The sequence below is a fragment of the Coregonus lavaretus genome (genome assembly GCF_964263955.1).
Source record: "Coregonus lavaretus genome assembly, chromosome: 27".
Taxonomy (NCBI): Eukaryota; Metazoa; Chordata; class Actinopteri; order Salmoniformes; family Salmonidae; genus Coregonus; species Coregonus lavaretus.
Window position 1 is genome coordinate 31,744,894 of NC_140014.1, and position 72,089 is coordinate 31,816,982.

Below are 72,089 nucleotides of genomic sequence, written 5' to 3' on the forward strand. Positions count from 1 at the left end.
ATATAAATCATGTGGTTATGTGAAGGTATTGTAGGATTCCACATTTTTCTTTCTGACATCTGCGTCTAAGCAACATGCATGTAGCTAGGTGCCTACATACAATATGTAATGTAGTACATATATTCTAATTGTCACTTAATATGGATTCCATGGCGTCTGTAAAAATTAGACAATATAAAAGTCCTGTCCTCCAACATTATCATATGCGAATTTAAGTTTTACAAGTCTTCAATGCAAACGTGTATACAAGTTTGCAGTATAGAATTGGAAAACCTTACTGGCCTTATGACAACGTCATTGAAATGTATAAGTGGGCTTGGGCTAGTGTTTTTCCCTCTGGAATATTCAGTCTCATGTCACTACGTCATTCAGAGGAAGGGCGGTGCCGTTCAGGTAATGCAGAGCAAAGAGGGAACGGCGAAGCGAGAGGATTTACTCCGCCAATATTCTGTGCGTGAGATTGTTGTATGGAGGTCAATGAGAGTGTCGAATTATGTGAGGCTTATTTGATCGAATAGATGTTTCGTAATGTTTAGGCTGTTACAAATTTACTGATATAAGTTGATGCACGTGGCATTCCGGCAACTTTGAGAAAAATAACTTGGTTGTGTCTGTTGTTCACACGCATAGCCTATCTGCACTCTTATTGGCTAGAATGGTCCCATCTGATCTTGCCTGCCTTCCATCGTTGAGGACATTCATTTCCATTGTTAGAGCGGTCACCCGAATATCTTGTCAATATAATACATAATCTTCGTACAGAGGCACCACTGTGCGGCGAACTACTGCACTGCACAGGGGAGCTACTGTGAGAGAGCAACCATCAAGCAATGTTGGGAAACAACGGTGGATTGTAGGTGCCACGTTTTTTAGTTGCCAAAGAACATATTTGATTCAAAGTAACAGTGCGCATTTTTGTACGATATTCGGATACAAAGTAGCCGCGTTGCGCAAACCTTGAAAGCTGTGAAAAAGAAGGAAGTCACACATTAGTTCTTGATTTGGGAACTTAGAAGAGGAGCATCATCATCATGTTCAGTTGGGTGAATAAAGAACAAGGAGGCAGAAACAAGGACGGCGAGATGTACCAAACTGTGACGGAGGGTCTTGAACAACTTTACACAAAAAAAGTATTTCCATTGGAAGAAACCTATCTTTTCCATGATTTCCACTCACCGGCGTTGGAGGCAGCGGATTTTCAGAGCAAGCCAATGGTTCTACTGGTTGGACAGTATTCTACGGGGAAGACGACGTTCATAAGGTAGTGCATCCAGAAATCAGCAACAGTTATGCATTCTCATTTTTGTGATAACTTTATCTTACCTCCAGGGCTCTCTGCCTGTCAGAAATTATTGAGTTGTGAATAACCCCTAGGTAATAGCCTACTTTGACAATTGTGAGCTGTCAAAATGGGGATTAATTTCAGTCAAAAATGTAACGTTATATGAGGAGATAACCACCGATGGAACAGGTTGTTGCCCCGTGCAACGTAATGTAAACTGTCTAGTGTTGGGAATTATCTAGCATTATGTTAAGGTTGTAAACAGCTTGTTTCTAGTTTTTTTATACCAATATTACATTTTCACATTCAATACATGAAACATCAGACTTCCCATTTTCCTTAGATCAGGGGAGGGAGGTGCCACACCAACTGCTACTTATAATGTTTTTTAACGTCATGAGGTAGAAGCTTGATTATAAACTGGGTGGTTTGAGCCCTGAATGCTGATTGGCTGACAGCCATGGTATATCAGACCATTTACCCCTAGCATGACAAAACCTTTTTTTTACTGCTCTAATTAAGTTGATAACCAGTTTATAATAGCAATAAGGCACCTCTGGGGTTTGTGGTATATGGCCAATATACCACGGCTAAGGGCTGTATCCAGGCACTCCGCGTTGCATCGTGCGTAAGAACAGCCCTTAGCCGTGGTATATTGGCCATATACCACACCCCCTCGTGCCTTATTGCTTAAGTATAGAAGCAGAGTAGTATTAACTGTCCAGTTTCCACCAACTGCTTTACAGTTAACACCATCAATATCAATGAGACATGTCTGGTGACCTGGGCCTTTTTTGAACCCCTGGACTCTGAACAACCAACCATTTATATGAGAGAAAGAATAGAACCATTACAGAATGGATAAAACTGTCTAAAAATCTCTGAATTTATGGCCATTTTAAGATCTTTCTCTCTAAATCATCAGGACAGACTCAAATGATGTCAGTTTAATATCATGGTGATCTGCAGGTTCTGTAGTAAGATAGGACATGCAGCTAGCGTCACTATTTTTAGGGAAGGTGCCTTTGGTAGGCTACATATTTCAGTTTGGCAGCTGCTGAAAGTATGTACACAATACTGAGAATTAGGTCAACATGCTCCTTTTTGTTGTAGGGTTAACATCTCACCTTGCAGATCATGTGCACAGAAATAAATATGGTTTCAATTTAGTCAAATGTTTTTTTACTTGACCATTTAAGTTGATCTTAAAAAAAAAAACTGATCAACGTTAGTGAAAAAAATGTCTTATCTTAAGGAGACTACATGGTCACTTAGTGTTAAATTGTACTGCTCATTCACAACAAGTGATTTGATTCTTGCAGAGCTTGCAGAGTTACTACATACAGGGATCCCACCCAATTCTAAGGAATTTAATGATGAATCATGGGAGTTGATCATAGCCTGGTCCCAGAGCTGTTTGTGCTGTCACTCTAGCCTGGTCCCAGATCTGTTTGTGCTGTCTTGCCAACTCCTATGGTCATTGTCATGCCGAATGTGACGTGTTTGACAGCACAAACAGATTTGGGCCTAAACCAGGCTAGGGAGTTGAGGCCATTAATAGTCATCCTAAAGACATCTCTTCTCCTCTGAGTGGATGTGGCCAAGGCAAGCTGGCATTCCTCTCTTTGAAGACCTTTGACACAGTGCCATCCTCTCACAGGAAGGGCTGAGGACCTATAGCATGGTCAGAACTCTGCAGGAAAAACAACATGATGAGTTGCTGTTTTTTTTTTGGTATTGGGGAGCATATATCAAGCACTCTGCCAGCCTTTAAAGTGTCTAGTGTTGGCACTTGGCAGTTGAAAATGTGAGCATGTGCCATCCAGTTAGGCAGATGGCCAAGCACTCCCATAGTAGCAAAGTATGTGGTATTACTCAAATATGTGGTATTCACATTCATTTGCAAGTATTTTTTTGTCTTTCAGCTTGAAAAATGCAAAATGATAGAACGTATACAGAGGCCTCGTACCAGTAGGCGTTGGCCTGGTGTGTGTGCAGATGTTTCAGTTAGCATAGTGTGTTCTGCCAGAGAGCTTTGTAATCATGTTGGAGCCAGATGATGGATATTGCTGTTGTTTTATTACCTCATGTTCATCAACCATCATGCCAAGTCCTATTGTCCATTGTAAAACATTATTTGAAGTGTCGTGTTGCATTGATATGGTGTATCTACATTTACATTTTTTACATTTTAGTCATTTAGCAGACGCTCTTATCCAGAGCGACTTACAGTTAGTGAGTGCATACATTTTCATACTGGCCCCCTGTAGGAATCGAATCCACAACCCTGGCGTTGCAAGCGCCATGCTCTACCAACTGAGCTACACAGGGCCTATCTAGTGTCTGGATATATTGTTATGGTGTATCTAGTGTCTGGATGTATTGACATGGTGTATCTAATGTCTGGCTGTATTGACATGGTGTATCTAGTGTCCGGATGTATTGATATGGTGTATCTAGTGTCTGGATGTATTGATATGGTGTATCTAGTGTCCGGATGTATTGATATGGTTTATCTAGTGTCCGGATGTATTGATATGGTGTATCTAGTGTCCGGATGTATTGCTGTAATGTATTGATGTATGTACGCATTGCTGATCTTACAAAATAGTGTCCATGGAAATGGGCAATAAAGATATTGTATCACAAAACAGTGGTGTTTTACTCTTACTCTGTTCTGTTCCAGGTACCTGCTGGAGCAGGACTTCCCAGGCATGCGGATTGGCCCAGAGCCCACGACAGATGGCTTCATCGCTGTCATGTACGGGGAGAACGAGGGCGTTGTCCCTGGCAACGCTCTGGTGGTCGACCCCAAGAAACCCTTCCGTAAACTCAACGCCTTTGGAAACTCTTTCCTCAACAGGTAAAGTGGACCGTTTTTGTTTATTACTGGTAACACTTTACATTATGTAACAACAATATTGTAACCGTAGTAATTACAGTATTACTACACAGGTATAAGCATAAAATCACATTACACAATTTAAAGGATCTCTGTGGGTCTAAGATCATCTCAATATCAAGAGTTACCCACATGGTGGTGTAATTATTACTGAATTGCTGTGGCATGTGGAATTTTCCATTACATAAAAAGGCATCTGAGCCTTGGTAAAGGCTCAGATGTTGAATTGTTCAGCTGAGGTTGACATTTTCTTAGATATGAGTATTGATTGATTATACCAGACACCACCTCCCACTGCCCCTGTTATGTATTATAGGTTCATATGATCATTTATCTTATCAACATTTACCTCCCTCTCTCACTTTGTCCTAATAAATCTGATATTAGGGACACGAGGGCCCTGTTCATTATAACATCTGTAATAAGTCATTCTTCTTGTGTAGCGAGAACACATACTTGAAATTATATTTCTGTTTCACGTTGTAGACATTGTTTTGTTGAGTACATTCATCCAAGCATGCATTTCTGCATGCAGTGCAAAAGAATAGGCTTTTCCCTCCCTGTAGTTACAAGGTTTGTTGATTTTGTCCCCTATTTTCCCTAAAGTGATTTCCAAAGCAGATCCAGTTGGTTTATGTAATCATGATTTTTAAAAAGCTTAGAGGTTAGGGATTGTTTTGGTAGTTTTCTCCCATTGCTTCCTGTCAGCCCAGCCCTTTTGACATAGCTGACATTTTCTTCCACAAACAGGTAGGAGGAAGCAGTGACTTTGTCACCTTTCGTTAGTTGTAGCGCACACTGTCTGTTGTTGGCTTGGCTGTCAGTTGTTGGCTCAGTCAAGAGTCTCTCGTAGATATAATTTTAGCCAAACAACACTTGGCCGAAGCATGTTTCCTTTTTCAAGATATTTATAATCCAAGGGAAATGGGTAAGTACTTCTATGACAGTTGCCCAAGTTAAGGTCAAAGACATTCCTGACAAAACAGAGGACGTCTCTTCCTTTCCAGAGAACCTCCGACAAAGCTCATTGTTTCCAGGGGACGTTAATGTGCGTCACACAAGATGTCACTTGGAGTATGTTTTTTTCCCCTCCACCCAACTGAAGTTAAGTTCGAGCCACACCACATACATGGCTGCATACTACATAATTGTTTCTATAAATCCTTCCTGCCAAAAACAATAAACACTGAGACAGGTATGGGCCTTGCTGCCAACCAGACAGATATACAGCTTTCATTAACACAATATTTTCATCAACACATCAGATCTGATTGAATGGTTGAATACTCATCACTGTTCCTCTAAATCAAAAACATACCAAATTTAGAAAAAGCAATGGGTGGGGGTAGAAAAGGGAAGAGAAAACGTCTCAATATGTTTTGACAATAGAAGTAATTGGGGTGTTTTCTGGAGCTGGCCTTCATGTCTATTACATGTGCTGTGTTTTCTTCTCTACTGTATTTCTAATACTAATGCTACTCGGTTATTTTCTTCTCTCCTGTATTCCTGTAGGTTAATCTGCTCCCAGATGCCTAACCAGGTCCTCCAGGGCATTAGTATAATTGACACACCAGGAATCCTGTCTGGAGAGAAGCAACGCATTAGCCGAGGTCAGTAGCTAGCTATCAAGCTGAGATGTGACATTGATACAGGAGGAAGGCCTACGCTGCCAAAACACTTCAATATGTAGACTTCGGCCACTCAATGTTGCTTTTATTAACATCAACCACCCTTTTAACTATAAATCATCAAACTATCCAACTTGGAGAGCTATGGTAGTTCCTTTCTTTAAGAAATAATAGTCCTTTGTTTGTGGTGGATCATGTATCAATTTAACAAGTCTATCCTTGTTTGTATACATTTTACAGATGCAAATATTTCACATACTGGCATTTTTGTATTCTACAGTGCAGTAATGGTAAATGGGTAGCTATCAAGTGTGTTTCAAGTGTCAAAGCATGTAGAGCTTTATTAAATGTTTTGTGTAATTCTTGTCACCAGATAGATAAGCAGCATGTTCATGCTCTCAGTATGTACAGAATGAAACTGTAAGCCAGCTGTGTCTCATAATTGTACCAATATTGCATATAATATCATCACCATGAAGAACCGATGGCACAGCATGATGCAACACCTCCAGGGCTCTAGTTATGTTTTCTCCAGAATTGGAATCCATCAATGGCTTTCTAAGCCTCCACTTGAAACCCTGAGATATGAAGTCATACCGTAGGCCTCGTTAGCAGCCCCACTCAAGTTTCCTTCATCTTGAGGAAACAATGGTAACCCTCACCCTGTTTTAGATATTAGGGTAATCATGTGCTGCCCAGTTCTCGCTTTCTTTTCCTCTTTTTGAAAAACCACAAGGTTTCTGATATGAAAAGCTACAATGGAAAACGATACTTACAATGCATAAGCCAGAAACAATGTGCTGACGTGTGCAATTACAGAAGTGCTAGGACCTTGTTATAACAGTATAGGGAATAGGGTGCCATTTGGGATGCATACCATGGAGATATGTGCATTCTTCTACATCTGTTCCTGCTTTGCGCTCTGTGTACAGCTGAGGTTGCAGTCCTCAAGCCTTAGCCATTTAAACATTATTTCAATTACTCATAGCATCATGACATCAGTAGTTTTCATGTTGAGGTATATTATAAATGTGTACACAGAGTAGGCCTTTAATATGATCAATAACATCATGGCCAAGTGATATAATTCATGACAACTGGACTTAATGAACTCAAGAGTAGTTGTCATCAAAATAAAAAGTGGTGTTGATATCTTTCCAAGTTCCAGTTGATTCAAATTAGTCATGCAGATGAAGTTTGTTTCATCAGGGTTCTTCAGGCTACTATACCGATGTCCGCTGTGACCTCTAACGTCATTACAGCATTAACTGTTCCCACACTCTCAGAGCTCCTCCTAGCTAAATGACTTGGCCCAGTCTGGCTGCTCGCATTCTTTATAGCCTTGTAATCCCTGCCATTGTTTGTGATGATGAGAATGGCGCTGCAATGGATAGTTGCCGTTTTACTATTTTTTTGTTTTTTTTTGTTGCTATGATCTTAACTTTTTTGTACATAATGTTTCCACCGTTGTTTCCTATGACTGAAAAAAAAACAAATCGATTTGGATGAAGATTTCTACTTCAATGAGTCGGAGGTGCAGAACATACTGCTCACCCCGGACCAGGCCCTAAGAGAGGCTGACGTGCGGGCACCCTGAACTACTGTACGCCGGCGAGTACATAAACCGCCTCTACCCTATTGGCGAACGTACAATCACTGGAGAACAAATTGGACGAGCTGTAGACCATACTATTTACCAAGAGAGTTTTCATCTGTTTTTCATAGCTGTCTATTTATCACCACAAACCAATGCTGGCACTAAGGCCACACTCAACGAGCTGTATAGGGCCATAAGCAAACAAGGAAATGCTCATCCAGAGGCGGTGCTCCTAGTGGCTATTGATTTTAATGCAGGAAAACTGAAATCCATTTTACCTAATTTCTACCAGCATGTCACCTGTGCAACTAGAGGCGAAAAAACTCTAGATCACCTTTACTCCACACACAGAAACGCATACAAAGCTCTCCCTCACCCTCTATTTGGCAAATCTAACCATAACTCTATCCTCCTGATTCCTGCTTACAAGCAAAAACTCAAACAGGAAGCGGATGCTAAACAACAGGACTGTTTTGCTAGCACAGACTGGAATATGTTTCTGGATTCATCCGATAGCATTGAAGAGTTTACCACATCAGTCACCGGCTTCATTAACCTTTGACTGCAGTGGGATAATTCAGGGTCACACAGAGTGATTCTTGGTAGTCTTCAACAAATCTACTTTGAAACGAAAGTATATGGGCTTAAAAAAGAAGACACCTGTACCATGTCAGATAAAGAGTTGAAATGTATACAATTTTGAGTTTGCATCCCAAGTTTGCACTTTATATACGTCACAGAAGACTGAAATATAACAAAACTGTTCGTCGGATGTGGCAGGGCTTGCAAACTATCACGGATTACAAAGGGAAACCCAGAAGCGAGCTTCCCAGTGACGCGAGCCTATCAGATTAGCTAAATGCCTTCTATGCTCGCTTCGAGGCAAGCATCACTGAACCATGCATGAGAGCACCAGCTGTTCCGGATGACTGTGTGATCACGCGCTCTGTAGCCAATGTGAGTAAGACCTTTTAAACAGGTTAACATTCACAAGGCCGTAGGTCCAGACGGATTACCAAGACGCGTACTCAGAGCATGCGCTGATCAGCTGGCAAGTGTCTTTACTGACACTTTCAACCTCTCCCTGACCCAGTCTGTAATACCTACATGTTTCAAGCAGACCACCATAGTCCCTGTGTCCATAAACGCCAAGGTAACCTGTCTAAATGACTATCGCCCCGTAACACTTGCATCTTTAGCCATGAAATGCTTTGAAAGGCTGGTCATGGCTCACATCAACACCATCATCCCAGACAACCTGGACCCACTCCAATTCAAATGCTGCCACAACAGATCCACAGATGACGCTAGTTCTATTGCACTCCACACTGCTCTTTCCCACCTGGACAAGAGGAACACCTATGTGAGAATTCTGGTCATTGACTACAGCTCAGCGTTCAACACCATAGTGCCCACCAAGCTCATCACGAAACTAAGGACCCTGGGACTGAACACCTCCTTCTGCAACTGGATCCTGGACTTCCTGACGGGCCGCCCCCCACGTGGTGAGGGTAGGCAACAACACATCCGCCACACTGACCCTCAACACTGTGGCCCTTCAGGGGTGTGTACTTAGTCCCCTCCAGTACTCCCTGTTCACCCACGACTGTGTGGCCGCGCATGACTCCAACACTATCATTAAGTTGCCAATGACACGGCGGTGGTAGGCCTGATCACCGACGACGATGAGACGGCCTATAGGGAGGAGATCAGAGACCTGGCAGTGTCGTGCCAGGACAACAACCTCTCCCTCAACGTCAGCAAGACAAAGAAGCTGATCATGGACTAGAGGAAACGGAGAGCCTAGCAAGCCCACATTCACATTGACTGGGCTGTAGTTGAGTGGGTCGAGAGCTTCAAGTTCTTAGATGTCCACAGCACTAAGGATCTATCATGGTCCACACACACCAACACAGTCGTGAAGAGGGCACGACAATGCCTCTTCCCCCTCAGGAGGCTGAAAAGATTTGGAATGGGCCCTCAGATCCTCAAAGAGTTGCTGCAAGAGTTTCTCCCATTCTTCCATGCAGCTCTGTTAAGTTAGATGGGGAGTGGCGGTGTACAGCAACCTTCAAGTCTTTCCACAGATTTACAATGGGATTCAAGTCTGGGCTTTGGCTGGGCTTTCACATTCTTTGGAAGCTTTGGAAGGACTTTCACATTCTTGTTCTGCAGCCATTCCTGCGTTGCTTTGGCTGTATGCTTGGGGTCATTGTCCTGCTGGAATGTAAATCTTCGCCCCCAGTATAAGGTCATTTGCACTTTGAAGCAGGTTCTCATCAAGGATTTGCCTGTATTTGGCTCCATTCATTGGTCCCTCTATCCTTACCAGTCTCCCAGTCACTGCTGCTGAAAGCATCTGCATAGCATGATGCTGCAATCACCATGCATGGTGTTAGACAGGTGAGCTGTGCCTGGTTTTCTCCAGACAAACAGTACCAGTCAAAAGTTTGGACACAACTACTCATTCCAGGGTTTTTCTTTATTTTTACTATTTTCTACATTGTAGTCAGTGACTCCGCTGTCCTGGCGTCGTGGGGGAGCTTGTTCCACCATTGGGGTGCCAGAGCAGCGAAAAGCTTTGACTGGGCTGAGCGGGAACTGTGCTTCCGTAGAGGTAGGGGGGCTAGCAGGCCAGAGGTGGATGAACGTAGTGCCCTCGTTTGGGTGGAGGGTTTGATAAGAGCCTGAAGGTAAGGAGGTGCCGTTCCCCTCACAGCTCCGTAGGCAAGCACCATGGTTTTGTAGTAGATGCGAGCTTCAACTGGAAGCTAGTGGAGTGTGCGGAGGAGCAGGGTGACGTGAGAGAACTTGGGAAGGTTGAACACCAGACGGGCTGCAGCGTTCTGGATAAATTGCAGGGGTTTAATGGCACAGGCAGGGAGCCCAGCCAACAGTGAGTTGCAGTAATCCAGACGGGAGATGACAAGTGCCTGGATTAGGACCTGTGCCGCTTTCTGTGTAAGGTAGGGTCGTACTCTGCGAATGTTGTAAAGCATGAACCTGCAGGATCGGGTCACCGCTTTGATGTTAGCAGAGAACGACAGGGTGTTGTCCAGGGTCATGCCAAGGTTCTTTGCACTCTGGGAGGAGGACACAATGGAGTTGTCAACCATGATGGCGAGATCATGGAGCGGGCAGTCCTTCCCCGGGAGGAAGAGCAGCGCCGTCTTGCCGAGGTTCAGCTTGAGGTGGGGATCCGACATCCACACTGATATGTCTGCCAGACATGCAGAGATGCGATTCGCCACCTGGTTATCAGAAGGGGGAATGGAGAAAATGTAATTGTGTGTCATCTGCGTAGCAATGATAGGAGAGACCATGTGAGGATATGACAGAGCCAAGAGACTTGGTGTATAGAGAGAATAGGAGAGGGCCTAGAACTGAGCCCTGGGGGACACCAGTGGTGAGAGCATGTGGTGCGGAGACAGATTCTCGCCATGCCACCTGGTAGGAGCGACCTGTCAGGTAGGACACAATCCAAGAGTGAGCAGCGCCGGAGATGCCCAACTCGGAGAGGGTGGAGAGGAGGATCTGATGGTTCACAGTATCAAAGGCAGCAGATGGGTCTAGAAGGATAAGAGCAGAGGAGAGATAGTTAGCTTTGGCAGTGCGGAGAGCCTCTGTGACACAGAGAAGAGCAGTCTCAGTTGAATGACCGGTCTTGAAACCTGACTGGTTAGGATCAAGAAGGTCATTCTGAGAGAGATAGCAGGAGAGTTGGCTAGAGACGGCACGCTCAAGAGTTTTGGAGAGAAAAGAAAGAAGGGATACTGGTCTGTAGTTGTTGACATCGGAGGGATTGAGTGTAGGTTTTTTGAGGAGGGGTGCAACTCTCGCCCTCTTGAAGACTGAAGGGACATAGCCAGCGGTCAAGGATGAGTTGATGAGCGAGGTGAGGTAAGGGAGAAGGTTTCCGGAAATGGTCTGGAGAAGAGAGGAGGGGATAAGGTTAAGCGGGCAGGTTGTTGGGCGGCCGGCCGACACAAGTCGCAAGATTTCATCTGGAGAGAGAGGGGAGAAAGAAGTCAAAGCATAGGGTAGGGCAGTGTGAGCAGGACCAGGGGTGTCATTTGACTTAATAAATGAGGATTGGATGTCGTCAACCTTCTTTTCAAAATGGTTGACGAAGTCATCCACAGAGAGGGAGGAGGGAGGGGGGGGGGGGACGAGAAGGTGGCAAAGAGCTTCCTAGGGTTAGAGGCAGAGGCTTGAAATGTAGAGTGGTAGAAAGTGGCTTTAGCAGCAGAAACAGAGGAAGAAAAAGTAGAGAGGAGGGAGTGAAAATATGACAGGTCCACAGGGAGTCTAGTTTTCCTCAATTTCCGCTCGGCTGCCTGGAGCCCTGTTCTGTGAGCTCGCAATGAGTCGTCAAGCCACGGAGCAGGAGGGGAGGACCGAGCCGGCCGGGAGGATAGGGGACATAGAGAGTCAAAAGATGCAGGAAGGGAGGAGAGGAGGGTCGAGGAGGCAGAATCAGGACACCGGAGGGAGAAGGATTTAGCAGAGGGAAGAGATGATAGGATGGATGAGGAGAGAGTAGTGGGAGAGAGAGAGCGAAGGTTGTGACGGTGCATTACCAGCTGTGTAGGGGCAGAGTGAGTAGTGTTGGAGGAGAGCAAGAGAGAAAAGGATACAAAGTAGTGGTCGGAGACTTGGAGGGGAGTTGCAGTGAGATTAGTAGAAGAACAGCATCTAGTAAAGATGAGGTCAAGCGTGTTGCCTGCCTTGTGAGGGGGGACGGTGAAAGAGTGAGGTCAAAAGAGGAAAGGAGTGGAAAGAAGGAGCCAGAGAGAAATGAGTCAAAGGCAGACGTCGGCAGGTTAAAGTCACCCAGAACTGTGAGGGGTGAGCCATCCTCAGGAAAGGAACGTATCAAGGTGTCAAGCTCATTGATGAACTCTCCAAGGGAACCTGGAGGGCGATAAATGACAAGGATGTTAAGCTTGAATGGGCTAGTGACTGTGACAGCATGGAATTCAAATGAGGAGATAGACAGATGGGTCAGGGGGAAAAGAGAGAATGTCCACTTGGGAGAGATGAGGATTCCTGTGCAGACAGCTGCCGCTGAACAAAGAGGTTGTGCTAATAACACTAAGCTAATTGCCTAGCACAAGTGTAGCCACTCCCCCTCCTATTGAGTTGTAATCTGCAGCAGAGAACAGTATGAACAGTATGAAAATGTATGCACTCACTAACTGTAAGTCGCTCTGGATAAGAGCGTCTGCTAAATGACTAAAATCTAAAATGTAAAAATGAGAACAAAAGAAGTGGCTGGCCCTGCGTCCAGTGTGAATGGGTAACAATCGCTTTTTAAGCAGACTGGGTAGCTTACTAACTATGACAGACAGACAGAACCAACACAGTTTACAAGTTAAAACAATTATGCTTACAGAATCAAGCAGGATCCTTCCAAGACTATTAGTTGACACTATTTGAGACAATCAGTTGTGTTGTGGCAAGTTGGGGGGGGGGGGGGGGGGGGTATACAGAAGATAGCCCTATTTGGTAAAAGACCAAGTCCATATTATGGCAAGAACAGCTAAAATAAGCAAAGAGATACGACTTGACTTTACTTTACTTTAAGACATGAAGGTCAGTCAATCCGGAAAATATCAATAACTTTTAACGTTTCTTCAAGTGCAGTCGCAAAAACCATCAAGCGCTATGACGAAACTTGCTCTCATGAGGACCGCCACAGGAATGGAAGACCCAGAGTTACCTCTGCTGCAGAGGATAAGTTCATTAGAGTTACCAGCCTCAGAAATTGCAGCCCAAATAAATGCTTCACATTGTTCAAGTAACAGATACATCTCAACGTTCAGAGAAGACTGCTTGAATCAGGCCTTCATGGTCGAATTGCTGCAAATAAACCACTACTGAAGGACACCAATAAGAAGAAGAGACTTGCTTGGGCCAAGAAACACGCGCAATGGACATTAGACCAATGGAAATTTGTCCTTTGGTCTGGAGTCCAAATTTGAGATTTTTGGATCCAACTGCTGTCTTTTTTTTTTTTTTTTATATAAAATTTGTATTTTTGGGGGGGGAATGGATCAGCTTAATATTGCAGATATATTGTATCTTCTATCAATGTAATTGTCTGCATCACTTCCAATCCCCCATGTTTTTTTTATATATATAAATATACTCCCCTTTATTACTTTTCAACCCCACCATCCTTTCCCTACTTGGAGTAAATTAGTGAACAACAATGCCCAGGCCTCTACTTCCGGTCTATAATTACTATCTACACCTTATGGACAGAGTTAATTTGACAATAATTCTATTATTTATATATATATATATATTATTATTATTTTTTTTTGCTCCTGAACTTCTTCTACTCTCAACCTCTCCGATCATTTTCATGATGTCCATCCGATTTGCTTCTATATGCCATATCTTTCTAACTGTGCTCTTTCCCAAAAGCTCCCAACATACAACCTATATACTTATTATGGACACAGTATGCTTACATTATTAGATATCTTTGTTATTATTTGTTGTTATTTGTTATTAGTCCCATCCTTCAACTCTATTCAATACCTCCCATCTATCTCTTAACACCATCCATATAGGATTTCTATTTGCCATATATATTTCAACCGTACTGTGATGTTTTACAAAAGTTCTGAACCTGTGTCTTTGTGAGACGCAGTGTGGGTGAACGGATGATCTCCGCATGTGTATTTCCCACCGTAAAGCATGGAGGAGGAGGTGTTATGGTATGGGGATGCTTTGCTGGTGACACTGTCTGTGATTTATTTAGAATTCAAGGCACACTTAACCAGCATGGCTACCACAGCATTATACAGCGATAGCCATCCCATCTGATTTGGGCTTAGTGGGACTATCATTTGTTTTTCAAGAGGACAATGACCCAACACACCTGGCTGTGTAAGGGCTATTTTACCAAGGAGAGTGATGGAGTGCTGCATCAGATGACCTGGCCTCCACAATCCCCTGACCTCAACCCAATTGAGATGGTTTGAGATGAGTCGGACCGCAGAGTGAAGGAAAAGCAGCCAACAAGTGCTCAGCATATGTGGGAACTCCTTCAAGACTGTTGGAAAAGCATTCCAGGTGAAGTTGGTTGAGAGAATGCCAAGAGTGTGCAAAGCTGTCATCAAGGCAAAGGGTGGCTATTTGAAGAATCTCAAATATAAAATATATTTTGATTTGTTCAACACTTGTTTTTGTTTACTACATGATTCCATGTGTGTTATTTCATAGTTTTGATATCTTCACTATTATTCTACAATGTAAAAATAAAGAAAAACCCTTGAATGAGTATGTGTGTCCAAACTTTTGACAGGTAGTGTAGCTCTTTGCATTCAGGCCAAATAGTAAAATTTTTGTCTAATCAGACCACTGAATCTTTTGCACTTTCATGTGCCTTTTTGCAAACTCAAGGCGTGCTGTCGTGCCTTTTTTTCAGGAATGGCTTCCGTCTGGCCAGTCTCCTATAAAGCCCAGATTGGTGAAGTGCTGTAGAGACTATTTTCCTTCTGGCAGGTGCTCCCATCTCAACCAAGGAACTGTAGTTCTGTCAGAGTGGTCATTGGGCTCACCCCCCTGACCAATGGTCATTTGGCTCACCCCCCTGACCAAGGTCCTTCTTACCCGGTTGCTCACTTTGCCATTATGGGTTATTATTGTGTGTAGATGGGTGAGAAAAAAAATATTTAATCCATTTTGAATTCAGTCTGTAACACAACAAAATGTGGAATAAGTCAAGGGGCATGAATACTTTCTGAAGGCACTGTAAATAGTTGGACTATCTGCATTTACCCTTTTTTACACTAACTTTTTTGACTCATCACATACGCTACTGTTTACTATCTGTCACTTTATTCCTAGTTATATGTACATGTCTACCTCAATTACCTCATACCCCTGCACATCAACTCAGTACTGGTACCCTGTGTATATAGCCAAGTTATCGTTACTCATTGTTTATTTATTATTACTTTTATTATTACGTGTTTTTTATTATTTCTCTGTTTTCTTTTTCTCTGCAATGCCCATAAGTAAGCATTTCACTGTTGGTCTACACCTGTTGTTTACGAAGCATGTGACGAATAACATTTAATTTAATTTGTTAGCAACACATGCGTTCATTAAACTACAATCCCTTGCTACTCAAAGGCAACTTTGCGTTTTCCTTCCAAAATTAAACCACAATTATTTCAGATGATCATGCATTGCTTATTCAAGACAATAACAGTAGGCCTACTCTTCCATGCAGGCAATCATTTTATTGAAATGTCCTTTGCACAAAGTAATGGAAACACTTGAGTAAATGAGGGATACAAAGTACATTGAAAGCAGGTGCTTCCACACAGGTGTGGTTCCAGAGTTAATTAACATCCCATCATGCTTAGGGTCATGTATAAAAATGCTGGGCAGGCCATTATTTTGGCTATCATGGCTATGCCCCCATAGGATGATAATGCCCCCCATCCACAGGGCACGAGTGGTCACTGAATGGTTTGATGAGCATGAAAACGATGTAAACCATATGCCAGGGCTGTCTCAGTCACCAGATCTCATCCCAATTGAACACTTATGGGAGATTCTGGAGTGGCGCCAAGACAGCGTTTTCTACCACTATCAACAAAACACCAAATTATGGAATTTCTCAAGGAAGAATGGAGTTGCATCCCTCCGTTAAGAGTTCCAGACATTTGTAGAATCTGTGCCAATGTGCATTGAAGCTGTCCTGGCTCGTGGTGGCCCTACGCCCTATTACGACACTTTATGTTGGTGTTTCCTTTATTTTGGCAGTTACCTGTATGTATGCATGCTTTATACTGGCGACCTTCTAAAATACCAGTACTTGTCAATGAGCCGACACATTATATTTATAAAAGGAGTGCCACAGCTGCCAGGTGCACATTATTTAACCTGTACCTGCAGGCTCGTCTGTGTGTACATTGGTGGTGTGTATTTTGTCAACAAAAACATAAAGGATATCAGTCATTCATAGGTAAACACTAATTCTATTTCAGGAGGCCCATAGTGTAGTCATTTTCAAAGGTGCTGGTTGGCTGTTGTATAAACACTAGTGGTGACTTTTAGATAGTTATTTCACCCTTGGGCCACAGTAGCGCTCTTAGTTAGAGGACATACAGTATAAACATCTGACTTGGTGTGTGATTTGTTGCTGATATTTGTTTGCGTTACATCTATCTTTTCAAGTCCAGGAAATCATTGCACTCCAATAGATTGTAAATCAAATGTTCTGCAGACAAAAGACTACAAACAAAAGCAGTACAGCTGAATATCAGTTGTAATAGTTGTTAATACAAGAATGATACTACTTCAATGTTGGCTCAGCGTCATGATTGTAATATTGTTTGTTTTTCCCACTCAACAGGCTATGATTTCTCTGAGGTGCTGCGATGGTTCGGAGAGCGGGTGGACCGCATCATCCTCCTCTTCGACGCCCACAAACTGGACATCTCAGACGAGTTCTCCGAGGCCATCAAGGCCTTCCGTGGCCAGGACGACAAGATCCGCGTGGTGCTGAACAAGGCTGACCAGGTGGACAGCCAGCAGCTTATGAGGGTCTACGGAGCTCTGATGTGGTCCCTGGGGAAAGTCATCAACACACCCGAGGTGGTGAGGGTCTACCTAGGCTCGTTCTGGGCCAAGCCCCTGCAGAACACGGAGAACCGGAGGCTCTTTGAGGCAGAGACCCAAGACCTCTTCAAGGACATCCAGGGCCTGCCCCGGAACGCTGCCTTACGCAAACTCAATGACCTCATCAAACGGGCTCGACTTGCTAAGGTAAGCTGTTACTGTAACTGTACTCCCCCAGTCCCTGCCCATTCCTGTGCTGTCCCTGGACGCCAATAGTCCTAGTAAGACCCATGTCTCTACTAGTGATGGGTATATTAAATATACTTTGACTCGATTTGTAAAATATTTTATATTTTTTGCTAGGTAGTGTTAGCTAGCGCTAGTCGGCTGTACGGTACCTTTGCAAAACTCTGGTATTTTTCATCCTATAACTTGTTCTCGATCTTCTTTTTAAATAGTGAGCCAACTTGTTTTCAGCAACTGATCAAAACTAATTTTACAATGCTCTCTCTTGTCTCTCTGCAGCAGACATATAGTGAGCAATATGTTTGGAACATCAAATCGCAATAGAATCGCAGTATAGAATTGCAATACATATCGTATTAGCACTATTTTCATTAAGATCCCTGACTGCATCTTTAAGTCTGTTGTGCAAAGTGAACACTTCCTCTGGGTCCCCTTGACCCCTGGTTTCCACTATTTCCATTCAGAGCTCCTTCCACAGCATTACATGGAGCAGGCTGGTACTTAAGTCTCCCTGCAGCACACGGAACAATTTATACAGAACAGAGGAGGGCCATTCCTCAGAGTGTAGCCTTATCTCTTCCGCAATATTTTTCCAACTGGCCAAACAAACAGAAATCCGGCAGCTCTCCACATTCCTTCCTGCTATGCTGAGAGTGTGTGAGACCATGTGAGGTAGTAAAGTAGTCAGTACGTACCCCCAGGTTGGCCCTGTCGGTCTCGGTCGCCCCCCACCCCTGGTCAGAGAGGAATGTATGACGTCCTGACAAAAAACCAAGGCCCTATTTATCCACCCTCTGAACCTCTCCCTGCCTGCCTGTCTATAAGCACTCCAGCACCATAGTGTTTACGCCAACCCTGTCTGTCTCTGTCCGTCCGTCTGTCTGTTTGCCCATCCCACAGCGCCTGCCTGCTTCCAAGAGGAGTAAACATTCTCATATTCTCTGGTAACTAAAGGCACAACCTTATCCCCTGGAGCGAACTTCCTCCCAAACCTACTTTATTGAGGAAATTATTGTGTAAACACCGGTGTTGTTGAATGTTCCCCCTCACAAGGACATTTACAAGGTGGAGTCGCACTTGCAAACATGAGGAACATATTGATAACCCTGCTGGTCCAACAATGCTTGGAGAGGTTGAAGGACCCTGGTGAATGAATGCAATCAGCTTCTATCTGATGTATTCTGTTTTAACCCACCTTATCATTTCCCCTTATACAATTTCAGTTCACAAATACACTGTACAAGTCTCATCAACAGGGTTGCCGTTGATAATGGCTGACCCTGGCCGTGACCCCACTCTCCGATGGTGTCTCCGGGGGAGTTGGGACATGCAAAAAAAAAACATTTCCAATTCACACATGCGTATACACACTTGAACATGTGTGAAATAGGACAAATGTAAGCACCCACCAAATCATAATAATTATAATTATGAAACCAGATGAAAATATCAAGCATGGAGAAGGAAGGAAACCACAGAGATGTAGACAAAAGTTTTATCAAAAGCTGCATGACCTCATACATAGTGTAATAGGACCTTATTTGAATATGTGGAAAGCTGAAATCTGGAAATGACGTAAATAGACAAGTGGCTCAGGCTTGACCATACTTATACTCTCTCTATGTCTCTCACATAGGTGCATGCCTACATCATCAGCTACCTGAAGAAAGAGATGCCGTCGTTGTTTGGGAAGGAGAAGAAGAAAGAGGAACTGATCATGAGACTTCCTGAGATCTACACCATACTGCAGAGAGAACACCACATCTCCCCTGGAGACTTTCCCAATGTCGTCAAGATGCAGGTCACCATGAATATGGCTACGTCCAAAATGGCACCCTATTCCCCTGCACTACTTTTGACCAGAGCCCTGGTCAAAGTTAGTGCACAAAAAAATAGAATAGGGTGCCATTTGGGATGCATCATAGGTTTTTATCTAGGTGCAACTCAGTGGCTCATCTGAAATGCAGAGTATTATCAAATACTGTATGTACCCATAGTCATTTCAGTCATCTTGCATACCTCAACATGAGTAGTGAAACGGTACTTGTAGATACAAGTAAAGGGGTAGATGGAGGGTGCAGTTCGAGGTTCTATCTTAGAGGGAAGACCTCAATTCCATCTCCACCCTTTTCTTTAACATCAACAGTTCATCAAAACATCATAATTGGGCATCGTCTAGCACTGCTGGAAGTTGCCATCCAGTTGAAAGCGAGGGACGGCCACACCTCTGCCACCTCCCCAGCTCTGTATGAAAGCAGCTGTTTTCTGTCAGCTACAGAGAGTAGAGCGAGTTAGGCGTCAGAGGCAGACTGAGCTTGGCTTTGGATTTGGAAGGAAAAAGCTCAACTCGTTGAACCTAGAGAATCACCACAACACTTGAAGTGAGAACACTGCAACTGGTTGTGAGACATTGTCTTGAGAGAATGCTCCACTATTGAACAGTGAGAATGTTGTAGTGTGTACAGGTCCCTGAGGAGGACTGTAATTCCCTGTCCTGTTATTGTGTGTTGAGGAGAGGGACCACCCGCCATAGTCTCAAATTTCTCTGCTTTTTAGTCATGGGTGTTTATCTAACAAAATGTTCAACACAGCACCTCCGAGACCTGAGGCCTTAAGCCATGTATGTATCTGTCAATCAGGAACAGTCAAACAATGTAACTGTTACATACCCTTTGGTCATCCCACCCTAATCCTAGCCCTGAGATGACTGTAGTCAATAATGGAGTCATATCAGGGATAGCCTAATCCCTGCTTTACAGATGTGGCCTAGAAGTTGCCTCATATACGACAATGGACAGCTCATGGCCACACAAGTCACTCAGGGTCAATATACACTACATAACCACAAGTATGTGGACACCTGCTCGTCGAACATCTCATTCCAAAATCATGGGCATTAATAGTTGGTCTCCATAATAGAGTTGGTCTCCATTTGCTGCTATAACAGCCTCCACTCTTCTGGGACGTCTTTCCACTAGATGTTGGAACATTGCTGCGTCGACTTGCTTCCATTCAGCCACAAGAGCATTAGTGAGGTTGGGCACTGTCGGCGTTCCAATTCATCCCAAAGGTGTTCGATGGGGTTGAAGTCAGGGCTCTGTACAGGCTAGTCAAGTTCTTCCACACCGATCTCGACAAATTTTTGTATGGACCTCGCTTTGTGCACGGGGGCATTGTCATACTGAAACAGGAAAGGGCCTTCCCCAAACTGTTGCCACAAAGTGGAAGCACAGAATCATGTAGAATGTAATTGTATGCTGTATCGTTAAGATTTCCCATCACTGGAACTAAGGGGCCTAGCCCAAACCATGAAAAACAGCCCCAGACCATTATTCCGCCTCCACCAAACTTTACAGTTGACACCATGCATTGGGACAGGTAGTGTTCTCCTGGCATCCGCCAAACCCAGATTCGTCTGTCAGACTGCCAGATGGTGAAGCGTGATTCATCACTCCAGAGAACGCGTTTCCACTGCTCCAGAGTCCAATGGCGGCGAGCTTTAGACCACTCCAGCTGATGCTCGGCATTGCGCATGGTGATCTTAGGCTTGTGTGCAGCTGCTCGGCCATGGAAACCCATTTCATGAAGCTCCCGACGAACAGTTCTTGTGCTGATGTTGCTTCCAGAGACAGTTTGGAACTCGGTAGTGAGTGTTGCAACCGAAGACAGACGTGCTTCAGCACTCGGCGGTCCCGTTCTGTGAGCTTGTGTGGCCTACCACTTCGCGGCTGAGCCGTTGTTGCTCCTAGACGTTTCCACTTCACAATAACAGCACGTACAGTTGACCGAGGCAGCTCTAGCAGGGCAGAAATTTGACGAACTGACTTGTTGGAAAGGTGTCATCCTATAACGGTGCCACGTAGAAAGTCACTGAGCTCTTCAGTAAGGCCATCCTAATGCCAGTGTTTGTCTATGGAGATTGCATTTGCTGTGTGCCAGATTTTTACACGCTACGCGCTTCAGCACTCGGTGTTCCCGTTCTGTGAGCTTGTGTGGCCTACCACTTTGCGGCTGAGCTGTTGTTGCTCCTTGATGTTTTTGTCTATAGAGATTGCATGGCTGTGTGCTCAACGCGGTGACCCGATCCTGTAGGTTCATGCTCTACAACATTCGGAGAGTACGACCCTGCCTTACACAGGAAGCGGCACAGGTCCTAATCCAGGCACTTGTCATCTCCCGTCTGGATTACTGCAACTCGCTGTTGGCTGGGCTCCCTGCCTGTGCCATTAAACCCCTACAACTCATCCAGAATGCCGCAGCCCGTCTGGTGTTCAACCTTCCCAAGTTCTCTCACGTCACCCGACTCCTCCGCACACTCCACTGGCTTCCAGTTGAAGCTCGCATCTGCTACAAGACCATGGTGCTTGCCTACAGAGCTGTGAGGGGAATGGCACCTCCGTACCTTCAGGCTCTGATCAGTCCCTACACCCAAACGAGGGCATTGCGTTCATCCACCTCTGGCCTGCTGGCCCCCCTACCTCTGCGGAAGCACAGTTCCCGCTCAGCCCAGTCAAAACTGTTCGCTGCTCTGGCACCCCAATGGTGGAACAAGCTCCCTCACGACGCCAGCACAGCGGAGTCACTCACCACCTTCCGGAGACACTTGAAACCCCACCTCTTTAAGGAATACCTGGGATAGGATAAAGTAATCCTTCTACCCCCCCTTACCCCACCCCCCAAAAAATATAAATAATAATAATAATAATAATAATACATATTGTAAAGTGGTTATCCCACTGGCTATAAGGTGAATGCACCAATTTGTAAGTCGCTCTGGATATGAGCATCTGCTAAATGACGAAAATGTAAATGTAATGTAATGCTCAATTTTATACACCAGTCAGCAATGGGTGTGGCTGAAATAGCCAAATCCACTAATTTGAAGGGGTGTCCATATACTTTTGTATATATAGTGTATCTATTGCCAAGAGATTTTGTATGGTTTAAGACAGGGGTGTCAAACTCATTTTAGCTCAGGGGCCACATGGAGGAAAATCTATTCCCAAGTGGGCCGGACCGGAAAAATCATGGTATATATATATAACTTAAAAACAACAACTTCAGATTTTTTCCTTTGTTTTAATACGATCAACATACAACATAAAGCTGGAGCCTGAGGACAGTGTGTCCAAAATAGTACAAGCACAACATCACTATTAATCATAAAACATTCTAAAGAAAATTCTAAAGAAAAAGAACACACAAACACACAATGCCTCAGTGATTAACAGAACTGTTTCACAGATCACAGAACTATATCAGGGTGTCATTTCTCAGGCAGAAATGTAGATAAAAACAATGAAATCCTGTTCCCCAAACAAGTGCAAGAACCACAGAGTCAAGAAAATGTTAAATATACAAATAAAATAAAAACAATTAAAAACAATAGCACATCAACATAAAAACATATAAACATAAATCTGAAAGCGTTGCTCAAACTCCCGTAACAGTCCCGTTATTTTATCTTTGAACCGCTTCATGTCTGCCACATGTTGGGTCGCGCACACATTTTTCAGACAGGGGAAGTGAGCTGCATCACCACCGGCAAGAAGCGTCTCCCACAATGACAGCTTCAACTTGAAAGAACGTATGCTGTCATAATACTGCGTGACAACTTTGTTGCGCCCTTGCAGCTGTTTGTTCAAGTTATTCAGGTGCTCTGTAACATCCACCATAAATGCAAGGTCCGGCATCCATTCTGCGGAATGAAATTCTAACACTGGTTTGCCCTTTTCTTCCATGAACTGTTCAATTTCTTCTCGTAAATCAAAGAAACGCCTCAGCACAGCACCTCGGCTTAACCATCTTATCTCAGTGTGGTATGGCAGGCCATAGATGTGGTCTTTCTCTCTGAGAAGGCTGTCAAACTGACGGTGATTCAGGCTTCTGGATCGGATGAAATTAACAGTTTGGATGACCACCTTCATGACGTTATCCATCTTTAATGACTTGCAACACAAAGCCTCCTGGTGCAAAATACAGTGAAAAGTCAAAAAATCACGTCCTCCATTTGCAGATTGCACTTTCTCTCTGAACTTTGTCACAACGCCTGCTTTTTTCCCGATCATTGAGGGCGCATCATCTGTAGCCAGGCTGACAGCGCGGGACCAGTCCACTCCGACCCTGTCCAGCGCGCCGACGAGTGCAGTAAAAATATCAGCTGCTGTCGTTGTATCTGTCATCGGCACCAACTCCACGAACTCCTCGGTGACGGTCAATGTGTCATCAACTCCGCGGATGAAAAAATGGCCAGTTGTGCAACATCTGTAATGTCCGTGCTTTCATCAATTGCAACCGAAAACGCAATAAATGACTTTACTTTTTGCTTCAACTGGCTGTCCAAATCCACTGAAAGATCGGAAATCCTGTCTGCAACTGTGTTTCTTGTCAGGCTGATATTTGCAAAAGCCTGCCGCTTTTCAGGGCACACAATCTCCGCTGCCTTTATCATGCATGTTTTTACAAATTCACCCTCACTAAATGGTTTTGAAGTCACTGCGATTTCATTAGCAATGAGGTAGCTAGCTTTCACTGCAGCGTCACTGATGTCTCGGCTGTGAGTAAACACAGACTGCTGTTTCTTCAGACCCGCCAACAGTTCATTCACCTTCTCTCATCTCCGCTGTCCTTGAAAGTTGTCATATTTGTCGGCATGAAGACTCACATAGTGGCGACGAAGGTTATATTCTTTCAGCACTGCAACATGCTCTGAACACACCAAACATACAGCTTTCCCATTCAATTCCGTGATTAAATAGGATGACCATTTTTCTTGGAACACTCTGCGTCCACTTTTCTCTTTTTTGACAGAGACATATTGGAGCAATGAGGGTGCCAAAGCACATAATGTTAAAAGTAGAAGCCGTAATAAATATCGCGGGCAAAACAAAGTAGCTCATTGGCTGCACGTGCTTGACCTACTTGCTCTGCCCCGGTATAAAGTTTGCTTGCTTAACACAATTACTATTGCGCCATCCAGTGGACGCAATTGGAACAGCAGTTTATTTTATTGAAAAATTGCAGCGCATTTTTATACTTTACAAAATAATTATTTTTTTTATATATTTTTTTGAAATCATCTCGCGGGCCGGATTAAACCCGTTTGCGGGCCTGATCCGGCCCGCGGGCCGTACGTTTGACACCCCTGGTTTAAGATATGACCTGCACCCTACGCATGTCAATCAATAAAATGTATTTATAGAGCCCTTTTTACAACAGCAGTTGTCACAAAATGCTTATACAGAAACAGAGTCTATTAAAACTCCAGAGAGCAAGCAATGCAGATGTAGAGGCACGGTGGCATTAAAACCTTGAAATCAGCCCTAGCCTTAACAGAAAGCCAGTGTAGGGAGGCTAGCACTGGGGTAATATTTTTGTTGTTGTTGTTCTAGTCAAGATTCTAGCAGCCATATTTAGCACTAGCTGAAGTTCATTTGGTGCCTTATCTGGTTAGCCGGAGAAGTTCATTTGGTGCCTTATCTGGTTAGCCAGAGAGTAGAGCATTGCAGTAGTCTAATCTTGAAGTGACAAAAGCATGGATTAGCTTTTCTGCATCTAATTTGGACAAAAAGTTTCAGATTTTTGCAATGTTACGAAGATGAAAAAATGCTTGAAATATCTTGAAATATTTTTGATATGTTCGTCCGGAATTCCGGAAAATGCAGTTGTCGAGGAAAGCTTTCTGATGAAAAGCGAGAAGAGGTGTTTGAATGACTCAGAGACACTGTATCGGACCTTTTGTAGGGTAGGAGGGACGCCCCTCCCCGACGCACACACTCGATGTCCAGTCAGTCATGGCTGGCGTAGTGTAATAAAGGCTTCTGGCAAATACGCTGGGGGCGTATCCCATAAGTGAAATACCGAAACAACTACTTGAACGAGAACTGTTTGTTTCTTGGGACCTAGAACTAGCTTCTCTGTTTTGTCTGAGTTTAAAATTAAAACATTTGCCGCCATCCACTTCCTTGTCTGAAACACAGGCTTCCAGGGTAGGCAATTTTGGGGTTTCACCATGTTTCATCGAAATGTACAGATGTGTGTCGTCTGCATAGCAGTGACCGTTTACATTGTGGTTCCGTATGACATCACCAAGAGGTAGCATATATAGTGAAAACAGAGGACAAACCATCCACAGAGAAGAACTGATACTTTTCCGACAGATAGGAACTAAACCAGGCAAGAACTTGTTCACGTAGACCAATTGCGGTTTCCAATCTTTCCAAAAGAATGTGGTGATCGATGGTGTCGAAAGCGGCACTACGGTCTAGGAGCACGAGGATAGTCTCAGAGCCTTGGTCTGACGCCATTAATGGTCATTTAACCACCTCCACGAGTGTGGTCTTAGTACTATGATTGGGACTAAAACTGACTGGAGCATTTTGTATACATTATTTTTCTTCAGGAAGGCAGTGAGGTGCTGAGCAACAGCTTTTTCAAACATTTTTGAGAAGAATGGGAGATTCGATATAGGCCGATTAGTGTATTAAAAACATTTCTGGGTCAAGGTTTGGCTTTTTCAGGAGATGCTTTATTATTGCCAATTTGGTACACATCCGGAGGATAGGGAGCCGTTTGTTATGATCAAATCAAATCAAATGTTATTTATCACATGCGCCGACTACAACAGGTGTAGACCTTTCCGTGATATGCTTACTTACAAGCCCTTAACAACAATGCAGAGGTTTTGCTTTAAAATTTAAAAACATTTTTTTTAAATAAACGAAAGTAAAATAAAATAAAAAATTGTTACAATAAAATAACAATAACAAGGCTTTATACAGGGGGTGCCGGTACCGAGTCCATGTGGGGGGGTACCGGTTAGTTGAGGTAGTATGTACATGTAGGTAGGGGTATAGTGACAATACATAGACAATAAACAGCAGTGTAAAAAAGGGGGTCAATGCAAATAGTCCGGGTAGCCATTTGATTAACTGTTTAGCAGTCTTGTGGCTTGGGGATAGAAGCTGTTAAGGAGCCTTTTGGACCTAAACTTGACGCTCTGGTACCGCTTGCCGTGCGGTAGCAGAGAGAACATTCTATGACTTGGGTGGCAGGAGTCTTTGATAACCTTTAGGGCCTTTCTCTGACGCTGCCTGGTATAGAGGTCCTGGATGTCATGAAGCTTGGCCCCAGTGATGTACTGGGCTGTACGTACTACCCTCTGTAGCACCTTGCGGTCGGATGTCGAGCAGTTGCCATACCAAGCGGTGATGCAACCAGTCAGGATGCTCTCAATGGTGCAGTTGTATAACCTTTTGAGGATCTGAGGCCCTATGCCAAATCTTTTCAGTCTCCTGATGGGGAATAGGTGTTGTCGTTCCCTCTTCACAACTGCCTTGGTGTGTTTGGACCATAATAGTTTGTTAGTGATGTGGACACCAAGGAACTTGAAGCTCTCAACCCGCTCCACTACAGCCCGTCAATGTGAATGGGGGCGTGCTCGGCCCTCCTTTTCCTGTCGTGTATGATTAGCTCCTTTGTCTTGCTCACTTTGAGGGAGAGGTTGTTGTCCTGACACCACACTACTAGGTCTCTGACCTCCTCCCTATAGGCTGTCTTATCATTGTCGATGATCAAGCCTACCACCGTTGTGTCGTCGGCAAACTTAATGATTGTGTTGGAGTCGTGCATGGCCACGCTGTCGTGGGTGAACAGGGCGTACAGGAGGGGACTAAGCACGCACCCCTGAGGGACCCCCGTGTTAAGGATCAGCATGGCAGATGTGTTGTTGCCTACCCTTACCACCTCAACATAGGAGGGCCAAGCACATGAAGTAGCTCTTTCAGTAGTTTAGTTGGAATAGGGTCCAGTAGATAGCTGAATGTTTCGAGAGATACAGGATTTAAAAAACGTGTGTCTTTCCATTGATACGAGGTCATGGCAGTTCTGTGCAGACTCAGGACAACTGTGTTTTGGAGAAATAGCCATATTCAAGGAGGAGTCCGTAAATTTTCTTCAAATGTTCAGGATCTTTTCGTTGAAGAAGTTCATGAATTCATCACTGCTGAAGTGAAGGCCAACCTCACTTGGGGAATGCGGCTTTTTAGTTAGCTTTGAACAGTATCAAAAATAAATGTATTGTTTTTATTCTCAATCAGGTTGGAAAAATAGGCTGATTGGGCAGCAGTGAGGGATTTTCGATATTGCATGCTAGTCGGAAGACTTCCAATTTGGTGGAGCGATATTTCCGTTCCAATTTTCTGGAAGCTTGCATCAGTGCTTGGGTCATTTCTGTATACCAGTGAGCTAGTTTCTTGTGAGACATTTGTTGTTTTTAGCAGTGTGACTGCATCTAGGATATTACCAAAGGTTACGTTTAGATCCTTGGTTAGGTAGTTAACAGATTTTTGTACTCCGACGTCCTTCCTCTGGAAGAGCATCAAGGAATATTTTGGTTGTCCGAGAATTTATAGCGCAGCTTTTGATAATCCTTGGTTGGGGTCTAAGCAAATTATTTGTTGCAAACGTAAAACGATGGTAATCCGATAGTCCAGAGTTATGAGGAAAAACATTTAGATACACAATATCTATTCCACGGGACAAAGCTAGACCCAGGGTATGATTGTGGCAATGCGTAGGTCCCGAGACATGTTGGATAAAACCCACTGAGTCGATGATGGCTCCGAAATTATTTTGGAGTGGGTCTTTGGACTTCTCCATGTGAATATTGAAGTCACCAAAAATGTGAATACTATCTGCCATGACTACAAGGTTCGATGGGAATTCAGGGAACTCAGTGAGGAACACTGTATATGGCCCAGGAGGCCTGTAAACAGTATCTATAAAAATTGATTGGGTAGGCTGCATAGATGTGGGAAGGTGTTGTCTTACTGCAGGGTTCTCAAATCCTGTTCCTGGAGAGCTACTGTCCTGTAGGTTTTCGCTCCAACCGTAATCTAGCACACCTGATTGTAATAATTAGCTGGTTGATGGGCTGAATCAGGTTAGTTACAACTCTGGTTGGATCGAAAACCTACAGGAGGGTAGCTCTCCAGGAATAGGGTTGGAGAGCCCTGTCTTACTGTAATGTGGGCTTTTGTGAAGCAGGACGTGATATAAATGATATTGATCCCTGTTTCTTAAATCTTGCTGTCTTTGTTTTTACAGGAGCAGCTCCAGCACTATGACTTCAGCAAGTTCCCCTCCCTGAAGATGAAGCTGATCGAGTCTGTGGACAAGATGTTGGCTAACAAGATCTCTGGCCTGATGACCATGATCCGAGACGAGGAGAGCAAGGCACCCCCAGCCATGGTGAGCGGCGGGGCCTTTGAGGGCTCCCAAGACGGGCCCTTTGGCCAGGGTTACGGAGAGGGCATCAGCGCCGGGTCTGACTGCGAGGACTGGATCGTGAGCCGTGACAAACACAAGTACGATGAGATTTTCTACTCCATGAATCCCATCAACGGGAAGATCAGTGGAGTCAACGCCAAGAAGGAGATGATGAGCTCCAGTCTGCCCAACACAGTCCTGGGGAAGATCTGGAAGCTGGCAGACTGTGATAAAGACGGCATGCTGGATGACGAGGAGTTTGCCCTGGCGCAGCACCTGATCAAGGTGAAGCTGGAGGGGTACGAGCTGCCCACCGAGCTACCTCACCACCTGGTGCCTCCCGCCCACAGGAAGGACAAGGTCGCTGACATCCTCTACAACCACGACGAGGACTAAAGACAAGCCAAAAAACACCAATGGAGAGGACACTTCAACTCCATTGTGTCCCAATGCCCTAACTCGTGCACTATGTAGTATGGTGTGATGTATTGGCATACTAAGTAGTGTGCTAGTGTGGATATTGGGACATAAGACTAGATCCTGGATCAATGCCTAACAGGAAAGAAAGTGGGGATACATCTGACTAAAAAAACAAGCAGTAATCCTACTAAAGTTGGAATTAAAGCCTTTTTTGGGGGGGGTTGATATTTTTGACTTAAGGTTGGTTTACTTTTTCTTATCAAGTGATACAGCGTCCCTCAATAAATATGTTTCTGTTCTTAGTAGTTTTGGGTATACCAACACATTTTCAAAAAAATTTAAGAATCAGTTTCTCAGATATATATTTTTTCAGATGTATGCATGGAAACTGTGTCTTGCAAAAGTATTCATCCCCCTTGGCGTTTTTCCTATTTTGTTGCATTACAACCTGTAATGTAAATTGATTTGGATTTCATGTAATGGACATACAAATTCTAAAAAATACAACAAACCTGCCAAGAGAGGGCCGCCCACCAAAACTCACGGACCAGGCAAGGAGGGCATTAATCAGAGGCAACAAAGAGACTAAAGATAACCCTGAAGGAGCTGCAAAGCTCCACAGCGGAGATTGGAATATCTGTCCATAGGACCACTTTAAGCCGTACACTCCACAGAGATGGACTTTATGGAAGAGTGGGCAGAAAAAAGCCATTGCTTAAAGAAAAAAATAAGCAAACACATTTGGTGTTCGCTAAAAGGCATGTGGGAGACTCCCCAAACATATGGAAGAACGTACTCTGGTCAGATGAGACTAAAATTGAGCTTTTTGGCCATCAAGGAAAACGCTATGTCTGGCGCAAACCCAACACCTCTCATCACCCCAAGAACACCATCCCCACAGTGAAGCATGGTGGTGGCAGCATCATGCTGTGGGGATGTTTTTCATTGGCACTGGGAAACTGGTCAGAATTGAAGGAATGATGGATGGCGCTAAATACAGGGAAATTCTTGAGGGAAACCCGTTTCAGTCTTCCAGAGATTTGAGACTGGGATGGAGGTTCACCTTCCAGCAGGACAATGACCCTAAGCATACTGCTAAAGCAACACTCGAGTGGTTTAAGGGGAAACATTTAAATGTCTTGGAATGGCCTAGTCAAAGCCCAGACCTCAATCCAATTGAGAATATGTGGTATGACTTAAAGATTGCTATACACCAGCGGAACCCATCCAACTTGAGGGAGCTGGAGCAGTTTTGCCTTGAAGAATGGGCAAATATCGCAGTGGCTAGATCCAGGCTTATAGAGACATACCCCAAGAGACTTGCAGCTGTAATTGCTGCAAAAGGTGTCTCTACAAAGTATTGACTTTGGGGGGGTGAATAGTTATGCACGCTCAATTTCTTTTTTTTGTCTTATTACTTGTTTGTTTCACAATAAAAAATATTTTGCATCTTCAAAGTGGTAGGCATGTTGTGTAAATCAAATTATACAAACCCCCCAAAATTCAATTTTAATTCAAGGTTGTAAGGCAACAAAATAGGGAAAATGCCAGGCAACAAAATAGGAAAAATGCCAAGGGGGGTGAATACTTTTGCAAGCCACTGTATGGACCAAGTCTTATTTTCAACCTTTGTCCAAAGCTTTTAATTTCATCAATGAAGGATTTATTCAAAGTATTGACACGGCAGTCAAGTTAAGATTTGTGAAAGTTACTTGTATATTTATCCAGGAACAGTGTGTACAATATATTTCACAATTGTCTTAAAAATGTTTAGTATGTAGTCAAAATATAGAGGAAGAAAATATGTGGAAGTGTGTTCCTGAAAAAATACATTTATGGGTGGGGGAGGTTGATGTGATAGACTGGACAAAGGTTAGAGTGCATCTCCTCTTGTTTTAACAGTCAACGACAATGGAAGTGGCTTGGCTTGTTTACCTACCGGGAAAAAAATAATATTCTGAGATCACAGTCTGGTTTTGCAAAATAACTGCCGTTGCTTCAATGCTAGATTTTCGGAAAATCTTCAGCAAAAAATATGGGTTACAAACGTGTTTAAAAAAAAATGTTTCTGTGCTTATGACAGGAGTGGATTCCTTGAGGACACCACATTGATACTCACAACAAGCTTATGATTGTGCCTTGTAGATTTATTGTCCATATAGTTAAAAAGGCTGCACTGTGTCTTCTTACCTTGCCAGCTTGTAGACTGGATATAGAGAAATTAAATTCTTACAAATAAATTCAAACCTTTAAAAATTATCTGAATGTAAAAGTTACCATTTTATTTTGGAAATGTGTTATGTTTTTGTAATGTTGTTATTTGAATAGTTTAATAAGTTACATTTGTGTTCCTCTCTCCCGCAAATCCTGTTGTATTTCACTTCATCCAGGTGGCTTGATGATCATGGGTCAGAGATTTCCGTATTAGTCAGCCACCACCCTATGTTTTCATTGTTCACCACCCAGAACAGAAGTGTTGTACCACTGTCGCTTTTGGGGGATGTGCTTGAGTGTATATTCCTACCTGTCAACATTCAGTCTAGAGTGAAAAAAAAAATATATATATATACACATTTGATAGTTATTGCATAATTTCCTCTCTTGGGAGGTGGAGGCTCTTTTTTTGCTCTTGCTGTATAATGTGTTGCATCAATCATAATGATGAATGTTGTGCAGGAAACATCTCTTTCTCGTTCGAAACCTAAACGGTTATATTCTATTCCCCCTTATGTACAGCCTCAACATTCTATAGTCGTGGTCAAATGTTTTGTGAATGACACAAATACTAATTTTCACAAAGTCTGCTGCCTCAGTTTTGATGATGGCAATTTGCATATACTCCAGAATGTCATGAAGAGTGATCAGATGAATTGCAATTAATTGGGACAAAGTCCCTCTTTGCCATGAAAATGAACTTAATCCCCAAAAAAACATTCCACTGCATTTCAGCCCTGCCACAAAAGGACCAGCTGCCATCATGTCAGTGACTCTCTCGTTAACACAGGTGAGAGTGTTGACGAGGACAAGGCTGGAGATCACTCTGTCATGCTGATTGAGTTAGAATAACAGACTGGAAGCTTTAAAAGGAGGGTGGTGCTTGAAAATCATTGTTCTTCCTCTGTTAACCATGGTTACCTGCAAGGAAACACGCGCCGTCATCATTGCTTTGCTCAAAAAGGGCTTCACGGGCAAGGATATTGCTGCTTGTAAGATTGCACCTAAATCAACCATTTATCGGATCATCAAGAACTTCAATTGTTGTGAAGAATGCGTCAGGGCTTCTCAGCCAAGGGAGTGGGCTCACTCACAATTTTGCCTAAGAACACAGCCATGAATAAAGAATGTTACCAACACATCCTCCAAGAGCAACTTCTTCCAACCATCCAAGAACAGTTTGGTGACGACCAATGCCTTTTCCAGCATGATGGAGCACCTTGCCATAAGAACAAAACATCGACATTTTGAGTCCATGGCCAGGAAACTCCCCAGACCTTAATCCCATTGAGAACTTGTGGTTGATCCTCAAGAGCCGGGCAGATAAACAAAAACCCACAAATTCGGACAAACTCCAAGCATTGATTATGCAAGAATGGGCTGCCATCTGTCAGGATGTGGCCCAGAAGTTAATTGACAGCATGCCAGGGCGGATTGCAGAGGTCTTGAAAAAGAAGGGTCAACACTGCAAATATTGACTCTTTGCATAAACTTAATGTAATTGTCAATAAAAGCCTTTGACACTTATGGAATGCTTGTAATTATACTTCAGTATACCATAGTAACATCTGACAAAAATATCTCATAACACTAAAGCAGCGAACTTTGTGAAGACCAATACTTGTGTCATTCTCAACTTTTGACCACGACTATACATTTCCGTTTGTGAAGAATCCTACAATATACAGATTCCTTTGTATGGATCATTCAGGGAATGTGTATATATTAAACAATGTGTGTTCATAAATGTTTATTTTGAATGTATGGAGAATGTGCCTTCGAAATGGACTACCTGCAGTTGCACAATTGAAGTGGGCATGGAAAGTGTTATCAGATTTACTCACTAATGATTTATTTTCACTTAAATTGATCAAATTAGCTGGAAAAGGAAGTGAGTTATAATGTAGAGGGAACTATATATCATATAGGTTTCTGTCAAGCCACGGGTGATGCATCAAAACCCATCTGAAACCAGGGGAGGCTGGTGGGATGACCTGTAGGAGGACGAGCTCATTGTAATGGCTGGAATGGAATCAATGGAATGGTATCAAACACATGGAAACAATGTGTTTGACTCCGTTTCATTGAATCCATTCTAGCCATTACAATGAGCATGTCCTTCTATAGCTCCTCCCACCAGCCTCCTCTGTCTGAAATATGTTATTTGACAATTACTGATTTATACAACTGTTTCCCAAATATCAGATTTGAAAGGTTACCTCACAGGTGGGAGTTACTTACTGTAAACAACACAAACACTTTTCTGATCGACCTGATCAACTTGTATTGCATTGTGCACATAACCTTCATATCAAATCAGAATCCTCATCCATGTCCTTCTTACACCCCCTTTCTGCTATATAAGTAGCCTATTCACCATACTACTGTCTGCCAAACTTGTGTAGTAATTTAAGTAGTGATAAATTGGAATGTTTCACTACTGGTATTCAAATCACTATTGAATTACTATGTAATGCCTACATAATACTGTTGTATGCCTGTTCAATCCCTATTGAATTACTACTGCCATGTGTGTGTGTGGTGTTGTCACTACTGATCACTACTGAATTGCTCCTGATCCTTTTTAATTTTCTACATAAACCCTTTTGAATTACTATTGAAAACTGACACATTTACTACTGTTTGCGTCTTCAAAATCACTAGTGACATCTTGTTTTGAAGTGACACAATATGGAGGTGGGAAGGAATACTCAACACATTGCTTTGACCGGTGTAGTGTAGGCTGACTTGACCAGTGATGGTAGTGAGGTTGATATTGCTATCTTACTACAGGTGAGGAGGGTACCTAACTGTCAGGATGGACCGAGACCGTATCCAGGTGCTGCAGGAGCAGCATATGGCCGTCCAGAAGAAGACCCTCTGAGGCTATAGTGGGCGTCAACACCCACTGCTTCTGCCTTAACTGTTTAGGGTTTAAACAACAGCCTGGCTCACTGCCTAGTATAGTCCTGCTGCTCTTGTTGTTAGGTAAATGTTTTTGCTCTGTCATAGAGCGGTCATGTCATGGTGTTGTAGTGTCATGTTCCTGGAATCTTGGCCTTTTTCCCAAGTGTCTTAAAGTAAAAGTAATATCATAGACCAAGGATGGGTAACTTTGATGGGGGTGGGGCCACAAAAAATCCCATGAGGGGCCGCAATTGCTCGCGAGTCTGCGTACCCACATGTGGAGAGCCATTGTTTTGTTTTTAGAGTTAATTTCTGTGCAATTCTACACATTTTGCAGTGGGGCATGGAGAAAATGATGCAGTTTTAAAGCAAGTTTGCTGAAATTCTACATATTTTGCCATGGGGCAGAGAGAAGATTTTGCAATTTTAACTAATTTCATGCAATTCTAAAAAAAAAAATCACGAGGCAGAGAGGAATATTTGCTGTTTTACGGCAGATTTCCTGCACTTCTACACATTTTGCCATAGGGTGGAGAGAAATGTTTGCTGTTTTTAATATGATATGAGTGAGACTGACTAACAAAATCAATGGGGACCCCCGGGCTGGTAATTCGACCATGATAACAAGTTTAGATAGCTTGCCGCTAGTCATGGGCTAAATGAGTGACTATCAGTGACTGACATAACAATTGAAGAAGAACTGCTGATGCACAACCAAATTTCGCAATTGCACTTTGTATATTCTACTATTCTAACTTGCAACAGTAAGTTGAGACCACGACTGAGTTTAATTATTTTTTTTAGATCTATTCAACTAATATATATATACATACACACAAAAGTATGTGGACACCCCTTCAAATGAGTGGACTCAGATATTTCAGCCACACCGGTTGCTGAAAGGTGTATAAAATCGAGCACAAAGCCATGCAATCTACATAGACAAACATTGGCAGTAGAATGGACTTACTGAAGAGCTCAGTGACTTTCAATGTGGCACAATCATAGGATGCCACCTTTCCAACAAGTCAGTTCGTCAAATTTCTGCCCTGCTAGAGCTGCCCCGGTCAACTGTAAGTGCTGTTATTGTGAAGTGGAAATGTCTAGGAGCAACAACGCTCAGCCGCGAAGTGGTAGGCCACACAAGCTGTCACGAGAATTTCTAACTCATTTCTAACTCCATCTGTATCCTGGAGTTTGTAAAATTTCCAGTTATAAGAAACAGACAGAGTCCCAGCATACAATGATCAGTTATTTATTCAGAGAGCGCACTGCCCTCAAGTGCAGAGCCAATCTTTTTATACACACACACACACAAGTTCTTATCATAGGCTACTCCCTGCTCAGGCAGTCTGTATTTTTCCACTATACTAATACATAGTATTCTGCAAGCCTCTCACCTCCCCTATCTGTGTGAGGACGTCTGGTTTCAAAAACGGTTTCCTGTTATTGGTTTTACCGTTGCACCCTACTTACATAGATACAAAAGAATACAACGCCCTAGTTCTAATTCTTACTGAGCTACACACATCATCAGATTATATTCTTATGATTCTAACACATTTCACACAGTTATACAGTTTCGGGGTGGAATACTTTAGTCATTACTTTAAACATTTAATACTTCTATCACAAGCTCACAGAACGGGACCCGCCGAGTGCTGAAGCACGTAGCATGTAAAAATCGTCTGTCCTCCGTTGCAACAATCACTACGAGTTCCAAACTGCCTCTGGAAGCAACGTCAGCTCAAGAACTGTTCATCTGGAGCTTCATGAAATGGGTTTCCGTGGCCGAGCAGCCGCACACAAGCCTAAGATCACCACGCGCAATGCCAAGCGTCGGCTGGAGTGGTGTAAAGCTCGCCACCACTGGCAGTCCGACGGACAAATCTGGGTTTGGCGGATGCCAGGAGAACGCTACCTGCCCAAATGCATAGTGCCAACTGTAAAGTTTGGTGTAGGAGGAATAATGGTCTGGGGCTGTTTTTCATGGTTCGGGCTAGGCTCCTGAATTCCAGTGACGAGAAATCTTAACGCTACAGCATACAATGACATTCTAGACGATTCTGTGCTTCCAACTTTGTGGCAACAGTTTGGGGAAGGCCCTTTCCTGTTTCAGCATGACAATGCCCCTGTGCACAAAGCGAGGTCCATACAGAAATGGTTTGTCGAGATTGGTGTGGAAGAACTTGACTGGCCTACACAGAGCCCTGATCTCAACTCCATCGAACACCTTTGGGATTAATTGAAACACCGACTGCGAGCCAGGCCTAATCGTCCAACATCAGTGCCCGACCTCATTAATGCTCGTGGCTGAATGGAAGCAAGTCCCAGCAGCAATGTCCCAACATCTAGTGTAAAGCCTTCCCAGAAGAGTGGAGGCTGATACAGCAGAAAAGGGGGACCAACTCCATATTAATGCCCATGATTTTGGAATAAGGTGTTCGACGAGCAGGTGTCCACATACTTTTGGTCATGTAGTGCCAGTGAGGTAATGATTTTGAAAAGCAAAATTTAACCTTTAGACCAGCTACCAGAGTAAAATATTATAATTGATCCGAGGGCCTGTCATAGATTAATCACATACTCTGGTTGCTGGTCTAAAGGTTAAATTTAGCTTTTCAAAATCATTACCTCACTGACACTTATCAGCTGTTGGCTCTGAGGAGATAAAAGAGAATGTTGACATCTGTGCCAGCAATATCTGAGGAATCTAAAACCTAATTGTAAAATTTGCTCCATTCCATTCCTCTGAGATTTACTGGAAGGGAGCCTGATGGTGCAAAACTAACTATAATTTCCAAGAAGCTCAAGTTATTAAATTCAATACAACTTTATTCATCCCCACAAAGGCAATTTAGATGGGTAGCACCCATGAAAGGGGGAAATATATAAATAAAGCACATGGAGATGTAGTTTCGCCTTCAAGTCACTTGTAATGAGTCTTTTCATATAAAATCAACCATTTTACATAGGTACAAAATAGTGCTTTAGATTACAACAACATTCACATTTCCCAAAAGTTTTCCATTGTTCCCATTCACCCACATACACATGAGCTGTGAGCGCGGTCTCTCTCGGGTACGCTCTGATCACGAAGTCACCTCGTGCATGTGAGCAGCCTTCTCGCAAGCTAGCAAAACGACTAATTGCTACTTTTGCAGTGGTCTAGACATACAAATAACACATTTATTGTTTTAAACATCTTTGTTAATGACTAAATAACGCACAGTAACATTCCGACATGAACAAATATATTCGAAATCGCATTCATACCTGAAAGGGGGAAATATATCACACGGAGATATAGTATCAGCTTCAAGTCACTTGTAATGAGTGAGCTGGGAAGCCCGCTGCGCCCCTATAGGAATTCATAGGTATAACCAATCAAACTCAGATCAGACATCAATAGAGCACACAGATCGTATAATCAACATTTAGATAAATGAATAGCATATTACTTACTGCTACACATTATGATTCTGTATTATTATTCCGTTATTATTAAGGCACTTTTAATTCTATCACATAGAATATCTTAGAAAAGTTAGAGAGGAGATGCAGGCCAAAACTGAGGCCTAAACTACAGTACACTAGCCAAGAAACCGTCATGCTTTATGAACTCTAGACAGCTAACAGTGCAGACTCTTGGTCAATATGTAACCTCACTCTGTCATCTATAGACAAGTTTACGCGCTGTATCCCGGGTGGCGCCATAACTCTACACAAATGCATTTCATTTCCGCCGGAAGTTGTTTGCACAACGTCTGCCGGTGTAAACACAGCGATGTCGACGCTAGCTTGGGAACAAGCTTGCCTGCAATGGTCCAAAAGGCTACTACATGCAGGTACAAATTGGGATGCACTGCACAGGGCTTCAGCACTCCAAGTTGGTGATCTGGAACAAAACTGAGCACCTAGAAATCGAAGTACCCTACGACCAAGGCTTTGTCCAGGGGCATATCATAAGGCTGCGCACATTCTACTTTGCCCACATGCTCCCGAAAATTTTTGATGATTTTGTTGAGGGAAGGTTACAGTTCTGCAGTAAATATCTGAGCATTTTAAAACCAAAATAAACTGCCTTATTTAGGTCATGCCCACAGGAGCCAACAGATGTCCATTGTTTACATGATCTCTTTATGCTGTGCAATATATCAGTGTGCCTACTGTTTGAGTGAAAATAAAGTTTGATGTAATTTCAATCCTTAGAGTGCTACAATTTATTTTAACACAGTTCATAATTCATAGTAAGCTCATACTGTACATAAATAACACTGGATTAATTAATTGTTTTGAGGAAACTAAACAAATGGCTTCAACAAGAACGATTGCGTGTTTAATCTTAACAGGTATTAAAAAGTAAAATACAAAAGCAGCCCACACAATTACATCACTATGAAAATATTCATATATAATATTAAAAAATACAATGCACGCAGTATTTGTTGTGTTTATCTGTATTTAATGAACAACATGGCTGGGTGTTGGTAGACAGGTCAATGATGCAGGTGGTTCGAGGGTAGTTCCTCTGAAACGACAAGGGCATGGTGGCACGAATGGTCTCTCTTGGAAGCCAGGGGATCAGGACTTTGAACTGTTCACCCATCACGTCAATCCAGTGACTAATCACAATGCTTGCCATGGATGTAGACACATTGAAGCGGTGAGCAATATCTCCTAATATTAGGTTTAGTTTTAGTTTCATCAACGTCATAAGTATTTGGTCAACAACAGGAAGGGTAATTGATGGCTTACTGAAAGGCAACAACACCGTCACCAGGGTGAAGAATTGAACCATAAGCACTCCTGTATACAGCCGGGACCTAGCATCATCAATGACCGTGGTGCTGGTCACAGTAGGACCCATTTCTGCCTCGCACTGTGTGGCCTTGTCTACTTTAACAGACTGTGTTGTTGAACAGTAAATGTGATCAATATGTGACGGATCCTCCCATTGGGTCTGGGCATCTCAAAATTTTGGTGTAGCAGGCTCGGCCTCACAGACAGGCTGACAGGTTTCTGGAGCATCTAAAAAGGGGAAGAGAAAACATGGATGGAGCAAAATTAATGCAGGCATAGAGTCCTCTCACTACAAACATCACAATGGAAAAATGTGTACTACAACATTGCACTCACACGCACACACACAATCATCATCACAACAGCCTGCCACCTTGCATTGTATTTATGATGTAGACTAAGGCACACGCAGGCAGGCAGGCACACACACACACACACACACACACATACACACACACACACACACACACACACACACAATTAATGATGTAGCTATCGTGGGCATTGTTTGTCCCATCTCCAAAACAATCAACTGCCTTAGCAAAATACCGGTAGCAATGTTAATGTATGACAACTTCTTCATAATTAACAGTATTGTCAGCTTCATAGCTAAAGTTGCTGAACTTACCCTCAGATTCAAGTCTGCGTTTCTTTATCTGGGGGGAGGCAGTGGTCCGCTGGGTGAGTTGACGCCTCTTTGGCTGGGGAGGGCGATTGTATCCCAACCACAACTCTGGGAAAGGATTATCCTTGGTAGGTTTTTGGTCAACAAAGTGATAGGAACAAACAAAAACGTTGAGGGGTGGTTTCTTTAGATTCAATGCCTTCAGCCAGGTCCTTGATTCCGAGTCGGTATCAGGCTTGCGAAAAAATGTAAACAATGGAGCGCATGGACATTGCCTCTTCGTAGCTGGTTTGTGGTCGTAGCACTCTCTATCTAACCACTCGTTCAGGTGCTTTCTCGAGTTTTTGCAACCAACTACCGCACACGTCGTTCCCGAACCACTTTTCTTCATGTTGTAATTGTAATTTTTATATCCTCTTTGTCACTGCGATATCAGTGCTTTGTCGGCACAACGGAGCTAGCTAGCAAAACAAACCCAGCCCGGCAGAACGGAAGTGGATTGCATCGACGGGAGGAGTTCAGGAAGTAGAGCGGAAACGGCTCAAAAACTTGTCTATAGCAAAAAGGACAAACCACCCTCTGGAGAAAAATAATAGAATAGAACTACCGTAATCCAAGGTCTGACATAATTTAAATATTGCACCAGACCCGTCAGATACACTGGAAGGAAAGATACTTTTATAGCATTAGCTTTGTTTAATGTTCAATTTCTACACACAAAAAAGTGCTATCTACAACCTAAAAGGGTTATTCGGCTGTCCCCATAGGTGAACCGTTTGAATAACTATTTTGGGTTCCATGTAGAAACTCTGGGGAAAGGGTTTTACTTGTAACCCAATAGGGTTCTACCTGGAACCAAAAGGGTTAAACCCTTTTTTGCACTGACTCTATGCACACACACTGGACTCTACCCACACACTCACACATACTTACACTGACACCCTAACACACACATACACACACACATAACACACACACACATGCATACTGATGCCACACACACACACACACACACACACACATACATACACACACTTTAACACTCACCACATACGCTGCTGCTACTGTCTATTATCTATCCTTTTGCCTAGTCACATTACCCCTACCTATATGTACATACAGTGGGGAAAAAAAGTATTTAGTCAGCCACCAATTGTGCAAGTTCTCCCACTTAAAAAGATGAGAGAGGCCTGTCATTTTCATCATAGGTACACGTCAACTATGACAGACAAATTGAGAAAAAAAAATCCAGAAAATCACATTGTAGGATTTTTAATGAATTTATTTGCAAATTATGGTGGAAAATAAGTATTTGGTCACCTACAAACAAGCAAGATTTCTGGCTCTCACAGACCTGTAACTTCTTCTTTAAGAGGCTCCTCTGTCCTCCACTCGTTACCTGTATTAATGGCACCTGTTTGAACTTGTTATCAGTATAAAAGACACCTGTCCACAACCTCAAACAGTCACACTCCAAACTCCACTATGGTCAAGACCAAAGAGCTGTCAAAGGACACCAGAAACAAAATTGTAGACCTGCACCAGGCTGGGAAGACTGAATCTGCAATAGGTAAGCAGCTTGGTTTGAAAAAATCAACTGTGGGAGCAATTATTAGGAAATGGAAGACATACAAGACCACTGATAATCTCCCTCGATCTGGGGCTCCACGCAAGATCTCACCCCGTGGGGTCAAAATGATCACAAGAACGGTGAGCAAAAATCCCAGAACCACACGGGGGGACCTAGTGAATGACCTGCAGAGAGCTGGGACCAAAGTAACAAAGCCTACCATCAGTAACACACTACTCCGCCAGGGACTCAAATCCTGCATTGCCAGACGTGTCCCCCTGCTTAAGCCAGTACATGTCCAGGCCCGTCTGAAGTTTGCTAGAGTGCATTTGGATGATCCAGAAGAGGATTGGGAGAATGTCATATGGTCAGATGAAACCAAAATATAACTTTTTGGTAAAAACTCAACTCATCGTGTTTGGAGGACAAAGAATGCTGAGTTGCATCCAAAGAACACCATACCTACTGTGAAGCATGGGGGTGGAAACTTCATGCTTTGGGGCTGTTTTTCTGCAAAGGGACCAGGACGACTGATCCGTGTAAAGGAAAGAATGAATGGGGCCATGTATCGTGAGATTTTGAGTGAAAACCTCCTTCCATCAGCAAGGGCATTGAAGATGAAACGTGGCTGGGTCTTTTAGCATGACAATGATCCCAAACACACCTCCCGGGCAACGAAGGAGTGGCTTCGTAAGAAGCATTTCAAGGTCCTGGAGTGGCCTAGCCAGTCTCCAGATCTCAACCCCATAGAAAATCTTTGGAGGGAGTTGAAAGTCCGTGTTGCCCAGTGACAGCCCCAAAACATCACTGCTCTAGAGGAGATCTGCATGGAGGAATGGGCCAAAATACCAGCAACAGTGTGTGAAAACCTTGTGAAGACTTACAGAAAACGTTTGACCTGTGTCATTGCCAACAAGGGGTATATATAACAAAGTATTGAGAAACTTTTGTTATTGACCAAATACTTATTTTCCACCATAATTTGCAAATAAATTCATAAAAAATCCTACAATGTGATTTTCTGGATTTTTTTTTCTCATTTTGTCTGTCATAGTTGACATGTACCTATGATGAAAATTACAGGCCTCTCTCATCTTTTTAAGTGGGAGAACTTGCACAATTGGTGGCTGACTAAATACTTTTTTCCCCCACTGTAGCTGTCTCAATTACCTCAGTTACCCATGCACATGGACTCGGTAATGGTACTTTTTACTTGTTATTGTTATTAGTTATTCACTGTATATTTATTCCTCGTGTCACTATTTGAAGTAAAAAAAATATATATATATCTTTAACTCTGCATTGTTGGAAAAGGACCCATAAGTAAGCATTTCACTGTTAGTCTACACCTGTTGTTTACAACACATTTTATTATAATACATTTTTTTGATTTGACTTGGAACCAAAAAGAGTTCTGCTACGGGGACAGCCGAAGATCCCTTTAGGAACCCTTTTTACTAAGAGTGTAGGGAAGATAACATTGTTATTCAGATCCCATCACATTCCTTTAAGGAACTGAAGGTGGCTAACTTAAATGGCCAAAATATGACACTGTTCTTTGTATTGTATGTCCCTCTCTTTTCTGCGTGGATACAAGGCATCATACTATGTGATTCATACTATGTGATTCATACTATGTGATTCAGATGCATGGCTCACCATGTGTATTTTAAATGCATTCATTTCTCCTTCCCTTTCCTACTCTCTCTGTCTCTTTCTTTCCCCTGGGTGTTGTTCTGTTGAAATCTGCCCATAAGCAACATATGCCTTGAATGTCATGGTAGGTCATGGACATGTTGCAGACAGAGGCCTATAGATAAGCATTCCACTTTACTGCCATTACCCATACACATCAGACTACTAAGAAAACTGTATCACAAACACACCAAGTTAACCTGAATTTGCATTGTCAACTAAATTATTTTTTGTTTTTGTTTTATTATTATTTATTTTTATTATAATTTTCATTTTTAATGTTATTTTTATTTTATTTATTAATTTTTTATCTTTTTTAACCCTTTTTCTCCCCAATTTCGTGATATCCAATTGGTAGTTACAGTCTTGTCCCATCGCTGCAACGCCCCTACGGACTCGGGAGAGGTCGAAGGTCGAGAGCCATGCGTCCTCCGAAACAGAAACACGACTCTGGCAAGCCGCATTGCTTCTTGACACACTGCTGACTCATCACATATGCTGCTACATGCTGCTACTGTTTATTATCTATCCTGTTGCCTAGTCACTTTATCCCTACCTATGTACATATCTACCTCAATTACCTCGTACCTTGCACATCAACTCGGTACTGGTACCCTGTGTATATAGCCAAGTTGTCGTTACTCATTGTGTATTTATTATTACTTTTATTATTACATGTTTAATTTGTCTATTATTTCTCTATTTTTTTTCTCTTTGCATTGTTGGGAAGGGCCCGTAAGTAAGCATTTCACTGTTAGTCTACACCTGTTGTTTACGAAGCATGTGACAAAGAAAATGTGATTTAACTCCTATTGTCATGACATGGCCATAAGAGTTGGCTATACAGAACAAACAGATCTGGGTCCATGCTGCAGTGCACTGTACTGTATTAATCTACTAAAACCTGAACATTGGCCTGGTTCTGGTAACTACCCCTCCCAGCAGCCTTACAGCAGCTGGTTCCAGAGAGACCAGGGCAGACCAGGCCTGCTTAGGCTCTCCCATAATTACCCAGCTAGCTGGCAAGCAGAGAGGAGAGGCAGTCAACAGACCTGGGTTCAAATACTATTTGAAGTCTTTCAAATACTTTGAGTGTTTTCTCTAGCCTGCCTGGAGTGCCAGATGGGTGGGGTTTGCAGTTGTATGGCTATTCTATTGTTCCATTATACCAGGCAAGCTTAATCAAGCATAGATTAAGTATTTGCAATAATTTCTAATAGTGTTTGAACCCAAGTGTGGCTGTCAGGAGGTAAAGCAATCTGTTCAGAGACATATGATTCCCCTGGTGTCTGGATTAGGGAGTGGCCGTCACACTGGTCGAAGGGTGGAGGAGAGGATGGGAAAGGGATGGGAGGAGAGGAGGGTAGAGGAGAGAGTGGAGGAGAAGATAGGGAAGAGGAGAGGAGGGGAAATGAGAGGAGAGGAGGAGGGGATATGAGAGGAGGGGTGGTTGTCTGAGTCACACTTTAATGGAGAACGGTGGCAGCAGGCCAAAATAACAATCAAATTCAATCAATCAAATTGTATTTATAAAGCCCTTTTTACATCAGCAGATGTCACAAAGTGCTATACAGAAACCCAGCCTAAAACCCCAAACAGCAAGCAATGCAGATGTAGAAGCACAGTGGCTAGGAAAAACTCCCTAGATAGGCAGAAACCTAGAGAGTAACCAGGCTCTGAGGGGTGGCCAGTCCCATCCTGGCTATGCCGGGTGGAGATTATAACAGTACATGGCCATTAAGGCCAGATTTTTCTCCAAGATATTCAAACGTTCATAGATGACCAGCAGGGTCAAATAATAATCACAGTGGTTATAGAGGTTGCAACAGGTCAGTACATCAGGAGTAAATGTCACTTGGCTTTTCATAGCCGGGCATTTAGAGGTTGAAATAGCAGGTGCGGTAGAGAGAGAGAGTTGAAAACAGCAGGTCTGGGACAAAATAATAATAATAATATGCCATTTAGCAGACGCTTTTATCCAAAGCGACTTACAGTCATGCGTGCATACATTTTTGTGTATGGGTGGTCCAGGGGATCGAACCCACTACCTTGGCGTTACAAGCGCCGTGCTCTACCAGCTGAGCTACAGAGGACCACACAAGGTAGCACGTCCGGTGAACAGGTCAGGGTTTCATAGCCACAGGAAGAAGATTGGAAACTGGAGCAGCAGCACGACCAGGTGGTCAGTACATCAGGAGTAAATGTCACTTGGCTTTTCATAGCCAGGCATTTAGAGGTTGAAATAGATGGAAACTGGAGCAGCAGCACGACCAGACCTGCTGTAGTCCTGAGGCATGGTCCTAGGGCTCAGGTCCTCTGGGATGGAGAGAGAGAGAGAGAGAGAGAGAGAGAGAGAGAGAGAGAGAGAGAGAGAGAGAGAGAGAGAGAGAGAGAGAGAGAGAGAGAGAGAGAATTAGAGGGAGCATACTTAAATTCACACAGGACACCGGATAAGACAGGAGAATAACACCAGATATAACAGACTGACCCTAGCCCCCCGGCACATAGACTATTGCAGCATAGATACTGGAGGCTGAGATGGGGGATCGGGAGACACTGTGGCCCCGTCCGACGATACCCCTGGACAGGGCCAACCAGGCAGGATATAACCCCACCCAGTTTGCCAAAGCACAGCCCCCACACCACCAGAGGGATATCAACAGACCACCAACCTACTACCCTGAGACAAGGCTGAGTATAGCCCACGAAGATCTCCTCCACTGCACCAGCCCAAAGGGACGACAAACCGGACAGGAAGATCACGTCATTGACTCAGTAACAGGCCACAATGTCAGGGCAGAGCCTCAGAGCCCAGGCTGGGTCTGCAGCTGGCTTGCTGGCTGACTGGGTTGGAGCCAGGCTAACGTTTCTTGCCCCTCCTAACCCAATGTCACAACATTACACAGGTCAGTGAAAATAGACACCCCAGTATGTATGACAAAATTAATTGTATTTTTGCAGAAGTGGCGAAGGTGACGACGAGTTGATCATAGTTTCCTTCCTGACTTGCACAACCTGTGAATAAAATTGTTCATCACATTCACTAATCATATTTCTAGGAAAGAGATCAGCAGATTTTGATAGGTTGACTGTAACTAGTGATGTTAGCTGCTGTATCGCATTAGTGGATAGTAGTTTTGACTAGCAGAAGTAACTTTTTGTAGCAGGTTAGGGGAACTTACACAGCAGGTTAGGAGAATTAACGTGGCATGTTAGGAGAATCAGGTTAAGGTTAGGGAAAGGGTTAGCTAAAATTGTCCCTGACGCAACTCAAAAATATTGAGCTACAACCAGGTCTGCCCTGAAAAAATTGCTCAATAGCCATTCTGTGCAGTCAACTAAAACTAATAGTATGAAATTACTTGGCTGGAGCATGTGACTGAATTGAAGAAACTATGCACACATATAAAACTCCAAATAAACTATTACTAAAAAGGATGAACCTTCAGCACACTGGTGATCATAGATGCTCCACAGACAATTGAATGGATCTCACACCAATGTTGGACTAATTGACCCCATGTTGTCTTTCCCTCTCCAGGAGAAGCTATCCCTGAGTGATGTGTACACAGCTCTAACAGACGGACCAGGGAGACCCATCTCCAGGGAGACGCTGCCCACCCCCAGCCGACGCACCCTGCGGGTCCACTGCCTGGAGAACAACAGCATCACCATCAACTTCCTCAAGACTAGGTAAAATACACAGATATACAGTTACTGTACCATCAATTTTCTCAATACAGAGTTCAGTGAACTGAAGGATTTAGCGATCCCAGACCGATCTTACCCCAGGACACTCGGAGGCAGACTGAGTCTGCAAGGATAATTGAGGTTCATTTTAAGAAAGAAAAAAACATGCCTACATGATCCTGATCTTGGGCCTGCTGTGGATCAACATCCTACGCTTCCAGATCGGAGCCATCAATCTTGATGAGGTATTTCCCATAGAATTAGAATGAGTAGTACAGGCTTGGAACCTCTGACCAGAATAATTATATTTCTATGGTAGATCCTCTGTCCTGGGCGTGACCTGGTATTCGGACCCCTTGACTTTTACAGCCTTATTCTAAAATGGATTAAATTAAAAAAAAATACCTCAGCAATCTACACACAATAGCCCACAAAGTGAAAACAGGTTTTTAGATTCTTTTGCAAATCTATTAAAAATAAAAAACGGAAATACCTTATTTACATAAGCATTCAGACCCTTTGCTATGAGACTCGGAATTGAGCTCATGTGCATCCTGTTTCCATTGATCATCCTTGAGATATGGTAAATTCAATTGATTGGACACGATTTGGAAAGGCACATATATACACTGCTCAAAAAAATAAAGGGAACACTTAAACAACACAATGTAACTCCAAGTCAATCACACTTCTGTGAAATCAAACTGTCCACTTAGGAAGCAACACTGATTGACAATACATTTCACATGCTGTTGTGCAATTGGAATAGACAACAGGTGGAAATTATAGGCAATTAGCAAGACACCCCCAATAAAGGAGTGGTTCTGCAGGTGGTGACCACAGACCACTTCTCAGTTCCTATGCTTCCTGGCTGATGTTTTGGTCACTTTTGAATGCTAGCGGTGCTTTCACTCTAGTGGTACAACCCACACAAGTGGCTCAGGTAGTGCAGCTCATCCAGGATGGCACATCAATGCGAGCTGTGGCAAGAAGGTTTGCTGTGTCTGTCAGCGTAGTGTCCAGAGCATGGAGGCGCTACCAGGAGACAGGCCAGTACATCAGGAGACGTGGAGGAGGCTGTAGGAGGGCAACAACCCAGCAGCAGGACCGCTACCTCCGCCTTTGTGCAAGGAGGAGCAGGAGGAGCACTGCCAGAGCCCTGCAAAATGACCTCCAGCAGGCTAAAAATGTGCATGTGTCTGCTCAAACGGTCAGAAACAGACTCCATGAGGGTGGTATGAGGGCCCGACGTCCACAGGTGGGGGTTGTGCTTACAGCCCAACACCGTGCAGGACGTTTGGCATTTGCCAGAGAATACCAAGATTGGCAAATTCGCCACTGGCGCCCTGTGCTCTTCACAGATGAAAGCAGGTTCACACTGAGCACATGTGACAGACGTGACAGAGTCTGGAGATGCCGTGGAGAACGTTCTGCTGCCTGCAACATCCTCCAGCATGACCGGTTTGGCGGTGGGTCAGTCATGGTGTGGGGTGGCATTTCTTTGGGGGGCCGCACAGCCCTCCATGTGCTCGCCAGAGGTAGCCTGACTGCCATTAGGTACCGAGATGAGATCCTCAGACCCCTTGTGAGACAATATGCTGGTGCGGTTGGCCCTGGGCTCCTCCTAATGCAAGACAATGCTAGACCTCATGTGGCTGGAGTGTGTCAGCAGTTCCTGCAAGAGGAAGGCATTGATGCTATGGACTGGCCCGCCCGTTCCCCAGACCTGAATCCAATTGAGCATGTCTGGGACATCATGTCTCGCTCCATCCACCAACGCCACGTTGCACCACAGACTGTCCAGGAGTTGGCGGATGCTTTAGTCCAGGTCTGGGAGGAGATCCCTCAGGAGACCATCCGCCACCTCATCAGGAGCATGCCCAGGCATTGTAGGGAGGTCATACAGGCACGTGGAGGCCACACACACTACTGAACCTCATTTTGACTTCTTTTAAGGACATTACATCAAAGTTGGATCAGCCTGTAGTGTGGTTTTCCACTTTAATTTTGAGGGTGACTCCAAATCCAGACCTCCATGGCTTGATACATTTGATTTCCATTGATACTTTTTGTGTGATTTTGTTGTCAGCACATTCAACTATGTAAAGAAAAAAGCATTTCATAAGATTATTTCATTCATTCAGATCTAGGATGTGTTATTTTAGTGTTCCCTTTATTTTTTGGAGCAGTGTATATATACTCCTGAGTGGCGCAGTGGTCTAATGCACTGCATCGCAGTGCTAACTGTGCCACTAGAGATCCTGGTTCGAATCCAGGCTCTGTCGCAGCCGGCCGTGACCGGGAGACTCATGGGTGGCGCACAATTGGCCCAGCGTCGTCCAGGGTAGGGGAGGGAATGGCTGGCAGGGATGTAGCTCAGTTGATAGAGCATGGTGTTTGCAACGCCAGGGTTGTGGGTTCGTTTCCCACGGGGGGCCAGTAAAAAAAAAGATGCGTTCACTAACTGTAAGTCGCTCTGGATAAGAGTGTCTGCTAAATGACTAAAATGTAAATGTATATATATAAGGTACCACAGTTGACAGTGCATGTCAGAGCAAAAACCAAGCCATGAGGTCAAAGGAATTGTCCATAGAGCTCCGAGACAGAATTGTGTCGAGGCACAGATCTAGGGAAGGGTACCAAAACATTTCTGCAGCATTGAAAGTCCCCAAGAACACAGTGGCCTCCATTATTCTTAAATGGAAGAAGTTTGGAACCACCAAGACTCTTCCTAGAGCTGGCCGCCTGGCCAAACTGAGCAATCGGGGGAGAAGGCCTTGGTCAGGGAGGTGACCAATAACCCGACAGTCACTCTGACAGAGCTCTAGAGTTCCTTTATGGAGATGGGAGAAGCTTCCAGAAGGACAACCATCTCTGCAGCACTCCACCAATCAGGCCTTTATGGCACATAACAGCCCGCTTGGAGTTTGCCATAAGGCACCTAAAGATTCTCTGGTCTGATGAAACCAAGATTGAACTCTTTGGCCTGAATGCCAAGCGTCACGTCTGGAGGAAACCTGGCACCATCCCTACGGTAAAGCATGGTGATGGCAGGGGATGTTTTTCAGCGGCAGGGATTGTGAGACTAGTCAGGATCGAGGGAAAGATGAACAGAGCAAAGTATAGAGAGATCCTTGATGAAAACCTGCTCCAGAGCACTCAGGACCTCAGACTGGCGTGAAGGTTCACCTTCCAACAGGACAACGATCCTAAGCACACAGCCAAGACAATGCAGGAGTGGCTTTGGGACAAGTCTCTGAGTAAAGGGTCTGAATACTTCTGTAAATGTGATATTTCATTATTTTTTTATTTTTTTATAAATTAGCAAACATTTCTAAAAATCTGTTTTTGGTTTGACATTATGGGGTATTGTATGGAATGATGAGGGGGAAAAAACAATTTATTCAATTTTAGAATAAGGCTGTAACGTAACAAAATGTGGGAAAAGTCAAGGGGTCTGAATACTTTCTGAAGGCACTGTATATATACTGTATACTGTACTGTATATAGTATTATATTTTATACTATCTTTGAAATGTGAATTTAATGTGAACATTTGAATTTAATAACAAGAGGTGATACAATGTATATTGTTCTCATCAAGTAAGTGCCAAAGGTAAAGACTAACCTCTTGGATTGACGAACAAGTAGTAATACAGATATTATTCTTTGAACTAAGTAAGTGCCAGAGGTGCAGACTAAGCCATTTGTTTCAGACTAGTGGTAGTTCCAGCAACGCCCGTCCTTCTGCCAGAGAAGCTCTTCTGATTTGGTGGCAGCATAAGACTGAATGACACTATAATGTTCATGTGCAGGACTTCTCAGGCAGCTGGATGAAAAGGCTGGCATTCAACGCCCTCATCCATGTCCATCGGTAGATACACAGCAAGGGGAACATTTTACATTTTACTCATTTAGCAGACGCTCTTATCCAGAGCGATTTACAGTTAGTGAGTGCATAAATTTTTTCATACTGGCCCCACGTGGGAATCAAACCCACAACCCTGGCGTTGCAAGCGCCATGCTCTACCAACTGAGCTACAGGGAACCTCATCCATGCCCACCTGTACAGAGAAGCAAGGGGAAAATGGCAGGATAGTTCCAAGGGCAATTTCCTAGATTCAGATTATGCCTTTTTCAACGAAGAATCACCATTAAAAGTGATTTTTAATCATCCATAAGTATACTTGCTTAATCTGGGTCTGGGAACCCCCCGAGAAGTTTACAGATGTATCGTTTTTTGTTAATGAATTCACTGTACCCATCATATTTCTGAACTGAAAAAAGTTTTGTCCCAGGCCTGACCTGTTTGAATATAACTGCCTGCGTGAGGCTCTGTCCCTAAGAGGAACCTGGGCCATGCCTTCTCTCTGGCCGAGAACGAGTTTGGCATCCTCCAGCTGCTGGATGTGGACATCGATGTTAAACACCCAGAAGTCTGTCATGACATACATATCTCTTTGCGAGCACTACTTCTCTAAGATGAAGCAGAAGAGACTGGCCAAGGTCAGTAGAATCAGAATCAGAAAACTTAATTGCCATGCAACAAATGTTACTAGGAATTTATCTTGGTGATGTACAGTGGGGAGAACAAGTATTTGATACACTACCGATTTTGCAGGTTTTCCTACTTACAAAGCATGTAGAGGTCTGTAATTTTTATCATAGGGACACTTCAACTGTGAGAGACGGAATCTAAAACAAAAATCCAGAAAATCACATTGTATGATTTTTAAGTAATGTGTCGTGTCGCGTCGGCTGCTGGTGGCTATTGCTGTCAAACAAAGAAGTCCGCTTAAGCTGTACCTTGATTAGAAGTCTTTATTCATTATCACAAGCTTACAGCATAAGTTTACAGACTCGCGAGGTCTGGAGAGCAGTGTCCTCCAATTCTAATGGCTGCTCTGCCCTTTCATCGTTTAACCCCTATTTATAAACAATGCAAAAAGATGGGTGGCTCCCTCTTCTGGCCAATCACCAGTCTCCCCTGGGACGTCACCCTCCAAACGGCTACATTTGACCTAACATAACCAACATTCCATTTCTTCAAGAAAAACATTTAACAAAGGCATAATCCCAATACACGACATATCCCCCCTTCGAGACGAACAGTCTCGAAAACAAACAGAATAGGATTATGACTAGTAACAATTTATCTTATTGAGTATCTTTAACATTAAACCAAAAACATTCTCCTCTAGAGTGTAAATACCTTTCTATGAAATATGAACAACTGTTTATGAAGTGTGAATACATTACTATCTTTATGAAGTGTGAATACATTACTATGAAATATGAACAAATCTCTATGGAGTGTAAGAGCGAAAAACTGTCCGGCAACCTTCCATCCATCAATCAAGACAGTAAAATTCTCTCACGGTCCCTCTGCCCCAGGCAACCACCTCGGTACTCCAGATAACCTCATAAACCATGTAAATGCATTTGAAACTATGATGCAATTAAATACACATGTAAGCCCCTGCAAACAAAATCCTATCCAATAAATATCCATTGTAAGGCTGGTCAACCCATTGGACCCTACAGTGAACCTCTCCCTGCCTAAATTCCCTGTCCCTAAACATCACCGAAATAAACAAAAACATCTAAGATCCTCACATGTATTCAATAACATCAAACATCATTCTACAAAAATTAATACCTAAGAATATGACACAATTATGTATTACACATCAACTATGTCTATATTTCCTTGCAGACACTGGAATGTAGTCCACTACACTTCATCTCCCCGTAGTCTCGACTTCCAATTGATTTGTTGATGATGGAATCGGCCACACCCTCCTTGTTTAATCTCCTCCAGTCATATTGTCCCTTCATATTGTCGTTGTTTGAGTATTTCAATCTCCATATGTTCCCCCAAATGCTTCTGGAAGAAAAGGAAAGACCAAACAGTATCTTTTGCAAAACAACACTTTCAAATTAAACATCAATATCAACTAAGAATATAAAAATGATATATAAATTATGTATGAATCACATAAACCCCTTCCCCCCTTGATTCATAAAATCATACCAACATCACCCTAATATTGAAAAAAAAAAAAAATTTGAAAAATCATCAAATAATCAAAAAGGATATTTATCTATTCAGTTCTACTTGTCCATCTTCATCCAGATCAGGAACAGTCAACACCGGCATCTGAGTGTTGTCTCCAGGCATCACTCTCCAACCTATCTCAATATCATAGCTTTCTCAAAGGTCAGTAACAAATTACAAACATCACACAGTGCTATCAAAGCTGCCATTAAATGTAACCCATCACTGCCCCTACTGGCCTACCTGATCTTGCAACCAAGTCTTCTCAGATCTCCCAAACGCATCCCTTATATTCTTCAATGTATATATAACTATCTGAACTATCTGGACTCAAAGTATAACTATTCTCATCAATAGGATCTTCCCAAATGTTACACCATACCATGGAAAAAGTCCCCCCTTCTCCCTTAGATTTATCCTTCAATGATAGGGTTGAAGACTATGACATGTAGCCATGTCTCTTTTCATCCAATTTCAAACCTAGCTTCAGATTTCTGTGTCCGGTGCTACCCCTCTTATAATGGTAGAAACCTCATATGGAAGCTTCAACGTTGACATGTAACAAAATCCTATCCATCCATAGGGTAAGAATATATACGCTTTATCACCACAAACCCTCCAAATATCTCTAAAATTCCCCATAGTCACATTGTCAGGCAAAAGCTAATCTTTTAACCATCAAAGTCCTGCTGTTCTTACTACCTGGTACATAAAAAGTAACATATTTCTCATTACTACCCTTAAGGTCATGCATACCCAAAGTTATCATATAACATCACAATCTGATATTCCCATAAACATACCCCTTACCTCATATGTTTTATTAGAACAAAAACAACTTTTAGCCCTCAATGGTTACACCTCAAATGCTTCAGGGTTTGCTGTTACCTGATTTTACTTTCCATCTAACAAATGCACACAAGTTAATTCACTTAACCCAATACCACCTAACCCTAGGCTTAAACAAATGTTTTGACAACGACATTATTTTATCTGTTACTGATTGTTGCTGATACCACAGTCATGACAAAGCATAAAATTGACACATACTTGATAGAGGTCGAGCGACCGTCTCTAACATGTTTGGTGCTGGAATTCTCAACAGACATGGACCCTCAAGATTCCTCACTGATCTTACAGAATGAGCTAACCGCTGGAACCAAAGATTCCTACCTGCCCATTTATCTTTAACTTTCACAACAGAAGAATCAAACCACTCCATTTAGTTTCTCTCTTCCCTAACGAGCGGTACTGATCAGATACCTCTCCTTGTCTGTCATTAAAATCAAAGACCTCATCCTGTACTTCCATGATGAATCTATATTCTCTCTACTACTATCTGTTCTCCTATTTTAACCCTATTCGTACTATCATTGATAGCACTCTCCATCCGTAACATAAACCCATGAGTCCTTCTTGCTACCCCCTTTAATTTCAGAAAAGTTGTTGTCGGTGTCATACTTCCTACATTTGCTATTGCCATCGTATCATTAATCCCTTCCAAAGTTACCATTAAAGTAGTTGATGTAGTTGATGTATTAACACTCTTCACTACCGATATCCTATGTGTATTATTCACTGTTGGAGTGACTACTGTAATCTACTCCTCCTGAACTCCCTCAATGACTGTGGAGGCTACAACAGACCTCAACTCTTCCATTATAAGCGTTACTTTATGAATTACATAGCCTTTTAACCAATAATTCTTAACCGGAACAAATTCTAATGCTTGCACTAGATAAGTATACTTCTTCTCCATGTGGGAGGAACGTCCCCATCCTAACCCTAATAAGTATTTTTCCCTAAAATTGGTGCTGGAGCCATTGGCTCCCTTATAATCAAATGGGATATATTTATGGCTTTAATAACTATCAATGTTGAAAGAGTTAATTTGCTTCTCACTGTTGTTTTAATAGACTGAAGTGTTAATGTCCTTAGTTACTTCATCCATTTTCCAAAGAAAAGTTGTCTTTGCTTGTACTTCCATCTATCACCACTAGTGTCACTTTTTCCCAACTCTCAGTCCTATCTCTAATCCCTGACTTTCAAACTTTTGATTATAAAAAATACACCTATAATTACCTTGATCTCCCTGCTGGGAACTGCAACTATAGATACTCAATCACCCTCAATCTTCTCTTATCATTCAGCAACACATACTTTCTCAATGCATCTGCTCCTAACAGATCTAAACTCCTACCATATCTTCCCACTAAACTTTAAAATGTCCTTCACTACTGTTCTCTCTCTCTTACTATTAACTTTGAAACTTAGCTTACTGTCTTAGAGTTCCTTCAACCTAGTTCTCCTAACTTATTTTAATCTAATGTTTTCTCCTAACCTTTAAAAACCTTTTCCCACTGATTTTATTCACAAAATCCCTTTACCACCAAATTTTAGAATATGTGATTGGGAAAGTCCCCACCTGTTTCTGACTTTTTTACACACAGACTTGGCAAACGACTAAACACCTTTTAGCCTAGCCTGAAATCTCTTAGTGTAAGAATGTAACCCAGAATAACAGTCACCCCTTTTAACTTTATTTTCCAGACAGATTGTCTAATAGACAGTCTAATAGATTATCATCCTTCCTATGATATTATCTTTTTAAGCAAATATGATTCCCAAAAACCCTACTTTTTAAAATCCTCTACCAGACAGCCGTCTAGTGTACATTTTATTGTACAATTCAATTTAAACCATGCATCTCTTCCCAACCCTGCAACAGATTTATGTCCTAATATTAGTATGTCTATTTTAATTTCTCTTTGATTTTTATAGCAGAGCTCAATTGGTTCCCTAAGAGTAATTAACTGTTTACTACCTCAAATCCCTATCCTAATTAGTTAATTTTACATAGTGAGATGTTTAACCTCTTTAGGCTCAACACAGATAAGTTTTTCCACTATTCACCATCACTTCTCATAGTCCTCTGGTTTTTACTTCAATTGTTGGCTATTTTCTCTTCTTCTCTAATCGGTGCTATCAGCTGGCACCCCCCTTTGTATCTTCTAGGCACTAACAGGTGATCTTCACTTGCTCCTTTATCTTCCTCTGTTGTTTTCTCCTGGCGCATTTCCATCACAGGTAAAGTGACCAACCTGTCCATAATTATAACAGTCTTCTGAAAGTTGCTGGAAGTGTAGCTGAAATCTTCCTCCTCCTTCTAAGCCTTCTCGTCCTCTTCCTCTCCAATTCTGTGTCTGTCCAGAAACTGGCTGTGGATATGGAACACCTGGTACCCCCCTTGACTGGTACAATTGCATTTGATATTGTTCAGTTGAAGCTGTAACAGTGATTGTTGATTTGGTTCACTCTGATTCTTCATAACCAAAGCTTCTCTTCTCCTTCTCCAATTCTTGGGAACCTTTTCTCAGCAGTTTCTCCTCTTCTGTATCTTCAGCTGTGTTACTTCTTCTAAACTATTTGCTTTATCCAGGCATGATAAACATCGGTATATATCTCTATTTCTTCTTTGCTAGTCATTGTAGGATAAAATCCTCTTGAACATAAAGCACCTTTAATCTCCAAATCTTCATCGCTTTCTTCATCTTTGCTTTCATCAGAGATCAAATCTCGTGTATCCTTCTTCCTTCAACTTCCATCAGAGATCAAATCTCTAGTATCCTTCTTCTTTCCTCTCTTGCCAACTTCCTTCTGATCACAGAGTCATATCCACCCATGACCTCTTCTCAATCACTCATCTTCATCATCCTCATCTTCTTTAAGTTCCATCCTCCTTAACCTCCCTCTTTTCTTCCAGACATCTCATTTTCTTCCTTCTGGAGTTTTGGATTCATCTTTATCGTCGTTTCTGCTTGTCCTCTATCTATTATTCGTCTTCATCTCTGATGCAACAATCACCCTCCTGGATGATCACCGGAAGCTGAGGATAAACATCCCTAAGCTCTACTCCCTTCTCGTAAGGTGGGTGTCATTTTGCTGAATCCGTGCGTGAGAAAGGTGTACTAACTTCTGACATTAGTTTTCCTAACACTACTTTAGTTAAAGGATCACTATTTTTTCCCTATATCAATCGGTGTAATCACCTTCATATAGCCTTGCTGTCCTTTCTCCCCATTGTAACAACCCTTTTATATTCCTTTATTGTGAACTATTTTATTTTAGACTGTATAGCCTATGGCTTCCCCCCTGTAATTATTAATATAAACCTAAACAACCCCCAAAAAAAGAATTCCCCCCCCCCAAAATCAAATCAACTAAAATATGAATATTAAAAAATTCAATTAAATGTTTTATTCAAAAACCATTTCTAATTAAAATAAAAAATCAATTAAAAAATCAATTAAAAATTATGAATAATTTAAAACCAATTTTTTATTTCTATATCCTATGTCACCAATTTATCAATTAGTGGCTATCTTACCACAACCCATCAGGAAAGTAAATGTAAGTTAGTCAACTTCAAAGCAATCCCAAAAACAAAGCCTTCTAACCTTACAACCCTTTGATTTTTATAAATTCCATTGTTTAATATGCACCCAAGTATCTTAATTGCAGAATAATGTCAGTACCTGATTTCCAACACAATTCCAATCAAACCCCAGTGATGCACAGAGCCTCCAAAATGCAATTTTTAATGAATCATTTGCCAAGCCTATGTAAAATTGTCATAACATCAGATATTTTGTAAGGGATGATTTTGTGAACTAGCCTGATATCTGATCCTCTGCCTCTGCCGCGTCACGTGATGTCACGTCAGCACTTCCTGTATCTCCTCTCTCTCTCTCTCCTGTCTCTCATATGACAAGGGAACAAAGACACAGAAACAGATTTTAGTAGTTAATGCAATCACTGAGTTATTTCAAGCATATTCAATATTCCTTCGTTCATATTCGCTTCAAGACTTAATTTAATTCATTACGTATTTTATTTTAATCCGTCATTTAACTCAGGACTAAATAGATCGCTCAAAAACATTTTTATTTAATTTTAATCCGTCATTTAATTTAATTCATTATACTTCGCCAACATATATTTAATGTATACATTCACTACATCTCAACAAATAGTTTCATGTTCGAATAACAGTTACTTTAACGATTTAGAAGATTTGTGTCCACCTTCCCCTTATCTGTGGCTATTTCTCCCCTGCAGGGTAACCCCAGATGGGACCTATGACCCTTACCCACAATGCCGTGTTTTGTAGGCTTAGCACAACCTCATGTCGTAGTTTTAGCCCCGTAAAATCAAGCACATGCGCACATCCATTCAAAAATACTTTTTCACCGTGGAAGGGAGATTTTAGACCTCTCCCCAACCCAAATAAACGGTTAACAGTCCAGCTGTACCTCCCGTTTCCCCCTCATAGTCAAACAACATTTAACAGCGCTCACAAAACATATAACCTGACTTACACACACAGAGACAAGTTTAAGAGACTTTAATCCATCGCAATGGGGTCTCTAAGGATATCCGTTAGCATGTAGCACGCAACACAATTAGCATTAGCATTTAGCATTAGCCGCTATGTACAATGTAGCATGACCCACACTCCAGCATTTAGAATTAGCCTTAGCCGCTATGTACCACGTGGCCTGAACCACAATCAAGCACTTAGAATTAGCCTTAGCCTTTAGCTAACTGCGGCCTACCACACAAATAAATATCCTGCATTGTGCCAAAATCATTATCCATATCGCCGTCTAACTTTATGCTGCCTTGAGCCATGAATATCATATCGAGCGGTTACCCCCAACATATCTCCCGTCGGCTATAAGAGGAGTATAACATAGATACAATCGTTCAACTCATGGTTCCCAGAACCAACCTGACGAAGTCTAATACGTCGCCCAGGATTTGTAGCCCACTCCTGCGAGTCGCCCCGTTTCGAGGTCTTTAACAGATTCACAATGCCATAAATATGTATACGCATTCCAGCTTTTATTCACTACCAATCCATTGTTCTAGCCTTCATCAACCAAATTTAGAATATTTATTTCAGACTCCTAGTCAACAGCAATCACACCACACCAGCCCAAAATTCACACTGTACATACTATCCCATTCCCCCTATGAGCAATCGACACAACTAATGCCCAAATTGGGAGAAATCTCACCTTAGCCGGCTTGAGCAGTAGTCAACTCGACACTCAGAAAAGGAACAAAGAACGATGCAATCAGTACCCGTACTGGCCACCATTTGTCGTGTCGCGTCGGCTGCTGGTGGCTATTGCTGTCAAACAAAGAAGTCCGCTTAAGCTGTACCTTGATTAGAAGTCTTTATTCATTATCACAAGCTTACAGCATAAGTTTACAGACTCGCGAGGTCTGGAGAGCAGTGTCCTCCAATTCTAATGGCTGCTCTGCCCTTTCATCGTTTAACCCCTATTTATAAACAATGCAAAAAGATGGGTGGCTCCCTCTTCTGGCCAATCACCAGTCTCCCCTGGGACGTCACCCTCCAAACGGCTACATTTGACCTAACATAACCAACATTCCATTTCTTCAAGAAAAACATTTAACAAAGGCATAATCCCAATACACGACAAATGAATTTGCATTTTATTGCATGACATAAGTATTTGATCACCTACCAACCAGTAAGAATTCCGGCTCTCACAGACCTGTTAGTTTTTCTTTAAGAAGCCCTCCTGTTCTCCACTCATTACCTGTATTAACTGCACCTGTTTGAACTCGTTACCTGTATAAAAGACACCTGTCCACACACTCAATCAAACAGACTCCAACCTCTCCACAATGGCCAAGACCAGAGCGCTGCGTAAGGACATCAGGGTTAAAATTGTAGACCTGCACAAGGCTTGGATGGGCTACAGGACAATAGGCAAGCAGCTTGGTGAGAAGGCAACAACTATTGGCGCAATTATTAGAAAATGGAAGAAGTTCAAGATGTGACGACCCTCCCACTCTGTCTGCCGTATTCTCTCTTTGCTCTTGTTTCCTTATTAGGATGCCGGTGGGCGGAGTTGGGAGGGTCGTCAGCTACATGGGAAACACCTGGGCCGGGTGTGTCCCAGCATAAATGGACCTCTTCCACATTCATTGAGGAGACTCTCTCCAGGCAGATACTTTGACTTTGGTTGTGATATTTTTGTGGCCTTTTTGGGTTGTTTGCTTTGGCACTTCTCAACACTTTTCCATATTACATTTATGCAAGCAAACACTCACTTACACTACTGATTACTGATTACACACCCCATTGTTATTTCAGTTAGTTTACTTTAGTTAATAAATATATACTTTAAGTATTTCTTGTCTCCACGTGTCTCCCTTTTGTTACGAACTTGAGCCGGTTCGTGACAAGTGGGGGTTCGTCCGGGATCTTGAACTGGTTGTGTTTGGGAGAACGTGGAGTTAATGTTCAATTCTGTAGGTTTTTTTTGTGTAAATTTTGTTAGTTTGTTTGAGTTTGATAGGCCCAGTATTGGTTTCCTTTGGGTTGTGTACTGCGTTGGAGAGAGTACATTGGTTAGTTTCCAGTCCCTGCCCAGCCTGGAAACTCTTGCTCTACTCGCTGTTGGGGCATCGGTCTGAGGAGGTGAGTACAATCGGCTGTGTACCTCAGTGGGAGATTGGGTAGGGTAGTGACATTTTCTACCCGGAGCTATAGCTTTTTCCCCTGATAGGCTTAGTGACGTGTTTTGTTTTGGGATACGTTGGGCATGGTTAAATGTTTGTTATTTTTGTGTGGTGTCTGTGGACTGAGCAGTTGTCTCGGGGGCACATCCGTGGCTTGGTGGAATCTACCAGCGTGCTGGGGGGTTTAATTCCTTGCCAGCGGGCTACAGTGCGTAATTACCCACCGCGAATCCACATGAAGACTAGGGTTGAGTTATTGTAGGTTATGGGGAAGCTCCATATCCCAGCTCTCTTCTGTGGTGCTCGGTGTGATTGTCATTTCTCTTGTGTCTGGTGTGCTCAGCAGAGGGGTTGAGCAAGATTATTATGATATATATATATATATATTTTTTTTCCTGATTATGGTGTCTAATGTAGACGAGTTCATTCGCTTTCCATCAGAAGAACTGTTAGAATTATGTACTAAAGAACAGCTGTTGAAGGTTGCTGAACACTACAAGGTTGAAATTAGTGATAAACGCCTAAAAAATTCTATTAGGTTAATATTGAAGGCCAATTTGATGGAGAGTGGTATTCTGGATGTTACCACTGGGGCAGCCTCTGCTGAGGACACGTTGTCTCCCCGATATGTTACAATGACCGCTCCATCGGTTAGTCATAGTAGTCTTCTTTTTGAACAGCAGAAAGAACTGCTTCTGTTACAGCTGGAGCATGAACAAGCTAAAATGGAGCATGATCGTGTAAAATATGAAAGGGAATTGGAATTTAAACAGGATATGGAGCGTGCTAAAATCAAGCTGCAACAAGAGCGACTAGAGTTGGTTAGGGAAGGAAAGCTCTCAGGGGAGAGTTTGCTCTGGGAAGGTGACCCAGAGTTACCTAGGGGTCGTTCCTCTTTTGGTCGTAATCCAGACACATTTGATATTGTTGGGAATTTACGGTTGTTGCCCCAGTTTAATGAAAAGGACCCGGAGACATTCTTTTCGTTGTTTGAGCGTGTTGCTGACGCTAGGAGTTGGCCTGATTCTGATCGCACTTTGATGTTGCAGTGTGTGCTGACTGGTAAAGCGCAAGAAGCATATTCAGCTCTTAGTGTAGCAGACAGTGTTAGTTATGAGAAGGTTAAAACGGCTGTGTTACAGAGTTACGAATTGGTCCCTGAGGCTTACCGCCAACGATTTAGAACTTTAAAAAGGGATGATCAGCAGACTCATGTTGAGTTTGCGCGAATATTATCTTCACAGTTCAATCGCTGGTGTTCTGCCTCTGCAGTTATGACTTTCCAAGGGCTGTGTGATCTGATTATGTTAGAACAATTTAAGGACACAATCCCTGATCGTATAGCGACGTACATTAACGAACGAAAAATAAAGACTGTTGCTGAAGCTGCGGTTTTGGCAGATGAATATGTGTTGACTCACAATTTTTTTTTTTGCAGAACCCCGTATTCGGAGTGAGTGGGGGCGTTCGCAGAGATTTGGGCCTCGCTCGCCGAGATACTTCGGTTCCCGGGCAGAGTTTCATTCAACTAGGGTTGAGCCTGATACCCGTGGTAAAACTGACGTTGGTCAAGAGTGTCACTACTGTCAAGAATTAGGTCATTGGAAAAATGAATGTCCGATTCTTAGGTCTAGGGGTAAAGTCAGTACAGGTGCTTATGGTAAATCGAGGCCTGCAGCGTTAGCCGCGCCTGTTCCACATCAGTTCACTCCTGACGCATTGTCTCATGCCCAGAGCCAGGTGAAGGCTTATATTGATCCCGACTATTTACCTTTCGTTACGGAGGGTTTTGTGTCTATGGTAGGAAGTAAGAACCTAGTGCCAGTAAAGATCCTAAGAGACACAGGTGCCTCTGAATCATTTGTGTTGGAATCTGTGTTACCCTTCTCTGCGGAGACTGATTCGGGGAATAGTGTTCTAATTAGGGGAATAGGTTTGAACACTCTGTCAGTTCCATTGCATAAACTGATGTTGGATTGTGGACTGGTGAAAGGTGAGGTTGTTGTGGGGGTGCGTCCTTCATTGCCTATTGAGGGTATTGACGTGATCCTTGGAAATAACTTGGCTGGGGAGCGTGTGTGGCCTATCGCGTTTCCATCTTTAGTGGTTTCCACTAAGCCGTCAATTGTAGGGATTCCTGATGAGAGTGCGCAGAATTTCCCAGAGGTGTTTTCTGCGTGTGCAGTGACGCGTTCTATGATCCATGACGACCTGGTCACGGAGCTGGCTAACGAGAATACCATAAAGAAGTCTGTTACTGTTTTCCCTGTTATCCCGTTATCTGTATCCCGCTCCGATTTAATCGAGGCGCAACGGACTGACCCTACATTGGAAGAGTTGCGGGACCAAATTGTGCCTGTGGAACAGTTGGGAGATGTCGCACAGGGCTATTTTCTCCAAGAGGAGGTCCTGATGAGAAAGTGGATGTCTCATGGTAGTTGTTTTCTGGGGGAGGCGATTAGTCAGGTTGTGGTACCAGTTAAGCTTCGTGAGTTGGTGCTGACAACTTCTCACAACGACGTTGCTGGGCATATGGGTGTGAGAAAAACCTACAATCGCATATTACGACATTTTTTTTGGCCAAGATTAAAGAGGGATGTTTCTGATTTCATCAAAACTTGTCACACCTGTCAATTAACTGGTAAACCTAATCAAGCTATTAAGCCGGTACCACTGTTCCCTATTCCTGTACTCAGTAAACCTTTTGAGTATTTGATTATTGACTGTGTTGGTCCTCTGCCTCGTTCCAGAAAGGGTAGTAATTATTTGTTGACTGTGATGTGTCAGACCACTAGGTTTCCTGCTGCCTATCCTCTCCGGTCTATCACGACTAAGTCTGTGTTAAAAGCTTTGACTCAGTTTTTCTCACTGTTTGGAATCCCTAAGGTCATTCAAAGTGATCAAGGATCTAATTTCACCTCTAATCTCTTTGGACAGGTTCTCCAACAACTCCATATTAAACACAACTTGTCTAGCGCTTATCATGCCCAAAGTCAAGGAGCACTGGAACGTTTCCATCAAACGCTTAAGTCTTTGTTGAGAGCTTATTGTACTGAGATGGATAAGGATTGGGAGGAGGGGTTGCCTTGGTTACTGTTAGCTGCTAGGGAGGTTTCACAGGAGAGCACAGGTTTTAGCCCAAATGACCTAGTGTTTGGACATAGGGTGCGTGGGCTTTTATCTGTTCTCCAGGATGACTGGAAGTCTCCCGAGCCTCCTCAGTCCCTGTTATCATATGTGTGTGATTTTCGGCGACGCTTGTATGCCGCTGGTGAAATGGCTAAAGAGAAGCTATCATCTTCACAGGACAGGATGAAGAGCATATATGATCGGCGAGCTGAGCCTCGTCACTTTAGTCCAGGTGATCAGGTTCTGGCTCTGCTGCCAATTGTTGGTTCTCCTTTTCAAGCCAAGTTTCAAGGTCCATATACAGTGGTGCACCAGTACACTGAGCAAAATTATCTAGTTGCCACTCCAGAACGGAGGAAAGCACACCAACTGTGCCATATAAATTTGTTAAAACCCTATTATGCACGTTCCTCTGAGACTGAACAGGGGGAGTCTACAGAGGACGGTAAGGCTGTTCTTTTGGCTGATACTGTTTATTCCCTGGATTCTGGTCATGCTAGGTCTGTGCAGGAGCAGGAAGATGTTTCTGGTCCCGACGATTGCATACTGCAGGGTAGATTGAAGAATTCAGAGACACTGGAGATTTTAGATAGCCTTCTTACTCATCTACCTGTTGATGGGCGGAAAGAGATGGTTGGTCTGATTCGGAGATTTCCAGGGTTGTTTTCTGATACACCAACACGTACAAACGTAATAGAACATGATATTGACATTGGAGATGCTGACCCCATTCGTCAACGGTTCTATAGAGTTTCTTCAGAGAAACTGCATTGTCTGGATGCTGAGGTCAGGTACATGCTGGAGAGTAAAATAGCAGAGCCTTCTTTCTCCAGTTGGGCTTCTCCCTGTATCTTGGTCAGTAAATCGGATGGAACAAACAGATTTTGTACGGACTACCGTAAGGTAAACGATGTCACTAAGCCGGATTCATTTCCTCTTCCTTGGATGGAGGACTGCGTTGATCAAGTCGGCGCAGCTAAGTTTGTGAGCAAATTTGACCTGTTAAAGGGCTATTGGCAGGTGCCACTGACGAGTAGGGCACGTGAAATCTCTGCCTTTATTACACCTTTTGGTCTGTACTCGTATTCGGTTATGGGTTTCGGGCTGCGTAATGCGCCTGCAACTTTTCAGCGACTTATGAACAGGGTTGTCTCTGGTCTGGCCGGGTGCGCTGTTTATCTGGACGATGTAGTGATATATGCAGATACTTGGGAGGAACATCTGTCCCGTATTCAAGCCTTGTTCGAACGTCTGGCTGCGGGTCGTCTCACGATAAATTTGGCTAAATGTGAGTTTGCTCAGGCGACTGTTACATACCTTGGAAAGGTGGTTGGGCAGGGTGAAGTGCGTCCTGTTCGGGCTAAAGTGGTAGCTATTGATGCTTTTCCACTACCAACTACTAAAAAGGAACTGATGCGTTTCTTGGGAATGATTGGGTATTATCGTGGTTTTTGTAGGAACTTCTCTACTGTGGTCGCTCCCTTGACAGATTTGCTGAAAGCTAAGGCTGTGTACGTATGGTCTTCTCATTGTCAACAGGCTTTCGAAGATGCAAAGAGGTTGCTTACTTCAACTCCGGTACTGGCTGCTCCTCGTGTGGATTTGTCATTTACCTTGCAGGTGGATGCTAGTCATGTGGGGGCGGGTGCAGTGTTGCTGCAAGCAGATGTGGCTGGGGTTGAGAGGCCTGTTAGTTTCTTTTCCAAAAAGTTTAACCATTATCAGTTGAACTATTCGGTCATTGAAAAAGAAGCATTAGCACTTATATGGGCGCTACAACACTTTGAAGTGTATGTTGGGTCGGGTGTAGTACCTATTGTGGTCTACACCGACCATAACCCTCTCACATTTTTGAGGTCCATGAGGTGTCCTAATCAGAGGATAATGAGATGGTGTTTATTTTTACAATCCTTCCATCTAGATGTGCGGCACATCCGGGGGACTGATAACGTGATTGCTGATGCGCTCTCTCGGGCGCCCTGTTCATGAATATTGATGTGACCGACCAGTGTTTGATTTTGTCATGTTCTATCTTTCCTGGTTGTCCCCTCCTAGTCTTGTGTTTTTCTTTCCTCTTAAAGGTTGCTTCCTGTGTAAAGGTTGCTGAGGTCTGGAGAGGAGGATGATGGGTGGGGCAAGTGGAGGGGTGAACATGTACAAATTGTCGGTTTGGGACGCAGGGGCTGGTACGTTGGTCCGGGGTCCTTGTTGGTCCCCGGTCTTATGGGGGGGGGGGGTGTGACGACCCTCCCACTCTGTCTGCCGTATTCTCTCTTTGCTCTTGTTTCCTTATTAGGATGCCGGTGGGCGGAGTTGGGAGGGTCGTCAGCTACATGGGAAACACCTGGGCCGGGTGTGTCCCAGCATAAATGGACCTCTTCCACATTCATTGAGGAGACTCTCTCCAGGCAGATACTTTGACTTTGGTTGTGATATTTTTGTGGCCTTTTTGGGTTGTTTGCTTTGGCACTTCTCAACACTTTTCCATATTACATTTATGCAAGCAAACACTCACACTACTGATTACTGATTACACACCCCATTGTTATTTCAGTTAGTTTACTTTAGTTAATAAATATATACTTTAAGTATTTCTTGTCTCCACGTGTCTCCCTTTTGTTACGAACTTGAGCCGGTTCGTGACAAAGATGACGGTCAATCACCCTCGGTCTAGGGCTCCATGCAAGTTCTCACCTCATGGAGCATCAATGATCATGAGGAAGGTGAGGGATCAGCCCAGAACTACACGGCAGGACCTGGTCAATGACCTGAAGAGAGCTGGGACCACAGTCTCAAAGAAAACCATTAGTAACACACTACGCCGTCATGGATTAAAATCCTGCAGCGCACGCAAGGTCCCCCTGCTCAAGCCAGCGCATGTCCAGGCCCGTCTGAAGTTTGCCAATGACCATCTGGATGATCCAGAGGAGGAATGGGAGAAGGTCATGTGGTCTGATGAGACAAAAATATAGCTTTTTGGTCTAAACTCCACTCGCCGTGTTTGGAGGAAGAAGAAGGATGAGTACAACCCCAAGAACACCATCCCAACCGTGAAGCATGGAGGTGGAAAAATCATTCTTTGGAGATGCTTTTCTGCAAAGGGGACAGGACGACTGCACCGTATTGAGGGGAGGATGGAAGGGGCCATGTATCGCGAGATCTTGGCCAACAACCTCCTTCCCTCAGTAAGAGCATTGAAGATGGGTCGTGGCTGGGTCTTCCAGCATGACAACGACCCGAAACACACAGCCAGGGCAACTAAGGAGTGGCTCCGTAAGAAGCATCTCAAGGTCCTGGAGTGGCCTAGCCAGTCTCCAGACCTGACCCCAATAGAAAATCTTTGGAGGGAGCTGAAAGTCCGTATTGCCCAGCGACAGCCCCGAAACCTGAAGGATCTGGAGAAGGTCTGTATGGAGGAGTGGGCCAAAATCCCTGCTGCAGTGTGTGCAAACCTGGTCAAGACCTACAGGAAACGTATGATCTCTGTAATTGCAAACAAAGGTTTCTGTAACAAATATTAAGTTCTGCTTTTCTGATGTATCAAATACTTATGTCATGCAATAAAAAGCAAATGAATTACTTATAAATCATACAATGTGATTTTCTGGATTTTTGTTTTAGATTCCATCTCTCACAGTTGAAGTGTACCTATGATAAAAATTACAGACCTCTACATGCTTTGTAAGTAGGAAAACCTGCAAAATCGGCAGTGTATCAAATACTTGTTCTCCCCACTGTACATAGTAGCATCCATATCAACATCAACAACCAGTCCAATCAGTAACCAGAACTTCCCTGAACTTCCCTGTTATTATAAGTGCACTATGGCATCTAACCACACTGCCCTACCACGCTCATTGAGTGTAACTGAGAAAAATGGCTTTAAAGTTTTTTAATTGTCCAGCCAATTGAGTTGTGGCAGATCACTGGAAATGTGGTCATCTGTTGTCTTACTATGAAGTAATTTTTTATTCATATTGACCAGTGGCGTAGGCAGAAATCCATTGATGGCAGGGCCAGCAAAAATGTAGATGGGCCAAAATTTGGGCACTCAAATCGTCATTAAATTATCATAAAAGCATAAACTACCCTATACACTACTGTGATCGATTGCATACAACAAACCATCTAACATGTGATTTTGCATTACAGACCAAATAGTCTTGTAGGCCTACGGAAATCCATGACTCTTGCATTTAACATGCGACTCACATAAACCTAAACATAATAAACCATTGGCCTATAATTAATAGACTATGAGACTAGAACATAATGCCCTGATATAACAGTAATAATCTCAATAGGAAGCCATAGCCTATATAGACTAGATCAGTGGTCACCAACCTTTTCTTAGTCGAGATCACTTCTGAGTCAAAATCCAAGCCGAGTGCAATTCTCTGCTGGGCGTGGGAGATCAAGTGCGCCTAAAATGTATTGTTTGATATCAATTAAATGATCAATAGCCTATAGGGCCTATGTATAGTGCAATGGCGGAGAACCACAGGGCAAAGTTCTATTTCCAATTAAATTAAATTCTTAAAAATGATAGGCTATTTACATTGACTGGAAATAAATATTGTTTAATGCATTTGCCTATTTTCATATACAATAAGAGAGGTCCGATGTTCTCCATGTAGGCCTACCCCTTATTCTAAATAACATAGAGTCCCTTATATTTCAAAACTCGAGTCTGGAGCAAGGCTATATGATAACACTGGTAATAGGTCAGTTGTTGTAGCCTATTACTTGTGAGGCACATCAGAGAATTAATTGAAATAACTGTCTATTTTTTATTTTTTTACTGGACTGATGGTGATGTCTCCGTGGAGGGAGTGCAAGTCGAAGTGGAGAAGCGTGTTTCGTGATTTCTAAAAGTTTTGAATAAAAACAGCGTTATAGTGCTGATCATTGTCTCTGAATGTGTTTAAGGCCCTTGATTAGTTCAATGGAATCAGTGACTGATATAGAGGGGGACTGGAGGCCCTTCATGGCGAAATCACTGATATCAAATAACTTGGCAAATGCTCCAACATCCTCTTATATTGAAAAAACTGAACAGTGAGCTTTATTTGTCCATTTTACTTGATATTTCTTTTTTCAATTCGTTTTTATAGATTCTTTCCCCCGATAAATAATCAAGCATAATTCAAATTCATTACGTAGGCCTAAATAATATCGATTTGACGTACAGCACTAGATTTTATGTAAGATATCCTTGTGTGTCCTCAAAGGCATCTGCCAAATAAAATGTATTATTATTATTGTCAATTTACACTACATGATCAAAGGTATATGGACACATTCTCGTCGAACATCTCATTCCAAAATCATAGGCATTAATATGGAGTTGGTCCCCCCTTTGCTGCTATAACAGCCTCCACTCTTCTGGGAAGACTTTCCACTAGATGTTGGAACATTGCTGCTGGGACTTGCTTCCATTCAGCCACAAGAGCATTAGTGAGGTCGGGTACAGACGTTGGGCGATTAGGCCTGGCTCGCGGTTGGCGTTCCAATTCATCCCAAAGGTGTTCGATGGGGTTGAGATTAGGGCTCTGTGCAGGCCAGTCAAGTTCTTCCACACCAGTCTCGACAAATTTTTGTATGGACCTCGCTTTGTGCACGGGGGCATTGTCATACTGAAACAGGAAAGGGCCTTCCCCAAACTGTTGCCACAAAGTTGGAAGCACAGAATCATCTAGAATGTCATTGTTAAGATTTCCCTTCACTGCAACTAAGGGGCCTCGCCCAAACCATGAAAAACAGCCCCAGACCATTATTCTTCCTCCACCAAACTTTACAGTTGGCACTATGCATTCGGGCACGTAGCATTCTCCAGGCATCCGCCAAACCCAGATTCGTCCGTCGGACTGCCAGATATTGAAGCGTGATTAATCACTCCAGAGAACGCGTTTCCACTGCTCCAGAGTCCAATGGTGGCGAGCTTTACACCACTCCAGCCGACACTTGGCATTGCGCATGGTGATCTTAGGCTTGTGTGCGGCTGCTCGGCCATGGAAACCAAATTCATGAAGCTCCCGACCAACAGTTCTTGTGCTGACGTTGCTTCTAGAGGCAGTTTGGAACTCGGTAGTGAGTGTTGCAACCGAAGACAGACGTGCTTCAGCACTCGCCGGTCCCGTTCTGTGAGCTTGTGTGGCCTACCACTTCGCGGCTGAGCCGTTGTTGCTCCTAGACGTTTCCACTTCACAATAACAGCACTTACAGTTGACCGAGGCAGCTCTAGCAGGGCAGAAATTTGACGAACTGACTTGTTGGAAAGGTGTCATCCTATAATGGTGCCACGTAGAAAGTCACTGAGCTCTTCAGTAAGGCCATCCTAATGCCAGTGTTTGTCTATGGAGATTGCATTTGCTGTGTGCCAAATTTTATATTCCTGTCAGCAATGGGTGTGGCTGAAATAGCCGAATCCAGTCATTTGAAGGGATATAGACATACTTTTGTATATATAGTGTAAATCCCTTTCGTTTTCCCACTCCCTCCCTACTGCTTGCTATGAATTCCATCTGATGGTGTATGCATGTTTAGGCCAGTGCTTGACTTGGACTGAAATAGGTGCCGGTACTCATTTTGGGTAGGGGTACCATTTATATTTAGGTGCAGGAACTCCTCAATTATTTTGAGCTAATATTCTATAGGAGGTGCAGGAACTCAAGCAGATTAAAATTTGAGTTGCCGGTACTCAGTTCCGTTGAGCTCCTGCCCAAGTCAAGTAGGTTACTGTGCTTAAGTAAAAAGGCAAATATTGTCCCATTTGGGACACTGACAAATAGAGCAAAAAATATTTTTGCTCAATCTGATTGGGTGGGCCTGGCTCCCCAGTGGCTTGCCTCTGTGCCTACGCCCCTGACATTGACCCTTACCTCTGGCATGACCTTTGACCCTAGATGGCAGTTACTGCCTTCTTACTTGGTACACCTACTGGAATATGTTTCCATTACTTCTTTTTTTTAACACTAACTTGTGTTCATAGATTTATTTGTATATGACTGTCAGTTTTATATAGTTTCATATAGTTTCATATAGTTTCAGCTACAGCAAACATGACCCCCCATTTTCTCCATAGCACAACACAATCGAGGCAGGAGTTTGTCCACATGATAAAGCATGTATTTAATGTATTAAAAATGTCAGTAACTCATTTTTGACGAAATGTGAAGTTGCTGCTCTTTTGCTTGGTAGGGCAGTACAGGCCTATTGAACTTGCTCTAGAAATGACATCATATTTGTAGTGGGTTTATGCATAGCCCATCTTTGTCTATGGTTATCTATAGTAAGATGTTGAGGAAAGCATATCCTTGTGTCATATCCACATCAGATCTAGTCAGGGATGGGCCCGTCTGGCCTGGTGGCGCAGTTTTGATGCTGATACTGATATCCAGAAGCTCGGTGGCAGAAACATTATGTACAAATACTCGGTGGCAGAAACATTATGCTGCTACTCACTGTTTATTATCTATTATCTATGCATAGTCACTTTACCCCTACCTACACTACCGGTCAAAAGTTTTAGAACACCTACTCATTCAATGGTTTTTCTTTATCTTTACTATTTTCTACATTGTAGAATAATATATTTTCTATTTGAGATTCTTCAAATAACCACCTTTGCCTTGATGACAGCTTTGCACATTCTTGGCATTCTCTCAACCAGCTTCACCTGGAATGATTTTCCAACAGTCTTGAAGGAGTTCCCACATATGCTGAGCACTTGTTGGCTGCTTTTCCTTCACTCTGCGGTCCGACTCATCCAAAACCATCTCAATTTGGTTGAGGTCAGGGGATTGTGGAGGCCAGGTCATCTGATGCAGCACTCCATCACTCTTCTTGGTAAAATAGCCCTTACACAGCCTGGAGGTGTTTTGGGTAATTGTCCTGATGATAGTCCCACTAAGCCCAAACCAGATGGGATGGCGTATCACTGCAGAATGCTGTGGTAGCCATTCTGGTTAAGTGTGTCTTGAATTCTAAATAAATGACAGACAGTGTCACCAGCAAAGCACCCCCACACCATAACACCTCCTCCTCCATGCATCATCTGTTCACCCACACCGCGTCTCACAAAGACACGGCGGTTGGAACCAAAAATCTCAAATTTGACTCCAGACCAAAGGACAAATTTCCACCGGTCTAATGTCCATTGCTCGTGTTTCTTGGCCCAAGCAAGTCTCTTATTTTTATTGGTGTCCTTTAGTAGTGGTTTCTTCGCAGCAATTCGACCATGAAGGCCTGATTCACACAGTCTCCTCTGAACAGTTGATGTTGAGATGTGTCTGTTACTTGAACTCTGTGAAGCATTTATTTGGGCTGCAATTTCTGAGGCTGGTAACTCTAATGAACTTATCCTCTGCAGCAGAGGTAACTCTGGGTCTTCCATTCCTGTGGCGGTCCTCATGAGAGTCAGTTTCATCATAGCGCTTGATGGTTTTTGCGACTGCACTTGAAGAAACTTTCAAAGTTCTTGAAATGTTCCATATTGACTGACCTTCATGTCTTAAGGTAACGATTGGCTGTCGTTTCTCTTTGCTTATTTGAGCTGTTCTTGCCATAATATGGAAACAGACCCAGCAGCATGTTTCTGCAGTGCTGAGGCGGAGAGAGAGCTGCTGTGGTGTTATGATCATACAGATGTATTACAGTACAATTAATAAAGAGCAGTGGAGCTGCATAACATGTCCTTCGGTGGCAGTCTGAGTGACCAGTAGTTTAGGTGGCAACACAGGAGAGAGTACACTATTAGACCCCAAATGGCCAAGCTAAGCAAGGTGTGTACTGTTGTAGAGTGTATGTAGGCCTAGTGTATATGTACCGATGTCGTGCACAAGGTGTGTAGACTACCGGTGTAGTGTGTAGCTATGTCTGGACTGTTTGGCTTAGAGATCTAGCCTC

At 43.1% G+C, this 72,089-nt stretch overlaps 1 protein-coding gene across 1 annotated transcript; it reads left to right on the top strand.

The window, feature by feature from the left end:
• The first annotated feature begins 789 nt into the window (after window positions 1–789).
• Window positions 790–31,190, top strand: LOC311102908 (EH domain-containing protein 4-like). Its single transcript, XM_084144389.1, has 6 exons — window positions 790–1,261; window positions 3,969–4,145; window positions 5,697–5,794; window positions 16,792–17,204; window positions 18,880–19,044; window positions 28,350–31,190. Exons 1-6 carry the CDS (start codon window positions 1,032–1,034, stop codon window positions 28,905–28,907), a joined length of 1,641 nt encoding a protein of 546 aa, XP_084000515.1. The 5' UTR covers window positions 790–1,031; the 3' UTR covers window positions 28,908–31,190.
• Window positions 31,191–72,089: the final 40,899 nt, after the last annotated feature.

What these genes read in the sequence shown, in the direction of transcription:
- LOC311102908 (XM_084144389.1), top strand. Translation starts at nt 1,032, where the DNA reads ATGTTCAGTTGGGTGAATAAAGAACAAGGAGGCAGAAACAAGGACGGC. An exon ending in GGAAACTCTTTCCTCAACAG is followed by an intron (nt 4,146 to 5,696) that starts GTAAAGTGGACC and finishes GTATTCCTGTAG; the next exon opens with GTTAATCTGCTCCCAGATGC. An exon ending in GAAGCAACGCATTAGCCGAG is followed by an intron (nt 5,795 to 16,791) that starts GTCAGTAGCTAG and finishes CCCACTCAACAG; the next exon opens with GCTATGATTTCTCTGAGGTG.